Here is a 60948-nt window from a genome sequence, read left to right as displayed (position 1 = left end):
ACTCTCGGGCAGCCAGCGGGCCTGCCAGGCCTTGCTGTCATGAGGAAAGAATCTGCAGGTCTGTAAACTCGCTATTTTTAGGCCTTTGAGGGGCTGAGCCAGTTCTTCAGTGTAGTAGACCCACATATTTTACTGAATAGGACCTTGAAATGTTCTAGTGCGTGCCCCCACCCTACCGAGAAACTTCAGGGGGCTGAAATGCCACGTGGTTTACTCGTGAAGACCAAGGGGCAAGCTCCCAGCCCCCTTGGTTCTCTCTGCTTGCTCCCCGAGTCCACACCCACTTCAGCGTGCTGCTCACCCGGTGCCACCACAAACTGTGAGCCTTTCTGCACAAGCTCCTGGTTAGGCCTGGCCAGGCGGCTATGCTCAGTGCCAGCCACCATGTCAACTAGCTCAAGGTGCCTCTCACATGGGGGGCATTTCTCGCTCCCCCTGTTGTGCCCTAAATCAGGAAACCAGGACCTCCAGCCATTCTAAATCTGTGTCTCAGAAACTACACTCTGTCCAACTCTTTTTTTTTGACTTATTATTTTTATTTTATGTATATTGGTGTTTTACCTACATGTATGCCTGTGAGGTGTCATATCCCCTGACACTGGAGTTAGAGTGGCTACAGCTGTGAGCCATCCTGTGGGTGCTTGGAATCGAACCCAGGTCCTCTGAGAGAGCATCCAGTGAGTGCTCTTTACTGCTGAACCACCTCTCCAACTCTGTGAGTGTGTCTAAACACAAGTTGCTGGACACAGTAGCTCATGCCTCTAATTCCAACTGTTGGGAAGCTGAGGCAGAAGGATTGCCATGGATTTCAGGACAGTCTGGATAACAGAGACTGTAACCCCAGCATGAAAGAGGCTGGGGCAGGAGAATCTTGACTGGACTGGGCTGGATAAGGAGATCCTGGCTTAGGTACAGCAATAGAGGTAGGAGATGGTGGCCTCTACTTTTTTTTTTATCTTTTGAGATTGGGTTTCTCTGTGTAGCCCTAGCGGTCTGGGAACTCACTTTGTGCATGGTTGGTCCCCTGATGCTGGGATTAATTCTCTGTGTAGCCCTAGCAGTCTGGGAACTCACTTTGTGGATGGTTGGTCCCCTGATGCTGGGATTAAAGGTCCGTGCCACCACCTGCTGTGTAGGAAAGGTAACAAAGTAGCTGCCTGAGAGGACTGGAGTCCATGGCCGTCAGAAGGCGAACCACACTCTCTGCCCAACTCTTCTGGTGGCTTTTTTCAGGATGTATTCTACCTGTGGCTACTTGTCTCCACTGCCACTCTGTGAGTTCTTCCCTGGGCTTGGCATGGTCCCCAGCCTGCTCCTGTCCATGGAGTACACTGGATGACCCTCTAGAGAAGGCCCCAGAAATTCAATCTAGCTGCATGACTCAGAATTCTCCAGGCCTATTCTGGTACTGTGCACCGGTAAGAAAGCCCTCGTCCGACAAAAGCTCTCACGGCGGATTCCCTCTGGAGGCTTCCCCAGCTACTCCTGTCGCCCCTTGGTAAACACCATACAAGCTGGATGTGATGGCTCACACCTGTAAACACACTTAGGAACCGGAAGTAGGAGACTGCCCCAAGTTTGAGGCCACCTTGGGCTGAAGAGTGAATTCCAGGCCAGCCAAAAGGGTGGGCAGAGAATAGAGAACAACCTGAGGAACAGAGATGGAGAGCAGCCCCTACAGCTGGTGGGAGAGAGCCAGCCCGAGTGGGAGGCAGGGTGTGCACTGCCTTTCTACCTCAGAGGCTCAGAGGAAACCCCAGCTTCTTGCAGAATCTCAGAGCAGTAAGAGTTGCCCGGTTGTAGGGTCTGTGAATGGTCACTCTTGAAATCCAGCCATAATTAGTTTTCATATAATCCTAAGTGTAAGTGGCCAGGATCATCCATCCCTTCCTGAAGATGCGGCTTGCGAGGTTAGAGGTTTACCAGATTGTCCAAGTTGAGAAACTGGACCCACAGGCCCTGGTATTCGCGGAAACATGAGAGGCTGTTTGACCCGATTACAGTCTTGGTTCCCATAGGAGTTCTGCACATTTCCCCTGGGGTGGAAAAGCTGGGTTTACTCACCTAGGCTTCCTACCTGGGTGGAGCCTCTACTTATTGACTGCTGGCACCCGAGGTGGTGAGGTGTGGCACCGGCTGTCCTGAGACGTGACCTCAGCCAGGAAACACAGCCAGCTTGGCTGATTCAGCTGCAGGAAGTGTCCGAGGGTGGCCTGCAGTGTGAACACGGCCCTCAGCAATCACTTCTTGTCCTTTCAGACTAGAACCAGGACAGCGAGGGGATGTGGAAGAGAAATGGGGAAACACGGATGCTCCTGCCTTACTTTTAAGTGACTTGTCTTCTGCACTATAGATTTTAGTCAGTTCCAAAAAATAAAAGAAACATCCTATAAGCCGAACACAAGCCGAAGACACCAGTGTTTGCGTCAAGGGCTCCATGGAGATTTCGCCGTCACTCATGCTGACTTGTGCCAGCAGTGGCTGCCATGTTCACACCCGAGCCCTCCTGCCACAGTCCCTTCCGCAGAACCCCACAGCTCTTAACACACCTCTCTCCTGCCTCCCACACCGAACCAGTCACGGATCCTGGGACCCACCTGTTCATAGCAGAGTTAGCACCACACACCTGCTGGTTTCAGACTTTCTTGGGGATACATATCCGAGTTCTGGATGCAAGAGATGTACTGATCACCCCAGGCTTGGCCACTCGACCTCCTTCAGGATCCTCTTCCTAGTTCTCCCTTCCCTTGCCCCATTTGCCCTCCACCAGGAAGTAGAGGACTCTCGGGGTCAAGGGGATGGGAAGACGCCTGAATCTGAGGGAGTGGATGGCACTGAGCCCCCACCTCACGCTCAGTTCCCTATTGCCAGCTGAGAGGTCTTTTATTCCACCTGGATGGGGCCATAGATAGGAAAGAAGCTTTCCAAATGTGAGTTTCCTTCGGTATTTGACAGCAGCGAATTGGAGCAAGAGGCAGGAAGCAAGTAGCACCCTCTGGCAATACCATTTCCACACAAGTCTTGGGTACTGGGACCCTTGGGCCCTGGGCAAGTTTGGTGTTAGAGCTGTCAGTCTTGGGTCTGAGCCCCTTGGACTTGGAAGACTTGACGGTTGTGTGGAGGTCTTTTGGTGGCCGGGGCTGTTTGTGACCCACTCTGTCACTGTCTTTCCATTTCCCGCTGTCCTCGAGCTGTTCAGCCCTCAGGTGTCAGTGACTGCATTCAGGACCCAGCTTCAGTGGCCATCTCTGCTGGAAAGCAGAGCGGGGATGCAGCCACAGCAGCCGTGGCACCAAGAAGGCCAGACAGGAACTGGGCATCGGGTGCAGTTGGGATCAGTCACCTCCTGTAAGAGGTGGCATCCCAGTGGGTCAGTGGAACCCCCAGTGGAACCCCCAGTGGAACCTCCAGGTGGCCTCAGTGGCCACTGTCACACCGGTTCTATCCTCTGCTGATTCTGTCTGCAGCTCAGCACGTACTGCTGGAGGCAGGACAGACTAGTCAAGACAAGGCTTCACTACACCAAACAGGAAGTAGCAGGAGGTCTCCCTACACAGCCTGAAAGGGGGCCGTTTGGACCAATCCCAGCCATTTCTTTTGGACCAATTATGGTTATTAAAAATTGTGCTTTCGACCAATCATGGTCTTGCGACAAATCATAGCCTTCCCTCTAGTAGGGAACGTGTTTCCTCTCTTCCAGGTAGGAATGGTTCGAGGAGGCTTGTGATTGCAATCCTGGTACAGATTGACAAGCCCTGTCTGGTTCTGTGCCTCTGAGAGCCAGGGCAACCATCTGCAGTGTTTCACAGTTATCTCTAAGTGTCCACGGTGTATTCAGAATGGCTGATGCCGGCACAAGCATTATCCTGCCAGCGACAGGTCTTTTGCTCAAGGAAGCTAGGGTAACAAGAGAGAGTCCTGTATCTAATTAGGTAGTTCAGTTGCCCATCCTGGTGTCTTGGCTTATTTACAGAAAATGCCCACTAGAAGGAAGGCATACAAACTTAAAGGACTCACTATTAGCACTAACAGGCTTTACAAATGCTTAGCCCCGCCCAGTGCCCAGAGAGAGCCCACCTGTTCTGTTTCAGCTGAGCCCTGGACACGGCCCTCAAATCCTTATCTGACTGGGTAGAGCTGAACCCCCTCTCTTCCCACACCCTTGATCCCCAGATAAGAAGGTAGAGTTGAAGTCCCTTCTCTGTCACCCACATCTCTGGATATCCAAACCCCGGAAGGCTGGGAGGGGCTGAGTCCTCCTGCCTATACTCCCTGTCCACCTTGGGCCCATGCTGACGGGGTTGTGTCAGAAACAAGCTCTCGCTGGGCACACGTCATTAATTCCAGCAGCACTCAGGAGGCAGATCTCTATGAGTTCAAAGACAGCCTGGTCTACAGAGTGAGTTCCAGGATAGTCAAAGATACACAGAGAAACCCTGCCTTGGGAAAAAAAAAATAAGAAAAGAAACATTATTCCCTCCAGCTTGAGATTGCTTCCTATAGTGGCCATGGTTGCTGACCCCCACTCTGTCCTTCTGAATGATCTCCACACTAAAAACTGTGCCTGTCACTGATTTCCTGCTGTCACCTCAGCCAGTCAGACAGAGTGGGCTCTTCTCACATGGTCAGACTGCATTGTCCTAGGAATAAACCTTTAAAGGGGCCTCCTCAGGGTCAGAGCACGACACCTCGCCGTCCCAGGCCTGTTAGCATGTGCGGGCTTCAGCATTTGGGTCATTGCCCTTCCCCAGACCTCCGCCTGGAAGGCATCTGCCCTGTTACTGGTCCGGAAGCTCTTCTTGACTCCCCCTTCTGCCCACCACCCTCCTCTGTGAATTCAGGGTGCATCTCCACTGAGAATCTCTGGGCTCTCGCTCACAGAGCCTGTGCAGGTCGTGTGTCTGTACTGAACAACTGCAGGGACCTTTCAGTTACAACAATCAAAGTGCCCTCTTGTGGAGACACAGTTAGTCCTGCTGACAATTCCTGCCCTGGAGTGAGCTGGGGAGAAAGCCATGTCACCAAGGGCCCTGAAATCAGAGGGCTGCATTCTCCTGGTGGAGTTATTCTAAGGATGACCCGAAGAAGTCAGAACTGGCTTTTACACTTACATCCATTGGCTTTGTGGTCCCCTCCCCTAACTGGTCTCCCCTTTGTAGCAGATCCCCCCTTCTGTCCTTTGTCCCCTTCTCATGCCCAGTACAAGCCATGACTCTATTGGTTTCTTGTCTCGTTTCTTAGCCTCTCTGGCAGTTGAAAGTGGCTATAATTATGGTCAGTTCATCAATACAATTTAAGGAAAAAAACGTAGAGAGGTTTTCTTGGAAAATGATTGCTGTTCTCACCAAAGGGGTCAAATGCAGTAGACACTGCCCTTTACTCCCTTCATGTCCTCAGTAGGAACCCGACGGCTGGGTCGGGACAGCCCTCAGCAAAGGTCTGGGCTCACAGGCACGGCCAGCTTGTGCAGGCTAGGGTACTGTGTTACCCCACCACTGGTCTGCTATCTCAGGGCTTCTTACAGTTGGAGCAAAGGAACCTGCCTCCAGGTCTAAGCCTCTGTAGAGCGCTGGAGAGAGTCCTCTCAAAATTCACTCTCAGAACCTCCGCCCATGACCTTGCTTGGAAATAGTTATAGATATAATTGGTTAGGGTTTGTGAGATGAGATCACCCTGGATTCAACATGGGCCCTAACTCCGACGATTTGCGTGCTTGTAAGAAGGTGGGGGTGGGGTGGGGTGGAGAGATGGCTCAGTGGTTAAGAGTGTTTCCTGCCCTTGTAGAGGACTTGGGTTAGGTGCCCAGCCTCCACACTGGGTGGCACAGCATCTCTGTAACTCTAGTTCCAGGATATGCAATATCTTCTTCTGGCCTTCCCAGACATCTGCATGCATGCATGAGCACACAGGTACATGGACCACTTACAAATAACTAATAAATGAATCTTTAAAAAGTAATAAGAGAAGACACAGACACATGGGGAGACAGCGGGGCCCCCATTATTAGCTGTCCTGTATTCACATACCATGTGTGTGATTGCAGCATCATCCGTTAAGACGGAGAGACCCATGTTTGTGTAAAGGTCACATCTGTCACTTGGGCTCACGGCGTGTTGAGAAATGATGACACGCCGGCTTAAAGCTTGTGCACACCTGCTTCCTTCTGGCCCTGCTCAGCCACACTAAGAACAAGCGGTGACATCTTGTGGCATGAGGAAACACATGAGGTTGTCAGCCTTGGTGTCCCCATTGCTTGCCAGCCAAATGTCAGGTGCATGAATGTGACCCACTGGGAAAGCCCACCTTTGGCCGTCTCAGCCCCTACCCACCAGTTGCTGATACATCACGGAGCCTGGAAACTCGGGTCTACATTTTCAGACCTGACTGTGGGAGCCCTTCGAGCCCCAAAGGGAAAGTGTTGTTTTTTTTCCTTCATGGAAACTGATGAGAAGAATGATCTTCATGCCCAGGGTTTCTGAGACTGAGTTTTCCTCTCAGCATCAAGGAATACATGGCTTCTGCGGCTGGAGAGATGGCTCAGCAGTGAAGAGCACCTGCTGCCCTGCAGAGGACTTAGGTTTGGTTCCCATCACCCACATGGAGCTCCAGTTCCAGGGCATCTGACACTCCTCTTTGGCTTCTGTGGGCACCAGGCACACATGCAGTGCACTTACAATACATGTAGGCAAACATTTATACACATACAATAAAAATAAGTAAGTCTCGGAAAAAAGACAAGGCTTCTATTTTACATAAAATGTTTGTGATCAAAACCTTTGTTCTAAGTACAAAACTTGTCTGGTGGCTGATTGATGGGGGGTGCAGCTAAAGGCAACTGTAAAGAGCATGGCACTTTATGAAAAAAAACCCACAGTAAAGCACTGTAAGGAGAAAATAATGGTAGCATGAATGACAGACCCTGGGAGCTGGCTAGGAGTCTGCAGTCTGTGCTCTCATGCCCTTTGCCATTTGGCTAGCACTCATGGGAGGACTCTCTCTGTGCTACTGTCCTAGAGCTGACATCCAGCAGAGGATGAGCCTTCCTCTCCCTAGGGACCTGTCATTCTGATGGAGTAGAGGGACCACAGTGAAACTATGTATCAGATGGTGTAGTGGGTAGAATCAAAAGGTGTTGAAGCCATTATCCTGGGCACCTGAATGGATTTATAAGGAGACAGATTTTACAAATGTTCTCAGGTTATGCTGATGCTGTTAGGGTGAGCCCAATCCAACATGACTGGTGCCCTAGGAAAAGGCACGGACGCAGGGAAAGTGTCCTGCAGTGGTGAAGACGGGATAGTGCTGTGGCCAGGCGAGCATGGCCCAGGACTGCCAAGAAGAGCAGTCACTTAGAGGAAAGCGGGAAGCAGCGGCTGGTTTTTGCTGTACAACCTTCTGAGACAACAGGGCCTACTGACATTTTGATGCCAGATTTCCCAGTCTCCAGAATGGGGAAGGAACAAACTTGTCTTAGTCAATCAGGGAAAGGAATGGGGAAGTTGAGGACAAGGTCTGCAACCACTTGGAAGTCATGAAAATGAAAAGGGAAGAAGGAATCATGTATGTCTGGAGAAGACCATGCCAAGAAGCTGTAAGAGCCAGCGTGAAAGCTCTGGGGCAGGAGTGTGCCCCACCCTGTGCAAGCGAGGTTAAGAGATAGCTGTGGAGAGGGAAAAATGACAACAGAGTCTAGAAGGTGAGCATCGAAAGAGCAAGCCTCCGTACAATTTTGAGGATGTAGATGATCTGATTTCTTAAAAGTAACAACTTAAATATGTATGCATACATGTATGGACATAAAAGCACACAAATCCCTTAAAGAATCACCTGCTGTGTGGGTAAAAGCTAAAGGGGGCGAGAATGGGATGAATGCTGGAAACAGACCGACCGAAGGTAGAGGTGATTGAAAGGACCAAGAAGAGGAAAGGTAATGAATGGTTTGATTTCGGATGCGCCTGGCAGCCAATAGAGCAGAGGGATGGAAGGTGAAGAGGGCAAGGTCTCGAAGTATTTTCCCTGATCCATTAAAGTTGAATTCCAAACTAAGGACTGTTTTTTTTTCTTTCCTGTAGTATTCAACACAACACACCCTATCTCTTTGGGACAGGGCTTCTTTGATTTAGACTGGCTTGTACTGTTTGCAATCCTCCTGCCTTGGCCTCCTAAGTGCTGGAAATAGAGACATGCACCGCTGTACAGAGCTTAACGCAGGCTCTCTCTCAGCACTGGCGGTGATCGCCACATGGACAGGTGGTCAGAAAACGCTAGAGACGAAACATTTATTCGTATTTACGCCCCCGACCAAAGGAACTAAGTCCACACGATGGCCCTGTCCACGTTGGTGCAGCCTTAGAAGCGCCAAGCACTCAGATCGATTTGCCCCTCCGTCGTACAGACCGGGAGCGGAGTCGCTCCCTTAGGCTCACAAATAGAGAAGCCCGGGTGCAGCGGGGCCAAGCGCAGCCGGAGCAGAGAGGCTGCATCTGCCGGGCACCTGCCCTCCTGCCCAGGCTCGCCCTGCACATAAAACTCGCAGGACACTGCAACTGCTTCCGACTTCACCGGCCGCGTGGCCCGTGGCGCATCCCAAACCACGCGTCCCGGCGGGGCGCTGGGGACTGCGGTGGGCCACGCGGGTCAAGGCCCTACTGGGTCACTTGACCGCACCGGACGGGAGAGAGAAGAGGGCGGCGGCTAACCCCGCAACCCTCGCCCGGCGCAGTCGCAGCAGTTTCGTTTTCCTGGCCAGCCGGGACCGGCAACCGCAGCACGCCAGCCGCCGCGGAAACTTCCACCCGGCCTCCCGAGGCCTCTGCGCACGCGCGGCGCGGCGGCCCGCGCCCCGCCCCCTCCGGCCCCGCCCTGTCTGTCTGGTCTGCAGGCGCCCTCGCCGCCGTCTCCCGGCCGCCGCCTCCCAGGGCGCAGGCGCGGTAACCAAGGCGGCGCTGTCTAGTGAGGATTTGAAATCCCCGCGCGTGCGCACTGCGCCGCGGCCCGCCAGGGAGGCCGCGCCTCCGCCCCGCCGCCCCCGCCGCGCCGCCTCCCCGCCCCTCATTGGAGCGGAGGCGGCGGCCCCCATCCCTCCCCGCGCCCGACCGCCGCCGAGGGCGTCTTTCCGCCGCCGCGCCGCGCCGCAGGAGCCCCGTGACGGACTGACGGCTCGGCGCTCTGGGCCCGCCCCCTCGGCCGGTCGCCGCCCCTCCGATGGCCTCTCCCCGCCGCCCGCACGCAACGCCGCCGCCGCCACGGCCCCCTCGCCCTCCCCGCGCCTCCTGAGCCGCCCGGACCGCAGCCGCGCCGCGCGCCCCACCGAGCGCCGCCCGCGCCCGCCCACCCGCGCGCGCACCGGAGCCGCGCGCCTCAGGCCCGTCCGTCCGTCCGTCTCGGTCCGTCTCCGTCCGTCCGTCCGCGCGGCCGGCCCGGGGCGCGGCGGGGGCGGGGCGGGGCGCGGCGGGCGGCGCGGGCCCCGCGGGGGCGGCGCGTGGATGGATCCGCGCGTGGCCTGGATCCAGCCCGAGCAGAAGGGGCCGGCCAATGCCCTGTGGATGCAGATCTGGGAGACCTCGCAGGGCGTGGGCCGCGGCGGCTCCGGCTTCGCGTCCTACTTCTGCCTCAATTCGCCGGCTCTGGACACGGCGGCCGCGCCCGGGGCTGCGGGACGCGCGGCGGCAGCGGCAGCAGCGGCAGCCACCACCGCTGGAGGCCCGGGGCCGGCGCCCGCCGCGTCGCCTCCACCGCCCGCGCCCGGCCCCTCCGCGCTGCCCCCGGCTCTGCTGACGGCGCTCGGGCCCGCGGCAGACGGCGCGCGGCGCCTGCACAAGTCCCCGTCGCTGTCGTCGTCGTCTTCGTCGTCTTCCAACGCCGAGTCGGGCACCGAGAGCCCCGGCTGCTCGTCGTCGTCGTCCTCCGGCAGCACCTCGCTCAGCCGCGCGAGCGCCGGCCGCACCTTCTTCAGCTTCGCCGACGGCGCGGCCCACGCTCACCCCGGCCCACGCGGCCCCACGCCCGCCGGCTCGCCGCCGCAGCACCAGTTTCACCCGGGCCGGCGGAAACGCGAGAACAAGGCTAGCACATACGGCCTCAACTACCTGCTGTCGGGCAGCCGCGCGGCCACGCTGAGCGGAGGGGGCGGCCCCGGGGCCCAGGCGGCGAGGCCCGGCACTCCGTGGAAGAGCCGTGCGTACAGCCCGGGCATCCAGGGGTGAGTGCACCCGTCCGACCCGCTGGGCCGCCGAGGACGCGGGCACTTTAAAAACTCCGTTAGGACCAGACCTACCGGGCCGGGGATTGACAGTTCGGGATGGCAGCCCGGGGGTAGACGGGGAAACCATTCTCGGCTTCCTCCCCTCCGGGGCAGGGAAGTCAGGGGAGCTTGCTGGGGAGCTCGTTCTTTCCTGTGAGTTAAATCGTGTATTTTAGATTTTGGTGTAGTCAAGTTGAAGGTGATGTGTTTCTTCCATTTCTTTCTTTTTCTTTTTAGAAGTGGGGTGTTGTGTGTGCTGAGGTTACAAGCTACGTGTTAATTCTGGGCAGATATTAACAGAAAGCATCACCTGGGGAGTCTAAAAAGCTGCTTAAAAGCTCTCAGATTTTTTTTCCTTGTGTACTCACAGGAAGGTGTCATTTTCATTTAAAAATTTTCCACACATTCCAGAGGACCTCTAGGGTTTAGTGTCCCCAGTGACAGCAAGGCGGGGGGTGCTGGTTTGGAATTGCCCCAGGTGAGACTGCTCTTGTAAAGCTATTCATTCAACCCATTGGCATTTCTGAGTCTAGAACAAAATATTCTTGTATACTTTGTGCGTTTCAAGGCTGGTGAGTGTGGCTTGCCTCAGTTCCTGCAGATCTAAAAGGCATGGAGTCCCCACCCTTACCCCCTCAACCCCAGGCCTTCTCAGGGAGCCAGATCTGCCCGAATGATTGCTAGACCCTGAGACTCCTTTGAGGTAACTGCTTAGGGGGCGGTTTGCGGTTTGAGGTGTGTGGGAACACTGATACTCTTTAATGGGCGTGTGTTACATTGTAACAGTTGCCCACCCTGCAACTTGTTTCACCTGGTATAGCATGCACTCCAGACCAGGAGTCCTCTGGTTTCCTCTGCCCTCTCTTTACAGTGCTGGCTTGTAGAACTTTCTGAGGCAGGTGTCAGGGACCAGATTGTGTGTGTGGCGTGAACCTGAGGGAGGTTTCTAGACTGTTACATAACTGTCATGGAAATGGTGTTTCTCCTGGAAGATGGCTTGACCCCCGACACTTCTGCTTGTGTGCTTCTTAAGCACCATCAGCATTGTCTGTTCCTCAGCGATAGCCGCGGCTCTTGAAGTGACCTACGTGGTGGTTTGTAAGCTGGTGGGCCTCTGTATGTTCTTCTGGATGGGCCAGGTGTTTTTCGAGTCTGGGGCGGAGTTGAACTGGGTGACGTGTAGTCTTACGGATCCCCAGACCTGGTCCCTCCTTTGAGTGCCCCTTCCTGGTATACTGGTGTATATTGCTACCTAGGTGTTTATTCTTGGCTCCTGTCAACCTTTCTCTCAAGTTCAGTCATTGACCAGATGCTGTCCCCTGGACCTGTGTGTCTCTTCATACCTCAAGCACAGCCTGCTGTCTTCTGTAACTGTGGCCTGGATGTGTCACTGGTCAGTATTCTCAGTGGGATGAGGTGCTGCCAGCTCTCAACTCCAAGAAGACCATCACCCCATGCCCTCCCCTCCCCCACTGGCCCCATCTCCAAGAGAGATGAAGGCCTGAACTTGGTAGTTCTTGGGCTCTGTTACGCCGTCGCCCTGTACTCTGCCTCAGTTGGTCACTATGGTATAGGGGTCTTAAGAGGACTCTGAACCAGCTAAGAGGTTCGCCTTGGTCCTCCTTGGTCCAGGAGATGCTAACCACATCTCTTTCCTGTGCCTGGTGACTCCTTGTCTGTTTCAGGTGCATGTGTCCTGACTTTGTTGGGTGCTGAATCCTGGAGGAGGAGCTCTCTAGCTAGCCTGACCTGCCTGGGAGGGCAGGGTACCTCTGTCAGGTTCCTCCTGTGGGCAGCAGTAGAGCTGAGCCTGTGTGTTAGGAGTAAAGAGGGCCCCAGTGACTGCTTCCATGTGGCTGCTTGGTCGTATGTGAACCGACCTTGGGATGGCGTGAAAGAGACCTCCTGAATCTTGTCTCATCCACCAGCTTGTCTAGAGTGATGTGTGGGTCAGCACCAAGTCTTTGTGCTTAGCAAGAGACAGAACTAAGGTCAAGTGCTAGCTGAAGTATGGCCCAGTTAACGGTTGGTGAGGGGCTGCCGAGTAGTGTTCTTTCTAGTCTTGGGGTGTGCCTTCCGGAGGAGACTCTGCAGACCTCCAGAAAGGAGGATGAGTGCTTTCACGGTGGGTGGACACAAGGCACCTGTGACATCCCCCAGCTCTGGGAGGAGTCTGCCCTTGGAAACAACTTGCTGGCCTGGGTTCGTGGGACTGCTAGACTGCTTTCCACCTCGAGCTGGATGAAGAAAGAGGACGGCTTAGTGCATGAGCTTGGGGAGTAGAGAAGGTGGATCCCGGTGTGCGAACTGCTCCGGGCACAGGTTTAAGTTGAACTGTGAGACCTTTGTTTAGGACATGGTATACGTAATGTCAGACATGCCCTCTGCATGATCTCTCCTAGTGATGGAGGCGAGTGTGGATGGGCCTTCTGGGTCCTCTCTTTCTCCTAGCGATGGAGGCAAGTGCGGATGGGCTCTCTGGGTCCTCTCTTTCTCCTAGCGATGGAGGCGGGTGTGGATGGGCTCTCTGGGTCCTCTCTTTCTCCTAGCAATGGAGGCGGGTGTGGATGGGCTCTCTGGGTCCTCTCTTTCTCCTAGCGATGGAGGCGAGTGTGGATGGGCTCTCTGGGTCCTCTCTTTCTCCTAGCGATAGAGGCGAGTGTGGATGGCTCTCTGGGTCCTCTCTTTCTCCTAGTGATGGAGGCAGGTGTGGATGGGCTCTCTGGGCCCTCTCTTTCTCCTAGTGATGGAGGCGAGTGTGGATGGCTCTCTGGGTCCTCTCTTTCTCCTAGCGATGGAGGCGAGTGTGGATGGGCTCTCTGGGTCCTCTCTTTCTCCTAGCGATGGAGGCGAGTGTGGATGGGCTCTCTGGGTCCTCTTTTTCCCTTTTTAACCTGCTTTGCCTTCTGAGTGCTCACCTCTGACCCACAGTTTTATTCCTTTGCCATGGTCAGCCTCAGTGACTTTAGAAGTTGCCTCAGATTAAAGGTAAAGCAAAGCCCTCTAAGTGGAATGGGAGTGTGGTCCTCATGCATTTAGTCAAATCCTCACAGATGTCTTCCAGCAGGAGTGCAGTTGGACATGGAAGGCCTTTGCATACCCCTGCAGCCCCATGACCTGAGTTGACTCTGTGAAGGTTGTGTCGTTCCAGGTGTGCCTGCAGTGACAGCAGCCATGTGCAGCTTCTTTGAAGCTCTCCTCACCATGGTTAGTCTTTCAATGTGCTCTGCACTCGGTGATGGGAACCCATTGTCTGTGTTGAGCCCGAGAAGCCTCCAGATCAGCAGTTACAGCGTGGTTGTGGTTGGTGATGCTCACAGGGCTCCATGCATGCTTTACTGTACTCTTGGGAGGGAGTCAGCTTGATGGAGCAACCAGGTTCCTTCTCGTCCTGCATGGTTCCTGCCTGCTTGACAGAATTAGCGGGCCTGGAAAGAAGGCAGGTGAGGGCCAGCGGGGTGTACTGTGGAGCACAGGTGCGGTCACTCTTGTCGCCTTTGCCTTCGTCCCTGTCTTTCTGGGAGCTTGGGGGTGGGGATGCTGATGCCTGGAAGGTTGGGAGCACTCTCTCTGCAGGTGACTTGTAGCACAAGTGGACATGCTTTATGGATTTCTTGTGCAGAGATCTGCCTTGGGTTGGAGAGGGAGGTGAGAATGGTCATGCTGACCACATTAGCTCCTGTGCAAAACTTGTCCAGCTTAGTGGCCTCACTGTTGTCCATGTTCCCACGGCCAGTCTCCACATGGCTGCTAGGGTGGCTGAGGGGAGTCCTGGAGAACTGCTGAGCCACTTGCCTCTCTAGTGCACCATGGCTTGTCAGGGCTACCCAGGACAAGACCAGTATATTTTTTTGGACAAGAATATTAAACAAGCTGGCACGGTCCTTTGGAAAAATGAGAGGCCTTATGGTTGGGGAGGCTCTGTGTTTGGTTCCTAACATCAAGGAGAAAAGGAATAGAAGGGAGGGGGAGACAAAAATAAAACCGGAAGCCGTGAGCGATTTTTAAACAGAAGTGGCTTAGTGCCCATGCTGTGGAAGGTGGGGTCCTGGGGTCTTGCTCCCATGGTCTTTGGATGAAAAACAGTGCTGTTTTCACTAGAAACAGCATGCTTACAACTTAAAGTATTTTTAAGTAAACTTTATAATATTTATCTTGTTATATATTTTTAGTTTTGATTTTTGTGTATGTATCTTTGTGAGTTTTTGTGCATCGTGTGTGTGAGCATCCACATGTCCGCTTTCACTGGGTTTCCCTGGACCTGTAGTTAGAAGCAATTGTGAACAAACAGATGTGGCTGTTGGGACAACCTGGGTTCTCTGGAAGAGGAGCGAGTGCTCTTAATTGGTGGGCTGTCCATCTAGCTCCTTAAGTAGACGTTTAAAAGAAAAAAATACATAATTTTAAGGCTTGTGCTTCAGTGTCTTGGATAGTTTTTGATCACAAATGTGAGCTTTTAGGTGTCATCTTTAAAAAAATTCACACAAAGTGGCCTTTGGGAGCAGGGGTACCAGTGCCCCTTGGAGTAAGAGGTTGCGCCTTGGTGAGGTGGTTTGGGTCAGATCTTCAGGTTGTGCAGGAAAAGAGCTGTACTTAGAAAGTTATCCGAGATGATCAAGTTGACACAGTTCATTTGACGGTGCAGCCAGAGTTGAAGCCGCAGGATGGTACCTTCCTGGGAGCCACCTCTACAGCTTGCCCTGGACTTGTGTTGCTGCCCTGAGGCCAGGTCCAGAACTGGCCAGCCTGTCAGTGTTGCTTTTCCTTTAAGCACAGCTGGATGGCACACTAACCCCAGAAGACTGCCCAGGAGGTGCAGCCTGCCACAGAGGCAAGCAGGTGATGCTCTGTGTGAGCGTGGCCCAGTGGGGCAGCCATGTCTTCTCCCCACCTGGCGTGTACACTGACTACCCCACTTTTCTGTGGTCTGGTAGCAAAGTGCTGTGAACGGTTGTCTCACTGGGCACAGTCTTTGAGTCACATTGGGATAGGTTGGGTGGGCTTTCCACTCAGCTCTTACAAGGCGGGGGGTCTAAGTATCAGGTGGCGTGTGTCCCTAGGGCATACTCAGAAGCCCATTCCTGCCCTTGTGGCACTTAGGCTCTCTCCTTTTCTAGGAGCTCCCTTCCATCTTAAAGCCCACAAGATGACTTAACCCTGATGTCTCCTGCCAGTTAGAGAAGACCCCTTTCTTGCAAGGGCTCACATGACTGGGTGGACCCATCCAGACACCCTGTTTCCTAAGAACCACAGGTTCGGTGATTGGGCACTGACTGCCACACATAGGCATTGTTTAGTGAGGAGACAGCACTGCTGTGGGAAGAGGAGGCCATGGTTGTCTTTTCCCACTCTGTCCTTGGCTTGGACATCAGCCCATTGCAACGACTCTTGCATATTGCCTGTCCTGTCCTCTGGCTTGATCCTTACTCCTAGGAGATGACATGAGCAGAAGGATCATTCTTTAGTTTCTTATTTTAAAAAAGTTTACAGAAGAACCATGCGACTGCACAGAAACTGTATCTGAAAAGTACCAGCCAGGAGGTGTCCTGCATTAGTCACATTGTCTTGGTGACCCACTTAAGTTGCCACTCGATAATTACAAAGTAGCCCATCATTGTTTAGTTTAAGATGTGGGCAACACCTGATCTGCAAGCCAGGTTGATGGGAATTGTGGTTCACCTATGGCCTTAGTTTCAGAATATGTGCCATGTCCTGGAGGAGCAAGAAGACCCCTCACAATTCTTTCCTTGTCCCTTCCTGACCCCACCTCTGCATATTTAGTTCCTGTGGAGTTAGCTCCCCCTGCCCCAGCCTGCACTCTATGGAGTTAGCTCCCCCTGCTCCAGCCTGCACACTGTGGAGTTAGCTCCCCCTGCCCCAGCCTGCACTCTGTGGAGTTAGCTCCCCCTGCCCCCAGCCTGCACTCTATGGAGTTAGCTCCCCCTGCCCCAGCCTGTACACTGTGGAGTTAGCTCCCCCTGCCCCAGCCTGCACTCTATGGAGTTAGCTCCCCCTGCCCCAGCCTGCACTCTATGGAGTTAGCTCCCCCTGCCCCAGCCTGCACTCTGTGGAGTTAGCTCCCCCTGCCCCAGCCTGCACTCTGTGGAGTTAGCTCCCCCTGCCCCAGCCTGCACTCTATGGAGTTAGCTCCCCCTGCCCCAGCCTGCACTCTATGGAGTTAGCTCCCCTTGCTCCAGCCTGCACTCTGTGGAGTTAGCTCCCCCTGCCCCAGCCTGCACTCTGTGGAGTTAGCTCCCCCTGCCCCCAGCCTGCACTCTATGGAGTTAGCTCCCCCTGCCCCAGCCTGCACACTGTGGAGTTAGCTCCCCCTGCCCCAGCCTGCACTCTATGGAGTTAGCTCCCCCTGCCCCAGCCTGCACTCTGTGGAGTTAGCTCCCCCTGCCCCCAGCCTGCACTCTATGGAGTTAGCTCCCCCTGCCCCAGCCTGCACTCTGTGGAGTTAGCTCCCCCTGCCCCAGCCTGCACACTGTGGAGTTAGCTCCCCCTGCCCCAGCCTGCACTCTGTGGAGTTAGCTCCCCCTGCCCCAGCCTGCACTCTGTGGAGTTAGCTCCCCCTGCCCCCAGCCTGCACTCTGTGGAGTTAGCTCCCCCTGCCCCAGCCTGCACACTGTGGAGTTAGCTCCCCCTGCCCCCAGCCTGCACTCTGTGGAGTTAGCTCCCCCTGCCCCCAGCCTGCACTCTGTGGAGTTAGCTCCCCCTGCCCCCAGCCTGCACTCTGTGGAGTTAGCTCCCCCTGCCCCCAGCCTGTACTCTATGGAGTTAGCTCCCCCTGCCCCAGCCTGCACTCTGTGGAGTTAGCTTCCTCTGCCCCCAGCCTGCACTCTGTGGAGTTAACTCCCCCTACACTAGCTTGTACTCCCAGCCCCAAAGACATACTAAGAAAGAGGCAAAGGACAAATAGACTTTGTGTGCAGAAGTGAAGGAAACTTTAGTTTTTGTCTTAGGCATTTTAAAGATTCACCTGTGAATTCTGCAGTGGATTTAACTGCTGAACGGTTTTAGTTGGTGCAGGAAAGCATGGCTAAGACCTGCAGTGCAGGGTAAAAACATTCACAAGCACACAGGATGGAAAGCAAGTTGCAGAGTCGCAGGTCGCATCCAAAAGGCTTCCCACTTGGTTCTAACATCTTCCTTTTTTAAAAAATAGATACCAACAGAAAAGTTACAAAACTTGAGTAAGTTCGGAGATTAACTGGGGACCTGCTGAGTGTCCCTAGTCACCTGTGCTGTTTGCTGGCAGCCAGTGTAGACTGGGCTACATCGAGGCTTGACACGTGGGTTTCTGCACAGCCTTATCTTTTCCTAGCTGACAAGGCCACCTGGACGGGAGCATCTCAAGGGTCCTTGTTCCAGAGCTTGCTCGCCTTTCTCTCGTGGGTCGTGACACTCCTTTGCCTTTCCACAGATGCTGCTTCACACAGCTCTGGGTTTGGCCAGTTTGTTTCCCAAGGGACAGCGTGGGCATAACCTTCTAGTTCTAGTCTGGGAATGTTGAGGTTGGTTAAGGGAAACACAAAGTCGATTTATTACTGTTTTTACCTGAATTTGTTTCCTGTATTGGGAAGCATGCACTTGGCTTTGAGAACCTGCTGCGTCTGTCCTTTGGTTTCACCTGGGATCTCATTCCCAGCTCAGCTTCTCCACCTGAAAAGTAGACCCTGTGACATCTACCTCATAGCAGTCAGAGACTTGGAGTCGTCTGCATGTGTGAGAAGGGCTGCTCCTTCCCTGTTCTCCCCTCAGGAAATAGAAACCCAAAATGGGCTTTGTGTTGCCAACAGGAAAAGCCTTCCTCTTTTTTTTTTAAATAGGCAAAACTACAGACCCAAAGTTCCACATCTTAGGGAGGGGAGGAGGATGTAGACTCAGCTGAGACCAGTGTTGACACTGGGCAGTTCTGGGATAGCCCCACCCCCCAGAAATCTGCAGTTGTATTTTAACTGAAGACAGCACCTTAGTCTGTTCTGTGTTGTGTGCATGTGTGGTATAACTGGTGGTCGGTGGGTTATGAGATGTGTGTGTTGTAGCGTAACTGGTGGTCAGTGGGTTATGAGATCTCAATCTGGTGCTCAGAGTGTATGTGGCAGGATATGGCTCCTAGTCCCTCCTCAGTGGGTTTGTAGGGAAGACACAGCAGGGGCTGAGGTCCTGGGCAGAGGACGGCAGCTGTGTCTCTCCTGGGTTATGGCACTGGCTGTGTGTGCTAGCCAGCACTAAGAGGATGGCCAGTGAAGGTGAAAAACTGAGTTGAAATTTAATTTATTGATTGTTTTGTGGAGTTGGGAATCAAGCTGAGCACCTTGAGCATGCCAGGCAGATACTCCTCTAGTGAGCACCCTCCTGAGCCCTCATTTAATTTTAGTTAAAATTTAAATGGCCTTGTGTTTGGACAGTGCTGACTTTGTGCAGCTCTGCGTTCCGTTTGAAATAGTGTGATTCAGTAAGTTGCTGAAATAAATTGAAACTCAACAGCAGTAAAAACTGTGTTGCTCAGCAAGTTGCTATGGAGAAAGCACTAGAATCCATGCTTCTGAGTTTCCAGTGCAAATCTTTTTTTTTTTTTTTTTTTTTTGGTTTTTCGAGACAGGGTTTCTCTGTGGTTTTGGAGCCTGTAGACCAGGCTGGTCTCGAACTCACAAAGATCCGCCTGCCTCTGCCTCCTGAGTGCTGGGATTAAAGGCATGCTCCACCACCGCCCGGCTCAGTGCAAATCTTTTATGAAAGGCTGATGATTTCATGACTCGAGCAACGTGGAGTCGGAGAGTGTAATGGAGCGACTCTGAGGGTTGGAGCACCGCTGGTTCAGCATGCGAAAGATGTGATGCCTGTTGGTATTTTACCCTGGGTCACCAATAGCCTCAGCTTCCCAGTCCCATCTCCCAGCAACTCCTGCGCACAGCATTCTTGGAGGCTAGTGAGCCCTGCACTTCCTTCTTTGACTTTCTGGATCACAACCACAAATGGGCACTATTGTGATTTACAGACACAGACGCAGTCTAGATTGGCTAACATGGTCTGGCAGAGAGCTCTGCACTTGGACATACAGGTCAGTGCTGTTGATGAGGGAGTTAGCTTCCTCCAGGCTAAGGATTTAACTAGACACTAGGCAAACCAGAAGATAAGTTCATAAGGGACCGTTACTGTTCCTCTTCTGAGGAGTCCCTTTCCTAATGAAAATGGGCGTGTTCAGACCCTGCCTGTGGCTCCTCTTCTGTGGGTACTTGACTGCAGGGGACAGAGGAAGCACTTTAGGACTGGATCTTGCTTCCCAGAATATCTTAGGGTCGATGGAAGGTGCTGACTTGCAGTCTTGACTTCTACTGGAAAAGCCGGGTATCCTGCACTCCTCAACAGCTCGTTTTAACGAGATGAGGGAAAGTTTGGAGAGACTCTTAGATCTTGTCCAAAAATCACCTAAGAAGTGGTAGAACTGGGCTCAGGCTCCTTGCCTGGCAAGTCCATATGCTTCATCAGTGCTTCCCAGAGAGGGTGTGGGAGCATTTGAGTGCAGAGCCAGAGGCATGATTTGGTGACATGGCAGAGGCAAAAGGTATGGTGAAGTGTAAGAAGATTACTTTGGTCACAGGCGTCTTCTCTAAATCTAAGCAGCATTTTAAGAAGAGAGAAACAACCATGATATGGTGTCCAAATGTGAAACAGGCACTTGGCATGGTCTGGGAAATAGAAAGGAATTCTGAGTGTAGCTACCAGTCTCCTCACGAGTCATTCACCAGAGACTAGTGTGTACACAGAAGCAGGATGGCTGGAAGGGATTGTGACTGGCCCTGCTGCCCTACACCTGCTGCCCTTCAGGATGCTCCCAGGAGGCATGGCACTAAGCGAAGCAGTCCACCCAGAGTGGCACAGCCGGTAGGGGCAGGCTGTCAGGGTTGCCAGAGAGGTGAGGTTGACAGGAGCAGTACCTGTGAGTCCTGGGCTCTGGCTCCTTGGAGAGAGGCCAGATGTGGCCATGACTGCCTGGCTTAGAGGGCAGGACTCTGAATGCAACTTCCCACAGATCCAGCGCACGACCTGGCGCTGTGCTCTGCTACTAGAGTGGCCTCCTTCCTCGCTGCCCAGGTTACAGATGGCCCTTCAGAGCATTTATGCCCGTTCATTTAGTCATTGCTTTCTAAGAGTGGACCTCAAACTTGGGGCTGTTCTCCTGCCTCAGCCTCCAGTCCGCTGGAATTACAAATCTGAGCCACCATATCTGGCACCAATTTTAAAATAATTATGTATTTGTGAAGTTGATGCATTTTCTTAAACGTGTTAGCTTTAAAGTTAGTCCCATCACCCAGAAATCACCAGGTGACCACAAGTATAGATGGCATTCTCTCAGGTCCTATAGAAGACACTTGGTGCCATCAACAGCAGATTTACTAGAGCCTTCTTCTTTTAAACTTTGGTGAATTATTTATCTTGCTTCAGTAAGAGCTGTGCAGTTTCAGATAGAAACACAGGTTTCTAAGAGCTACTGCCAAAGCTCAGAATGTAAAACTGAAGAAACAAGGCACTGATTTGCTCTCTGTGTGCACTGAGACCTTCTGGGTCTTCCCGCCTACTGACGGTACACAAGGCAGCATTGCTGTGAATTTGGTACATCTACTAGCTTTTGTTGAGCCCTCACTGAGCCAGCGTCCCAGGCTCTGTTCTTAGGACTACCTGTGTGGATTCTGTGCAGATTCCAAGTTGCTGTCCTGTTGCTTTCATTAGCTTGGCAGGGTCAGCCCTGCTTCCCCGAGGCATCCGTGTATTCTGGCTGGGTTATGGGTTACCATGCTCTGACCCTGTGTCTGGTTTTTGCCTGCTGTGTGACCTGGTGGTACTGCACAGCGGCCACTGCCAGTACTTTTGTGTGTAGGAACTAGATGGAGCATTTTTGAAGAGTGGATAAGTTATGGCTGCTGCACTGCCTGATGGGTCGCTTGGCTGGCTTTCCATCTCAGAACAGTGCCGACACCACCTGTCCTACCAGGCAGGACCTTGTCTTTTCTGGTCTGAAGATAGATACTAATTGCTCACCTGTCCAGAACACATCTGTCCAGTGAGGCAGACTTTTCTGGACTCATGCTGTGCGCTGCAGACTTGAAGTTGCCCTGCACAGTAGGGAGGGGCTCTATCATGTTGCTGGCTTTACCTTCCTGGGGTGGCAGTATCTGATGTCTGTTCATCCTTGGATGCCTTGTTTTGACCCCTGACTTTCCCCTACATTAGTGATATGTTCTTTCTGGTTTGTCTGTCTTTAATGTTTTCCTATTCGGGGTTGACTGTTTTTATGACACCATTCCTCTTTCCCTCCCTGTGCACATCATATTTCCCCACTGCTCCTCTTAATACTGACTTGCTGTGAATCCTGCGGGAGCAGCTCCCATCCCCAGTCCACCTGCCGTTCCGAAAGTCTGCCTGTGCCCCGAGGATGATCATTCTGTGCCCTGCAGGTCCCAGATACTGGGCGGTAGAGGTGCAGACTGAGCTTTTTCTTGGGACCTGAACTTGGCTTTGGGTTGTTTCAGCTTTCCAGGGCTCAGTGCTCTTGGCTTCTCCCTGGACTTCCTAGAAGGCCTGGTGGCCTCTTGTTTACAGTCAGCCCCTGGGGACCAAGGCCGCTCCAGGGCTCCTGCACTCAGTCTGTGGTGTAGGGATGCTCCTCCCCGCAGGGTTTCCTTGCCTGGGGCTGCTGTTCCTGTCTGACTGCTGCTGCTTCTTCCAGCCCAGCCTCAGCAGCAGCTCCTTGGAAGGTGAGCTCTCGCAACTCATCCTGAGCCACACAGCACATCTTGTGTTTTTTTGTAGCGTGTTGTTTATTTGTTACCCCTCTCCATGAGGAAGCCCCTTCCAGGAGAGCAGAATGAGAGCAAGGGCCTTGTTTGTCCTCTGCGGTACCTGCCACAGAGTAGGTCTTCACTAAGTAACTGGAGCATACAAGTTGCTTCTGCTTTTGGTTCTGAATATTGGCAGAAATCTTTGGGCCTCTTGGGTTATTTTCTTTTCCTCTCTCTTAATCCCTGCTCTTTCTTTCTATAGTTTTGGTAATTTTCCACCCTGATAGGGTCCCCCTTTTTTCTTACAAGATTCATTTTGCATCTCGGCTAGGGGCATGGCTGTAGTGGGGCTGGTGCAGAGTGCATGTCAGTGATGCCATGTGCTCCATGACCAGTGTTGCGCACACAGGAGAGAGCAGCGCTCATGTTCAACCAAGGTGCTTCTTTCTGCAAGTCTGAATGCAGCTGCAGAGCTAGCTAGTCTGCAGTTTCTGGTCTTATGCCTCTAAGGAGGTTAGGCAGCTGGGCTGTTGGGGTGGGGTCTGATCAGGTGCCTACTCCTACCCAACTCCCTGCTCAGCGCATGGAATTGTGGGATAGGTTTTTAGGGCCCTGGCTTTGCAAGTGGGATGGGGACCATCTGGAATGACTTCCTATAATAGTGACCTGAGAGGAACCAAATCTGAAGGGCCTGCAGAAGGTGTCTGCCAAGTCAGAAGGCACACCACCAGCCAGCTTTAAGGTAGAGGCTACGAAAGGTGGGGTATTGATGGAGATGCAGGCCTAAGGGTGCCTTCTGCTTGATTTTGGTGTGCCACTGGCAAGAGTGGTAAAGCTAGGGTTCTATTAGTGTTTGGGGGGAATCAGGATCATAAAAGCAGGAACTTACTGAAAAAAATTTAAAAGAAACTACCCGTCATTCCCCTACTGTTGACCCAAGTGTGTGTGTTTCTATTTTATAGTAGGGCTACTCTTGTAACAAATGTGCCATTCTGTGCTTGCTTCTAAAAGTCTAGTTCTAGGTCAACATTTCTTACTGTCATAATTGTAGGCTGTTTTTCCTAATCATTGGGAATCAATATCCCTTTGTGTGGTGGTATTTCTCAGCGAGGTAGGTGCTTGTTTCTGTGTTTGCTCCAGTAGCCATGACATGAAGTGGAACTGAGCTGTGTCCCTCAGATTTAGTGCAGTGGCTTAGTCGTCATCTGGGTGCCAGTCCCGCTGCTGCGTTTCCATGTGCTCGGGGCCTGAGCACCGGGGCTGATTTCAACTGGTCCTTCTGTAGGGATCGAGGGGCTGTAGCTATGGCGGCTCTGCCAGCACTGGAAGATTCGCCATGAGGCACCTGCTGTTCTTGCTTTGCATTATGAGAAAGAAGCCCGCTGGTGGCTTTAGGGCTTTTGCAGTGTCCTTGGGTTTTCTCTGCCTGGGATACAGTCTTGGGTCACCGAGGGTGCACATGGGCACCTCTCAAACCCTTGGTTAGACTCTGGAAGGTTCTTGGACATCTGTTTGTTTAAAGTCAGACTGACAGCATTGGTCACAAAGCTGCAGAGCCCTCCCTCTTCATCCCCTGTGTATACTAGTTGGTATTAACAGGTTAGAGCCTGGAGTCTCCTGATGTGGGAATCTCAATTGAAGAATTGCCCAGATCAGATTAGCCTGTGGGCACGCTGGTGGAAGATTGTTTCCTAGTTAATTATGTGGGAGAGGTGCCAACTGTGGACAAGCCATTCCCTGGGCTGATGATATTCCTGGGCTGTATGAGAAGTCTAGCTAAGCAGGATCCTGAGTAAACCAGCAATCTCCCCTCCCTCTGGCTGCTGAGTTCTGGCTTGATGTGCCTCACTGATAAACTGTGACCTGGAAGTAGGGCCACATAATCTCAGCGTGTTTTATCACAGCAACACTTGACCCTGGCCTCTCTTGGTGCCCCTAGGGAGTAGCTGCTGCTGGAGAGACCTTCCTTCTGTCCTGAGCTTCCTGAGGTCAAGCCCTCACACACCTCTGTAGTATAGCTGTCATCCCTCCCCCTGCTTGTGCCTTCCCATTCCTTTCAGAGCCCCCTGTGGAAGATAGGTACCAGAAAGGCTCCTGCAGCTACTCAGAGAGCAGCTAGTGGGAGTTCTCTAAACACCCATGGGCCCAGTTCCAGGCTACTTCCTTCTACTTGTTTTGAGCCTGCAGTTAAAAAAAGGTGTTTGATAGTATGATTCAAGATTTCCTAATTTGTTTCTGATTCAAAGTTTACTAAATCTGTCCAGATACTAGTTGGCTTGTGTCATAATTAAATAAGTGATTTATAATTAATTCACTAACTATGCTAGCTAATGATGCTTTAAAGAAGATTATCTGCTTTCAGAATAGTGGAAGTGAGTCATTCATTCTCTCATGGATACTTGTACTTCCCATTTTCTTAGCAGTCCATTTCTTCTGGCTAGTAAGGAGGTAACTGCAGCTTAGTACCATGGGAATCAAAGAGCTGCAAGACCTTTCCTGTCTGGCTGCTCTGTGTACACCAGTCGGTGTTAACCTACTGTAGTCAACTTTAATTGTTAGCTTCACGGGAGGTGTGTATCAGTTAACTCCAAATATTTTTACCACTTCTTGCTCGGGCACCTGGGTAGGTTGTGGCCTTTTTTACCTTGGAGAAATGCTGGTCATTCCCTCTTGGCCCTGGATGAGTGATCAGACATCTGACCATACTGTTTTACTGGTGGGGTGCCTGCTGTAGACCAGAGGACTTGTCCAGCTGTCCTCTCTGGAGTATCAGGGACAGTCCTCCAGGTAACTTCACCTGAGGGAGGAAGCCCGACACTTGAGGCCTTGGGAGCAGAAAGGTGACTGTTTCATTCTGTTGATATTTCAGACACAGCTTAAAGAAGGTAGGATTCTGTTTAATTGTAACTCTCTTGTTTTTCTTTTTTATTCACCAGACTTCATGAGGAGATAATTGACTTCTATAACTTCATGTCCCCTTGTCCTGAAGAAGCAGCCATGAGAAGGGAAGTGGTGAAACGGATTGAGACTGTGGTAAAAGACCTCTGGCCGACAGCTGATGTGGGTATCTTTGGTTACCTCACACGTACCAGTCACTGTGAATGCCCTGTAGTTGTTTCGCCAGCTGTGTCCACTCAAATCCATGCTTCCCATTACTCTGGATATAGTGGCTCTCGAGGCACAATCCTGGGTAGCACCTGGGAGCTGTTTAGAAAAGCATTTTCCACTGCACTGCTGAATCAAACTCTGGAGTGGTCCAGCCATTGGTTAGCTCACCAGTGCACAGTTGGTTGAGGACCTAAATTAGCTTGAGAAATTAATTCATATTTATATTTTCATTTTCATTTATCCTCTCTCTCTCCCTCATTCTTGTTTTAAAATCTCCTTAAGGTTAGAAATCTCACTCCTGCCCCACCCCCTGCAGTCACTGCATTTTGCAGCATATAACTTGTTTTATTAGAAATTGCAAGTCCAAATGGAGCATGGTGGTGTATGCCTTTAGTTCCAGCACCCAGGAGGCAAAGCCTGTGAGTTCGAGGCTAGCTTGTTCTGCATAGTAAGTTCCAGGACAGCCAGAGCTACATAGAGAGACTCTGTCTCTAAAAAACCAACACAAGACAGTGTTTTATAGTACCTCACTTTCACATGGATGAGTAAGTATCTGTGGAAATGAGGTACTTGGTTGTAGTTGTGCAGACACCCTGCAGTATGCCACCTGACTGGGCAGCTAATAGCTGTGCCTGGATTTTGATACATACATAAACGGATTTTTTAGTTTGTAGCATTCTACCTGCTCCCTCCCCTATCCAAGCTGGTTTGTTGTTTACTCATGTTATGCAAGGTGGGAGCCTGCTGACTCGAATGTGGGGTATTTTCTTTCAGGTGCAGATATTTGGCAGCTTTAGTACAGGTCTCTATCTTCCAACAAGGTGAGTACCACTCAGATGACTGTGTGCTTTAGTATTTATTGGGTAGATGGTTCTGTGTGCATCTGAGGCTCCAATAGTCAGCTGGAGAAGGATTGTGGAGCACAGAGGGATGCTAGGCAGAAAGTGAATTTTAGATTATTACTATTAAGGTATCAAATTGCTTGCTTGGCTTTTTTCGTCTTGCATTTAATTTTTTATGGAATAGAAATGTTGGGCATTAGCGACAGATGAATGGGAACTGCCTTAGTCTGGTGCTAATGTAATACCATAAATACCACAGTCTGGCTGAATTGTAGACACTGTCTCAGTCTCCTGATACTGTAACATAGTAACCACAGTCTGGCCGAATTGTAAACATTGTCTTCAATCTCCTGATACTGTAACATAGTAACCACATTCTGGCCAAATCGTCTACACTGCCTTAGTATGCTGATACTGTAACATAGTAACCACAGTCTGGCTGAATTGTAAACATTGTCTTCAATCTCCTGATACTGTAACATAGTAACCACAGGTTGGCTGAATTGTAAACAATAGAAGCTTATTTGGCTCTCTGTTCTGCTGACTGAAAAGTCCAAGATTCAGAGGCCACAACTGGATCAAACTCTTACTTTCTATAACTACCCCACCCATCTGTCAGTGGTCTTGATATCACAAAGACAGTGCCCAGAATCTGTTCCCCCTCAGAAAGGTCATCATGCAAGAGTCAGTGACAGTAGCACAGCTGACTGGAAAGCGGTATCTGTTTCACCCCTGTGGTTCTGGGGGCTTTGAGGACCTTTTCAACTCTTGCTTTTCATAGTCACACGAGTTGAGCTATGTTCAGTGCCCAATCCTTAGTGGGATTCTGCCGCTGCCTGGTAGTATAGTGGCCGCATGCTGTGGGGCTGGCCTCCCATGTGTGATGTCACCTCCTGGTAAGGTGTGTTGTGACCAATGTATGTTTCTCTTTTGTCCAGTGACATAGACCTGGTTGTCTTTGGAAAGTGGGAACGTCCTCCATTACAGCTGTTGGAACAAGCCCTTCGAAAGCACAACGTGGCTGAGCCATGCTCCATCAAAGTCCTTGACAAAGCTACAGTGAGTATGGAGACCTGACACCTCCACCTGAATAGGAGTCCCCACATAGTGCCAGCGTCCTCAGGTCTTTCTGGTCGTTGTTACTGCCTACATTTAAAGATTGTCCTCTTGTGGTATATACATGCAACTGATCATCTTCATGCTTAACCAGCTGAGAAACTGCCCGCCTGTGATAATTGGGACTTTTTGACATTTGTGAGATCACCACCCTTGATGCAAAAAGACAAAATTGTGTCCATGTGTGTTCGAGGAGCAAGAGGAAGAAGAGGATAACTCAGGAGAAACTAGCGTTCCTTGTGCTGTTGTTGGAGTGCAGCTTAGCAGGAGAAACTAGCGTTTCTTGTGCTGTTGTTGGAGTGCAGCTTAGGGATCTGTGTGGCTGTGTGGTTTTCATGTGGGAAAGACAACATGCTAGCTTACATTGCAGGAGGAAAATCAAGAGTTCCTTTTGCTACCCAGAGCTGTGTCTGCATAGGAAAGGGCTCCCATCTTAACAGCTAGAAGGTGAGACTGCGTCTAAGGCTTTCCAGCTGCTGCAGGGGTGTGCTCTCTCTACTGACCGTCCTCCATAATATCCATGGATTCAGATCTTGGAGTGCAGGGGCTTTGTGTGTGGTGCAACCTGTGTGTTTGCTGCAGCTGCTCCAAAACAAGTATGGTAGTGTTGCGGTTTACTGCTCTGTGTGTCTGACCCCTGCCCCAAGTCTACCGAGAAAAAAAGACATTTATGTGTGGTAATGGTTTCTTAGGGTGCATGTGCAGGTCAGGTCTTCCCACGGGAGTCTTCTTTTTCAGACTCTTGTTCCCCTCTGACTGTCCCACTTCAGAGTCAGCCTGCAGGAGCAAGTGCAGTGGGGACTTGCCGTGAGGACAGTGGAGGGGGACGTTGGACATCTTTTGGGTCTCTAGTGACCACTGACAGAGCCTTTCTCTTTAAAACTGCCCTTGAGGACTGCTGATTCCCTTTGTGAAGAAAGGGAGGGGAATGGCTGTCTGGAGAATGTAGATGCCAAAGCTGCTTTTTAAATTAAATCTTCGCAGGTGCCAATCATAAAGCTCACAGACCAGGAGACTGAAGTTAAAGTCGACATTAGCTTTAACATGGAGACTGGTGTCCGGGCGGCAGAGTTCATCAAGAACTACATGAAGGTACTGCTATTACAGGTTCCGTGTGAGATCCTGTTACTCCTTTCTCATGAATGTTAAAAACCTTGGAATGGGGCATTGGTAGCAATAAAGAGGGTTCGGTTATGAGTGCCTTGTAATGGGGTTTCTAGAGGTATTTGAGAAGTATGTAGCTGTTTTTCTGATTTACTTTGAGTAACTACTTCCTAACATTGAGTGTCATTTTAGAGAGCTTTGGGGAAATGTTCTTTCTGTTAGTGCACATCCTTGCTCCCGGCTCAGGGCCACATTCACAAGTTTGGGTCGACATTCCTTCTGTGGGTCCCCTCCCTTTAGAGGCCTCAGTGTTGGGGAATATTATTTTCAGGTGTGTGACTTTTGTTTATACTGCATTTGTTTAACTCTGTGAAGCTGTTTTCCTGTGTCTGTCTAAAACACCTGATGGTCTAATAAAGCCCACCAAGCCACAGAGTAAGACTGAAAGTAAAAAAAGAGAAAAAACCAGAGGCTTAAATCATCCTAACTATAGGAAAGTCAGCTAGAAATAAGCCAAACTAAGGCCAGGCATTATATTATAATATTATAAGTAATATTAAGCCTCTGTGTGTGATTTATTTGGGAATGGGGTAGCGCCCCCCCTCACCACAAACAAAGAGTGATAAAAGATTGGCTTGGTGCTTGAGCTGGTGCCTTCTGGAGCTCTGACCAGGCCTGTCTGGCTCCCTCCTCTCTGCCTTCCACTTTGTCAGCTCCTCTCCTTTCTCATCTGATCTCAGCATTTGCACCCGTGATAACACTGGATCAGCCCCTCTGCACATGTCCTGGCCTCGCTGCTTTCCCTTGTGCTGCTCGCAGCCCGAGTGCACCTGCTTACTCCTGCGTGCTCGGGATTCTGCTGGCAGTCCTACTGTGTCCCCTGACTGAGTCACTGCTTGAGGGGAAAGGGTGTTCTCATACTCCCTCAGCAAGTGTGAATCCTTCAGCCTTGGAGACAGTTAAAATTGGAGACAGTTCTTTTTTGGAGGTGGGGGCAAGAGGATGGATGAGCAGTTCTTTCTCTTGTGAAACTTGCTGTCTGCATCTCTTTAAAAGCAGATCAGCTGACCTGTATGCGTCTTCTTGCGTTTACAGAAGTACTCGCTACTGCCGTACTTGATTTTAGTGTTGAAACAGTTCCTGCTGCAGAGGGATCTGAACGAGGTCTTCACAGGAGGAATCAGCTCCTACAGCCTCATCTTAATGGCCATCAGCTTCCTTCAGGTGAGTGGACCTTCTGTGAACTTGTTCTCTCAGCGTAAGTGGTGGCCCTCACCACTAGTGAGCAGTTTCCCCCTCCTGCTTCTGTTCTGGCTCAAGGTGTGGCTGTCTTGGTCAGCGTCATTCCTGCATCTTGATTCTGTGGCTGGCTTCTGTCAGGAGATGTCTGTCTGATTTCCAGGAAGCTTTTACTATGTTGAGACTGTGTGAATTGTGTATTTGGAGCAAGAGAGCAAGAGCTAGTTGGTTTATTGCTGTATAAACTATACAGAACCCTTTCCATTGGTGCTTATCTGTAATCTGTCCCCAATCACTTTCAGAATGAAGGACGGGCACCAACATGGGGAAAGATGGAGAAAGTTTCTTCTACGTTTTTCTCATTTTGCTTTTGGAGATAAAAGTCGCTCTAGTTCTGGATGGCCTGGAGCTGACTGTGTAGCCCAGGCTGACTTGGACTCATGGCAGTCCTTCTGATACAGCTCCCTAGTGCTGAGATTACATGTGTGAGCCACACTGCCTGCCAAGCCTTCTGTGATTAGTGGTCTTAGTTATGTGTCATCACTGTTTGTTCTGGTGAGTGAAGCATAGGAGAGGCCAGTGACACCCGACCTCCACTCTGTAGTCCAGATGACCTAGAATTCACCTTGTGCTCCAGACTGGCTTTAAACTAGTAGCAGTTTTTCTGCCTTAGACACCCAGGCGCTGGAATTATAGGCATGATCTCTTAAACCTGTTAACGATGTCACATATATAAAGTAATACCTGAGTTAATTAAAATTTTATGACATTTAACGTTTGCTTGAGAAAAAAAAATTCCTGTGTGTTTTAGCCCCCCAAGTATATGTCCCATGTATATCAATGATATTCTTTGCACTGTGCTTGGGGAGGGTTGTCATTTCCAGCGACCTTGCTACCCTACAAGTTAAACCACAATGCTGACTGTGTGTTAGCTTTGACTCCCAGGCTTGTTGCCCCTAAAGCTTATGTCCCTGAAGTGTGACAGCAGAGGAGCTTTTGGTCTTGAGCCCCCCCTATTCTGATGTGATGGTGCAGCCTCCCAGTCCACTGTGAGCTAAATGGCTCTGTTTCTGTTTCTTGAGTGCCCCTGATTTGAGGTGACATTTCAGTTATCTTGTAAGGACAGTTGTGATGTGCATGTCACCTCCTGATGTGCTTGTTCCTGGGGTCCTTGCGACTGTGAGACCTCACAGGGCCATCCAGATGGGATGGGATTGCTGTTTCCTCTCCACCTTCTGTGCCTATGTTAGAGTCCTCCAGCCTCAGGCTGGACCATCTCACAGTTGCCTGAGGGAAGGAGGCCAGGCCCTGGACTGGACTGACTTTGAGTGTCTGATTTGATTCAAAGGCAAGGGAATAAAGGCAGACAGACAGACTGCCCTGTTCTTTGGCAGAGGTTCGATCTAGGAACCCAGAGCTCTGATGTCACAGGGGAGCCATGCTTCCTGCTTCAGCCACTGTGCTGCCAGGACTTGTATGTTACTGAGACTTGACCATCGTGTTGTAGAATACAACCTTCGAGTGCTTGGAGTGTGACCAGTGAGACTGCAGGTGCTCGCTCCTTAGTGCTGGCTGCATGTGGGCAGTCACTGGTGCAGAGGAGTTGTCGGGACAGTGGGCGAGGGGCCGTAGGAGGCTTTGGCTTGCTTGCTTGAAGAAAGTGTGATGATGAGCTCGGCCTGACAGTGGTGTGTCTGGGAGCAGGATGAGTTAGTTCCCTGGTTCACGCGAGGTGTGATTTTAGTCAGTGTTGTTCTGCCATCTATTGGTGGCATTTCAGGAGGCTGAGATTACTGTGAAACGGTCACACAGGATATGGAAAACTTACCTACTGTCGGGCAGCATGGGACTACTCAGGTGTCTGTGTTTGGAAGTCATGGTCTGAGTGACTGACAGGCTGGCCGGCGCACTGGGGCCTCCTGGACGTGGCGCACACTCTCTTAGGGACTGTTGAGTGGGGACTCTGAGTCTCTGGAGAGGCTGCTAGGGACGTGTCTTTTTAGAATGTATCCCTAGTTCATATGCTTTGTGGCTGTGCTACTTTTACAGTTACATCCAAGAATTGATGCCCGGAGAGCTGACGAAAACCTTGGAATGCTTCTTGTAGAATTTTTTGAACTTTATGGAAGAAATTTTAATTACTTGAAAACTGGTATTAGAATAAAAGAAGGAGGTGCCTATATCGCCAAAGAAGAGATTATGAAAGCCATGACCAGTGGGTACCGACCATCGATGCTGTGCATTGAGGACCCTCTGCTGCCTGGTGAGCTTATTCCCTGTGTCTGGTTTTGTACCCACAGACCTTAGCGGTGACACTGTCAGAAGTCCTTGTTCTAACTGGCTTACTGCATTTTAAACCTCACATTGCATGAGTGCTGGACTTGGGAAGGTTAATCACTGCGTCCTCCAGAAACCATTCGCTCCTGGGAAGAAGCACACCAGGAAGGGTGGAGTCTCTCGTCCGGCAGCACTTTCTCCCCGGCTTTCCTGGGTCAGGAACGGTGCTGTTGTTTCCACGGGGGCTGAGCCAGGGCTCTCCCAGCCTCACTCCCCTTGGCATGTGTAAGGGGGCTCATGTCACCGTGGTAACAGTGGCCTTTAAACCTTCGCCAGTCTGGTAAAACCATGCTGCAGATTCCTGTTTAACTCTGTTCTTTTCAGCTCTGCTTATTGAGCACCCCTTAGGTAAGAGTCAGCGAGGGCAGGGGACAGGGTGGCTGTGCTCTGTCCCTTCTCATAGGACTGCAGGCGTGGATGCTGGGTCTGCTGAGCAGGCTCCTCAGTGGATTTTTATCTTAGGGGAACCTGTCCCTCACTGCACCCCTGTGTTAGGGGAACCTGTCCCACTCTCTACCCCTGTGTTAGGGGAACACACTGTACCCTTGTGTTAGGGGAACCTGTCCCTCACTGTACCCTGTGTTAGGGGAACACACTGTACCCTTGTGTTAGGGAAACCTGTCCCTCACTGCACCCCAGTTTGTGGTTTTATTTGTGTTTATTCCTGTTCATTATTTATTTTATTATCCTCAAATTTAATGAACATTTTATTAGTGTTTCAATGCTTCTAGGATGTGATTAATTTCTTTAAGAATTTATTGAGGAGAATGTCCTGACAGTTCTTCTCAGCTGTCTTTTAAGAGGTCTGGAAGATTCCATAGATGGGGAGATGTGGTTTTCCTGAGTGTCTGTTGGACCAACGAGCTCGTGCCTTCAAGTGTCTGTGTCAGTGTGTCTGCATGACTGCTGTGCTATAGCTGAGTCCAGGAAGACGAAACTTCAGTGTCCTCACTAAGAGTCCGCACCTCACCCGCCCATGAGGGATGAATGTGTGTAGTTCCTCTTAACTCTAGGGACACTTCATTGGGTTGCTCTGAGTTTAGACTGGTAGCGCTCTTCCTTAGAGTGCTCACTCCCCACCAGCTCTCCTTGTGGGACACTGAGGACTTACCAGTGAGGTTATTGATCATGCCAGGGCCACACTGCTGGTTCGTGCTTAGGATGTCTTGGATTTTCCTTGTGGTGGGTGGTTCCTTGTGGGTATTCTTTCTTTTTTCTTTTCCTGCTACCCTGGGACTTAGGCGACCTCATGAACTCTCAGGATCCCTGTGACTGCCCTCTTTGCAGTCGTAGCAGTAGACTGCTGACGTGGCATCTGATGTACACTGAACCTGTGGGTGTTTACATACATGAGCTGTGTGCTGCAGTCGGCAGCACTCGGCGCTGTGTTCTCATGCCCGTTGCATGAGCTGCTGAAGTTGGAGGCTCCGTTCCCAGGACCGTGTTTGAAAAGTTGGAAATGGCAGGGTGATGCTCAGGCCTGAAGCAGTCTGACAGTTGCCTTTTGTTGCAGGAAACGATGTTGGGCGGAGTTCCTACGGGGCCATGCAGGTGAAGCAGGTGTTTGACTACGCCTACATTGTGCTCAGCCATGCTGTGTCGCCGCTCGCCAGGTCTTACCCCAACCGGGATTCTGAAAGGTAATGGGTCTTGGACCTGGGTCCTGGGGAGTGGCAGCTCTACTTTCTCTAGTTGTGTGTTTCTGTGATATTGGTGGGTACACTGTCATTCTTGAGTGGACCTTGGTAATAAGGATTGGGATTCAGGATGGCTGTTGGATGGCCCATGGTCTAGGGCTGAACATTCTTTAATGGGGTGGTATTTTACTGGGGTATTCTGTATGGGGACAGATCCTGACTTCTAAACCCTGGATTGGTGCTGGTCCATCCTCCAGTCAGACATGTTTATCTCTGACTCCAGGTTAGCTGCCGCATAGGTATAGTGTTGAAATAGGAGCGACGGGCTGTGTCCCAGGCACCCGGCCGCCCGCACGGCTAGCTTTACCCGAAATAATTACACGGAAACTGTATTCTTTTAAACACCGCTTGGCCCATTATATCTAGCCTTTTCTCAGCTAACTCTCGCACCTGGACTAGCCCATTTCTTATAATCTGTGTAGCCCATGAGCTGGCTTACCAGGAATGATCTTAACCTGCATCTGCCTGGAGTGGGAGAATCATGGCGACTCCTTGACTCAGCTTCTTTCTCCCAGCATTCTGTTCTGTTTACTCCTCCCACCTGTTTTAACCTATGAGGGCCAAGCAGTTTCTTTATTGCTTAACCAATGAAATCAACAGATTGATATATAACACTCCCACATCACTTCCCCTTTTTCTGTTTAAACAAAAAAGGAAGGCTTTAACTTTAACATAGCAAAATTACATATAGCAAAACAGTTATCAAGCAAGAATTACAGTTATAATATTTATATCTATTTTATCTTTTATCATAACTAAGGAAAACTATAACTATATCTATTCATTTTTCAACTCCATCAAAGACTCCAGAAGGATATAATACTACCTAACAAACACGAAGTCCAAAACTCTAGAAATAACAGAGACACCTCGCTGCCTGTACAGTCACCCAAAGTTCCTCTGTACCGTTGGGGCATCCATCTTCGGCCTTCAGGCCCATAGTATCCAGCAGACATTTCCATGAAGCAGGAAATTTCAAAGGAAGTTCAGTCACTTTCTGCTGTGTCCTGCAGAATGTCTCGCAGACTCTCATGAATCAGGAACCCCAAAAGACCATCTCACCCTTAGGCAAGTTCAGCAGTCCTCTCTCTCTGGGTCCAGTTTATGCCATAGTCCAGGCAAGAACAGTTTCTTGCCCAAATGGCTATCAAACTCCATAAGGAGCCTCTTCAATGCCCATCTTCCTCTTGAAGGAGCAGACATGTCTCATTGTCATGAAAAGTCCTAAGTTATTAAAATATTTTAAATGCCATATTCTGCAGCCTTTGAGAGATATGAAGAATGCCTATCTGAAATATATCTCTATATATCTAGAAAATCTAAGTAACATGACTACAAACTTGACTATTATTTATGATTATCCATCAACAACCTATATTTCTTCATTATACATTACATTTTAAAAATGAACTACACAATCACAACACCTTATTCAAGATCAGAAATACATATACATATAACAAAATTGACCTTAAAATCCATACCAATGCAAATTATTCATACCTATATCATTTCCCCCTTTAAATGTAAAAGAACATTTATAAACAATATTTTGGGAACGTGGGTGCAGTTTTTTCTCTCCAAACTGCTTCCTGCTGAGTGGGGGTGCTGTTAATCAGATCATTTAGGGTGTAACCTGTGTGCCAGGTTTATCTCAGTTGGCAGTTGAGTGAAGTAATTTTTTGAGGGTGTTCACAGGAACTTTTTGGGAGGTCGTGGTCTATCATACCATATCGCAATAGATGCAATCCACATGGTCTGGTCCTCTGTGAAAACAAAAGAAGACCCTCTCCAAAGCATCGTATCCTTAGACCCAAATTTTGAAATCGTAATACCCTTATATCCATTCTGGTTTAGCTTGGCAGCCCATGTAATGAAATGTCTCTCTGTACTTAGCTCCTTTACAGTCAAAAATTTTAAAGAAAACACAATGTACATAATCCAGACTCTCTGTGAATTTTCCATTTTTATGTGGCTTATTTTTCTTTATTTCTTTTAATCTCTTAACTATCTGTACTCTGTCTCTTTAAAGACTTTACCCTTTTTTTAAGACATTAACTTTATTCTTTATATTCTTTTTCTTCTCTCTCTCAAGCCTACGTACATTCATCCAACAGTGTCTGAATCTGTTTTATTGTGAATCTGTAATTTTTTTACTATCCAGGAGCATTTTTTAAAATATTAAGCAGTTCTTAAAAACTTAAGTTGCACCATGTAGGGGTAATATGGTACTGCGTGTTTACTGCCAAGTCTAAACCTTAACTACGCTGTTATTATGGTAATTATGGTAGTTCCTGCCTGAGGTCAGCACAGTTCAGCATGGAGCAGCCGCTCCTGCCTCAGATCCATTTGGTGCCCCTGAGCTGAGCACAGTTCCAGGCACACAGCAAGTCCACATTGGAGCCACACTCAGCAGTTTAATTTTGAGACTGAGCGTGCAGCACAGAAACTCTTTTTATCCAAGTTACAACCAAATCTGACACGCAGAGCACTGTGCAGTCTGAAAACACGTCTCTTCTGCCATGCTCTTCTGCCTGCCTAAGCCTAATTCTGCCGGCTGCCCAGGTGCAGGCGGGGAGCATTGAGCCTTCAGCATGGTCTCAGAGCACTCTTCTTCCGATCCCAAGCGGGAACACAAACATCCAGTCCCATAAAATCCACTGAAATGCTTTAAAGCCAGAGTTCACGCTGGCAGCACAGCCCCAAGAAGCTGCGCTTTAAACTGACACAGCGTTTTTTCTGCTGCTGTTGCCGAATCAGGAAATCTCTCTACAGCACGCCACCAACAAACAGCAAAAATCTGTGTTAAACTCTCTCTCCCTTATGATTAAGCCTTCTCAGGTTTTTAAGTGGATTTAGTCCATCACGTCGGCGCCACTCTGTAGTAGTTAGGGGCGGCGGGGCTGCGTCCCCGGCACCCGGCCGCCCACATGGCTAGCTCTAGCTTATGCCCCGAAATAATTACACGGAAACGGTATTCTTTTAAACACTGCCTGGCCCCATTAGTTCCAGCCTCTTATTGGCTAGCTCTTACATATTGACCTAACCCATTTCTATTAATCTGTGTAGCCCACGAGCTGGCTTACCAGGAATGATCTTAACCTGCGTCTGCCTGGAGTGGGAGAATCATGGCGACTCCTTGACACAGCTTCTTTCTCCCAGCATTCTGTTCTGTTTACTCCTCCCACCTGTTTTAACCTATGAGGGCCAAGCAGTTTCTTTATTGCTTAACCAATCAAATCAACAGATTGACATATGACACTCCCACATCAGTATAGCATGTGGGGGTGGGGAGCAGACAGCTGGTGGGGAGGACAGGACTGTGCAGCCTGCTGTTGGGAATGGCACTGTGGCTGTGCTGCAGACCAGCAGTGGGGTCTTTCCTACCCTGTAGTGGGAAACAGCACTCCATGGCTGCTGTGAATGGGGGTCTGGGCCCCTAAGAGCTGGATTGGAGCCGTCGTCTTTCGTAGACAGATGGTGGTTAAGGACCTCCTTTTATCATGACCTCATAGCACACTTGAATGTAAACACATAAGAACTCCTTCTTTTGTCCTTCATAAGCCTCACACCTGACACATGATGTCTGTGTCCAACCTTGTTCTTTGCAGTACTTTAGGAAGAATCATCAAAGTCACCCAGGAAGTGATTGACTACCGGAGGTGGATCAAAGAAAAGTGGGGTAGCAGAATCCTCCCATCTCCAGACCTGGGTGAGAGACTGACACAGTGTGAGGCTTGGCCCTCTGCCCTTCAGCACAGAAGCCTCTCTTACCCTCTTGTGGGTTGTTCAAGCTAGGAAAGTGGCTCCTTCTACTTTTTCTGACAGACCGTTCCTTCTGTAAGACCTAAGCTAATAGAAGTAGAGCAGAAGTTGCAGTAGGAGTGTGGGAAGGGGCAGGCAGACGTTGTTGTTAGGGTTGATTGGATTCCAGCATGTAATGGCCAGAAATCATTGAGATAGGTATTTTTTCGTTTCAAATCTTAGAATTCCAGTGTGTCTTTGTATTTCAGAATTCTACATTTCTATTTCAGATACTTGCTTTATGTTATAGTTTATAAAAGCTACAGGTAAGATTTACGCACCCAGTGTTGGACAGATATTTTAATGCTTTCTGATAACTAGTTTAATATACATTTACAATTTGGTTAACTCAGATTCAAGGTTTGGTTTGTTAGTTGCACATGCGACATTTCAGAGCTCCGCAGCTTTGGGCTGCTGGCACATCGCTTTGCTTTCCTGCCCCAGACAACAGGATTAAGATAAAGGAGAGAATCAACACTTGCAATGGGGAGCAGATGCAGAGCCGGGAGCCCGGCTCCCCCTACAGCCAACGCCTGACTCTGTCCCTGTCCAGTCCCCAGCTGCTGTCCTCAGGTTCCTCTGCTTCTTCCGTGTCCTCGCTCTCTGGAAGTGATATTGTGAGTGGGTTTTTGCTCTTGACTGTCTCCCTCACCTGTGGGGTGGTTGGTGTCCTTGTTATCTCTAACAGGGAGTTCAGGACCTTTTCCTCCGTCTCAGTCCCTTCCTGGGTGTGCATGCATACAAAGTCTGTGCTTGGTGTTCTTTGCCATAGGCCTTAAGCCCAGGCTGTGCTGCTCACATGACCGAGGTAGTAATAGCCCTCAGCCAAGCCATGGACTTTTCAGTGATTTTGTTTTTTGTTTTTTTAAATCTGGTTTAGAGATTTATAAACTGAAGTCCACGTGTTTCCTATAGCCTGGTCTTTCTCAGTTTTAAAGTAACTCTGAGGCAGCGGGTACACTTGGACCATCTGTTGCTCAGCCTGATTTGCTCGAATGACCTTTTCTGCTTCTCTCCCTGAGGGTGCGTTTTGAGACCTCAGTGGCACCCTGCTCACAGCTCTCCTTGTTTCTGTGCTGGACTCTAGGACTCAGATGCGCCCGCCTGCACCACTCCCAGTGTTTGTCAGTTCAGCCTACAAGCACCCACCACCCTGATGGCCAGCCTGCCTACAGCCTTGCCAATACCCAGCAGTAAGCCTCAGGCTGCTGCTCCCAGAACATTGATCATGACAACGAACAATCAGGTACAGGCTCCCTCTCTAGAGCCAGCATCCGAGCCAGCAGTGTTCACTGTGAACTGACTCTTCTTCAGGCATGTTTGTGTCTTAGGAACTGACATGTTTGCCCGCTCTGGAAGCTCATGCTTACCTTTTCCTTCTAGACCAGGTTTACCATCCCCCCGCCAACCCTCGGAGTCGCCCCTGTTCCTTGCAGACAGGCTGGCGTGGAAGGAACCACGTCTTTGAAGACTGTTCACCATGTGACTTCCCCAGCCATCCCCTCGGCATCCCCCAATCCACTGTCCAGTCCCCATCTGTATCACAAGGTGAGTGCTGTCTGTCTTGCCTCCGGAGTCACCGCAGCTGGGCCTGTGCCTCTCAGAGAGACCAGAAAGTTTCAAAGGGGCCTCTGTGTCTGCCTGTGCAGCTCACCCCTGTTTTCCTTTGTCAGCAGCATCTCAAGTGCTAGTTGGTTCATTGCGACAGTTTAAGCAGTGACAGCGCTGTCATTCTCCCTGGCGCTGCAGCGTGAAGGAGAGCAGGGCTTTCCAGTTCACTTGACCACTTACTTTGGTTTTTAAAGTCAAAAGGTAGAGCCAAGCCTTACCCTTGCCACAGCCTGTAGTGGACTGTCCGCCAGTCTGCCCAGTTGCTGGCTTCCCTGCCCGTGGGGAGCTTTGTGCTGCACCATGCTGGGATGTCTTGCCAAGTCTCATTAGCCATGGGAGTACTTCATGCCCTGGGACCCTTCCCCATCCTCTAAGGCATCAGATAGGCCCATGACCCATACAGGGCTGGATGCAGTACTTAACTAAAGTAGCTCCTCTTTGCTTACCCCATCCCAGTTGGCCAGTGTAGTTTTGTTCTGGGAGGGGATAATTCCTTATTATGGGTGTGCTGTCATTGGGGATGGAGAACTCCTGCCCTCAGCACTGCAGCCTCCTCCACATGGTGGGTTTGCCCAACTCTTCCCGGAAGCATCTCATGCTTCTCTTGTCCTCTTTGCAGTTGCTTTGGAAATGGCCCAGAGCTTTACTGCTGCCTGTAAAGGTCCTGAGAATTAGGTAGGCATACGTGACTCCTGTCACAGACAGTGAGGTTTACAGGGACCTTCTCATACCTGTGACGAAACAGAGCAAATACGTGGAGCGAAGTGATGCTCTTGTCTGCCCACTGCACAGCACAGCAGGGAAGACGTGGCTGTGGTTCTTGTCATCTCATGGTCCGTGTGCTGCACTTCAGCCCTGCTCTCTCTGTCTCTCCAGCAGCACAGCGGCATGAAACTGTCTATGAAAGGCTCCCACAACCACACCCAGGGCGGCGGCTACAGCTCTGTGGGTAGTGGAGCCGTGAGGCCTCCTGTTGGCAACCGAGGACACCACCAGTACAACCGCACCGGCTGGAGGAGGAAAAAGCACGCACACACGAGGGACAGCTTGCCTGTGAGTCTCAGCAGATAATGGCTCCTGGCTGCTCCCACCCCAGACTGCGCACAGCACCTCCACTGTGGGCTGCTGAGGGCCGCCCGGCACAGGTCACTCTGCATGTTTGTGTGGTGGCCGCATCCATCCTACAGAGCAGCTCCCTGTGCTCATCTGTGAAGCCTTACTACACGTGGATGTGCGTCTGCCTGCCTAGGAGTCTGCGCCCGTGCCCAGCAGGGCGGCTGAGGAGTGAAGGACTGCGTGTGCTCCTGTCTGTCCCAGGCAGAGAGGTCAAGCCCTGCTACATGTCTTTCTCATGGGAGTGTGCAGGCTGCCATTTTACTGCCCTCATGTCTTGTTTGAAACTTTGGGACTGTTTTTCTATGTAAATATTGAAAACTTATGATTTGTGCAATAACTCAGATATTTTTTATTTAATTTCATATTTTCACATAAGTTATATTTAAGGGAGGAGGGAATTTTTTTTAAACACGCTTAGATCCTTTCCCAATTTGCATTTTCTAAGTTGGGTTCCTCGTGTTGGCTGTTGTCTGTTAAGTGTCGTTACCTGAACACCGTGAGGAGGGGCTTGCGGGTTTTATTTTCACGTCTTTTCTTTTGGTCAGATGCAGTGAAGGAGCCAAGTCATCGTGATGGTTTTGTGAGGCGTTCAGCTCCCAGGCCTCCAGTGCGTTCCTGGCAGCCTTGCTGTAGGCCTTGGGCTGTTGTCCTGCTCTGACCACAAGTTCTGACATTTTGGTTTGGGTTTTTAAAAACTAGACAGCAAATCCAGCTTTTAAAGTGCCAGAAGTAAAAACCTCTAGGGAGCAGAGGTGGTCACATCATAGAGATTGTACAGTACTGTGGCTGTGCCGTGCTACGGTCGGGCAGTGATGTGTCTGAACCGTGGGCCTGGGGAGTATCGTTACAGACAATGGCACCCAGATTAGGAATGTGGAGAGAGGAATTTCCTTGATTCCGTTGAGGAATCTGCATAGCGGTATGCACTGTTCTGTTAAGAGCAAATATCTGAAAAGTACCTCTGCGGTCGGGGCACGTGGGGAGTATTTTATTGTATCACAGGAGAGCATAGCCCAGCCAGCGTGGGCCCAGGAGCGGCTGGTGCCTGACGTCAGCAGCAAACAGGTATACTATGCAAGTGTATTGTGCCACAACAACCACTGTCTTTGTTACTTGTTTTGAACAAGATTATATCCATCGCCTAAACCCCGAGTCTCTGGAGCACCACGGTTGTCCTGGGAGTGCTTGCATCTTGTAGGCCCTCTGGCTTCCATTTCTAAAATGGGGGTTCTGGCCCTGCTAAACACTACAGAGAGGTCAGTCTTTCAGTCCACTGGTAGAGAATGTCAGGACAAGAAGCTGATTGCTGTGACATCTGATTGGCATGCAGCAGTGGGAGTTGTAGATTGATGTCTGAATGTGACGGACGCCTAGCCAAGGACAAGTTGTGCGTGTCTGGGTCTGCCTCTCGCTGCCGCTGCTGTGGGGGCTGCTGACTCTGAGACAGTGCTGAGCAGAGTAGCACATGGGGTCTGCAGCTCATGAAGATTGGAATCATCCAGAATATTTAAACTATTTAAATTGTGAAACCTGTTGCTAAAGAATATTTAGGAACACTGGTCCACAGGCCTGTACTAATTACACATTAGCAATATTGACTGTATCTGCATTAAGGAGCCACCGTGGGGCCGTGTGAGTGACCCGCAGATGTGCGTTTTAAAGTTCTGTCCAGGCCCAGGTGAGTGTCCATCCCTGTAATGGTGAACCAAATGAATTGGCCTGGCTACCACTGTGGCCACATGCTACAGGCTGACAGAAGCTATCATGTTTCAATTTTGTGTGTGGACAACAATGTGGACACTAAAATTGACATATTTTTATGTAAAGTTTTTTCTATTCTTTGATTTTTAATAAACTTTAGAAACCAGCTTTATGTTGACTAGATGCTTTCCTCTGAAGGGTGGGGTGGGGTGGGGTGGTTTCTGCACTAGCTGCATGCTGAGGTTAATACGATCCTCAGGTCATCCCTGTGGCCAGGTCATCACATGGGGTCATGCCTGCTGCAGGAGTTTGAGCCCCACATGTGGGTGCTTGAAGTTTCAGGAGCACTGTGTGCTCCCCACTGTGCTGTGGTCTGGAGGCCGGCATCCCAGGGAAACGGGCCTGCATGCAGATCAACACTGCCACACTCCAAGCTCCCAAACATGACACCTGCAGTTTCTGGTTTGTAGGGAGTTTGCTAAGCATGCCTATGACAGGACTCTCAGCTGCTCAGCCCATCAGTGTGTGTGGTGGGACGCTGTACCGCCTACTGCACGGGCCGGGAACAAAGCGCACATCCGTCCTAACACAATCGTTCTTTCTCCAGTGACTGAGTCAGAAAAAGACCAGTTCATGACCTTAGAAGCTGCAGTGAATTCCAGGCAAGGTAGGAAACCATACTAGGCCGTTTTCCCTGGAAGCTGCTCTTCTGCCCTCGGGCCTGAGGCTGGCTGTGAAGTGTGGGCAGTTTCCATTTCTGCAGAGCAGTCCACTGCTCCTGTTTGCTCTCACCTGCAAGTTCTCAAGTCCCGAGTGTGTGTCCAGGCAGTGGGGACAGATGTGACCCCTACCTCATAACTGTTGGCTCAGGTGTGTGTGTGTGTGGGGGGGGGATGCGTATCTTAGGGGGCTCAGTCATAAAAATGAGAGAAGAGTCAGGCCAGATGCTGTGGTGCCATTCGCTGCCGCTGAGGGCCACATGCAGATGAGAGGAGAGCCCCCCTGAGTTGTGGTGCTCATGCTTTGCGGTCCACACGGTTGCCTGACGGGGAAGCCGGTGCGGGAAATCGGTCTTCTGCTGTGCAAGGTAGGCACTGACCTCAAGCCAGTTTCAGCAATGTTCGCCCAGTGCCACCTGCACGCCTTTGCACCTGGTCTCCTGTCCCCTCTGGTTTGCCCAGCTTTGAGGACACAAGTCAGTCTCTCACCGAGCTTTTGTCTTGACAAAACAAGTAGGCTCATCTGCTAGTCACCTCAGCATTGGGCTCAGGAAAAGGGATGCTGCAGTTACTTGAGATGCGATAAATGACAGAATCCTCTCCAGTGATGGTCAGGGGAGCCCGTCAGCTTCAGACCTTCGTGCTTCCAGGGACAGCTCCAGCTTTACCTGGTCAGACTTGGTGTTTGCCTCAGCCCCAGAAGCCCTGCTCTTAATATCCTGAAAGACCACTTCTTTCTTGAGGCTGCCTGCCTCTCTCCTTCACTCATCAGCTGGGGTCCACATCCTCTTTCCACTGCCTCCAGCTGGTGCTGCCGGCCCTGCCTCACTTGCTCAGCCTGATTCTGCCCCTGCAAGTCCTCTTCATGGGCTCTCTCCACATGCTCTCCCCAGCCCTCCTAGTCTCACTGGCCAGGTAGCATGAGCACTTCTGGCTTGGGTCTGTCTTCTGAGCATATAATCTAGACGGAATTTCTGTATAGTTCCCCCGCCCCAGGCTGCCAACTCAGTGGGTCTCCAAGCTCATCCTCTCTTGCTCCCTTAGCCCTGTGGCCACCTGCTTCAGGTGACCTCCCAGTCAGGCATCATGGCCTTGAGATCTACTTTATTGGCAGGTTGTCAGCCTCTGCTGATCTCTTTGCATTCCTTCGCCACTGAGAAGCTTCCATCCCTGTGTTCCCATTGTCTCCCTTTTGGGTCTCAGATACCCCTCACCTGCTGCATTCCTCCAGCCCCTTCTGTATCACCCAGAAAACCATCTGTGAAAGACACAGGTAACTCCTTCACTGCCTGGGGTCCTCAGGTGCTGGCTTTCCCCTTCACTGTGTTCACCATTGTCATGGATGCCTTGACCTAACAAATGTCCGAGTACACTGTACTGAGATCCTCTTAGAAAGGAAATCCGTGGGGCTGGTTCCTAAAGTGCTTGTATTATAAGCATGAAGACTTGAGTTTATAACCCTAGTATCATGTAAAAAAGCTGGAGATTTGAGGGCAGTAGGATTCCTGGAACTTGCCACCTGTCCAGCCTAGCCTAATTGGTGAGAGCCACAGCAATGAAACACACACACACACACACACACACACACACACACTCACACCCTTTATGCAAGAAGCCAGCAGTATGGGTAGCTAGTGTTGGGTGGCAAATGAAGTGCAGTTCAATTGAGGACTTTACCCTGCCAGCCCTACCAGCAACAGCCCCAGCCAAGCCCAGAGGGAGTTGGGGACCCAGAGCCGGCAGAAAGGAGTTGCTATATGGAGCTGAGCCACCAATTTAAAGGGTCTAATTTACATGAGGAATTAATTTATTATAACAGGCCAAACAGAAACACTTTAATGCCTGGGTCTCCCCTCTTTCTTGTGTTCCATTTAGTCTTCGTGTTCTTTGATATTGAAAATTCTCAGGGTGTTGGGTATTTTGGAAGGGAAGTATTTAGCATGGTTTTTAAAATGTCGTTTGACACTCTGGTGCAATGATTTATGAGCTATTTTAGCGTAGCGTAGTAGACACTCCCATTGACCCAATAGCTGTTTTATTGCCTAGTAGGTTTACCAGTTTAAAGTGTGAAACTTGAGCTTAGAAAGTGAGTGATACTTGGTGTTTTCAGATATCAATGGATAGTTTCGTTGGGTGCTCTGTCTTGTGTTGGGCTCAGTTTTGCTTGGGGGAAATCAGGTGCACAGGAAATGTCCTTGTGCCCATGGTGGCCATGCAGACAGATCTCCTCAGCAAGTTACAGCGGAGCAGAAGGTAGTTCTAATTTATCATCACCTCTTTACCCATCTAGACAGAAGGTAAACTGTGTAGCAGGTCAGGGCTGGGTGGCTCTCCAGTGCACTCTTCCCAGCTCCTCAAGGTACTTGATCCAGACTTCTGCAGTCTCGTGCAGCCACCTCCTGACACCCATCCCTGTCGATGGGACAGCTCTAGGTGGCCTACTTGCCTGGCCATATTGAACCCACCCTCACATGAAGTGTGCGTGTATGCTGCATGGCCCCTTTCTCAGTGTGTGACTCGGGAAACTCATTCCTGCTTGCTGGTAACCCACCGGCTAGAACGCCCCGTGGGATTCCTATTTGATAATTGGCTCAGAATCCTTTTCTCTCTCTCATGTTGCTGTCCCCATAGGTGGCTTGTAGGCAGCCTGGATACTTGTCAAGGACCTAGCATTGAGCTCTCATTTCCATCTTCTGTCTCCCCACCACTGAAATGGGGCTGTCCGTCTCAAAGATCCTACAGTACAATAGGTGTGTTTTGACAGAGAATCTTCTCTAGGAGGCAGTACTTTGGTTTCCCCCTTTGATTCTCAGTGATGCTGGGGGGTGTGGCAGCCATCTCGAACTACATGGCGGCATAGGGAAAGCGATAGAGGAAGAAGACAGGAAGGCCCTGGAACTCCAACCGGGTGCTGGAGCTCTTTTTGTAGGCACAGATGGGACATTTACATGAATATCAAACCCGTGCCTGGCACTCTGGACTCTCAGCTAAACACAATTTTCAATTTTAAAAAAGCATCTGAAATACAAGCTCACTTATAGCCCTGTAGGAGGTACTCTGGCTGGGGGAACAGCTTCATTTGCCTGAAGTCCTGCCTCACCTTTGCACCGTAAAGATTTGTCACTCATATTGTTACAATAAAACATTGATTGGTCAGTAGCCAGGCAGGAAGTATAGGTGGGGCAACCAGACTAAGAGAATTCTGGGAAGAGTAAAGGCAGAGAGTCAGTTACTAGCCAGACACAGAGGAAGCAAGATGAGAATGCCTTACTGAGAAAATGTACCAAGCTACGTGGCTAAAGATAGACAAGAATTATGAGGTAATTTAAGTTGTAAGAGCTAGTTAGTAATAAGCCTGAGCAAATAGGCCAAACAATGTATAATTAATATAAATCTCTGTGTGTTTCTTTGAGACTGAATGCTGCGGGATGACCAGGTGGCAGAGAAACTTCTATCTATATACCTCCCTCCTGGCCTTGGGGGACATGAAGCTCCTAGCAGCCCATGGAACACAGTTTTAAACCTGCAAACCAAACACATTCATCCCCACCTTTCATTCTGACTTCCTAACTTAACTTCTTTTTCTTCTTCTTTTTCTCCTTCTCCTTCTTCTTCTTCCTCTTCCTCCTCTTCCTCCTCTTCCTCTTCCCCTTCCTTTTCTCCTCCTCTTCTCCCCCTTCTCCTCCTCCTCCTCCTCCTCCTCCTCCTTCTCCTCCTCTCCCTTTCCCTTCCTCTGCCTCTTTTACTGAACCCACTTGGTTCTGGCTAAGGAAGGCAGCTTTCACACAGGCTCTGAATCTTGGGTGTGAAATTGGAGCCTTTGTCCTGGAAGGGACAGCTCCCTATATTGATGGCTACACACCTGAAATATCTGGAGAGGGGCAAATTCCTACCATCCTGGTTTTCTTTCATGTCTGCTTCCTAATCTAGTGAAAGCCTGGGCCCATGATTTCGGTCAGGGGACTTCCTCCTCTGTCCATTCAGGGCTGGTTTCTCTGCTTCTCCTCTGTAAAGCTCCACATCACAGCTCCACCTAAGCATGCAACCAGCAACCACGCGGGCAGCTGCGCCTGTTGCTCTGGAATGCTGTCCGCAGGGTTATGTGGCTCCTACAGGAGGAAGTGTCCCTTCATCCCCTTACCTCCCATCTGGGCTGGCATTCAGAATGTCTGCTGTTCCTACTGCAGGAAGCAGTGTCCTCGAGAGAAGAGAGAGGGCAGCCTTGTTCCAATCTTGCAGATGCTCAGCTCTGCCAAATCAGAGTCAGAACTCTGGAGTTCCCTTTTGCTATGCTGTGTGGCCTTTGACCTCCAGGCAAAGGTGTTGTCTGAGTTAACATTTAATAAGAAACCATGCCGGGCACACAGGATTTCGAAGTCCTCTGGAAATGGGGCTATGATGTTCTCTGCTGAGGAACAGAGAGGACTGTGGCATCCTGACAATGAGGATGCCTGGGGGTGCTGCCTCTTGGGGGTGTTTCCAGATTGTTCATTGAAGGACCCTCTCCCCAGAACCTGTTGTGGAATTCTCATTCTGAGTTCTGGTGTGGCCGGGGTATTGGTGGTTATCGTGGTTCCCATGTGCTGGGCGGGGTCTCCGACTAGCACCGTGTTAGGCTGCTCTGTCTTTCGGAGGAGGATGGTTTCCTCACACTCAGGGCCTAAAGGGCTGTGATGAGAAACATGGATTGCACAGACTTGAGGATGGTATCTAGGATCCCTGTTTTTGCTCATTGCTGTAAGCTTCTGGCAGAGGACACTCTGCGGCCCACTGCCTGGGTGTGTTGGAGAAGGGGGCAGAACCAACCAAAAACACTCTGGAGGCAGCACCACACACAGCCAGCCTCCCCTCCAGACATGGCCGTCCATGGCCTTTAGGTGTGGCTTCTCGGCCTCCTCCCTTCTCTCTCTTCCTCTCTGGTGCTGTCTGCCTGGCCGGCTTGATGCAGGCTCTTGGGAAGGTGTCAGGGCTACATATGCACCACTTCACTTCCCACTTGAGGATGCAGGAGAGTGACGGAGGCTCCAGGCACTGGCTGGGCCAGAAGCCAGAATAGCTGTCCTCTGTGGGCCTTGGGGGAATGAACAGCACATGGGTTGCCATGGAGCCCAAGCCTTCATGACAGAGAGACACCTTTCTAGCCACAAACACACTGTGGTGGGTGGGCAGTGTGAGCAGGGGCAAGCAAAGTCGCAGCCTGGGGGCAGGGAGGGCTCCCTACAAGGCCTGCTCCCGACCAGGAAGGGATTCTGGACTCTATTTTGGTGAATATGCTATGGCCACATTCAGGGAATAGCAACTTGGTGAATGGTCTGTAAACAGATACAGCTTAAGCTAATGGTGATGAAATATCCCAGATTTCATCAGTGACTGAACTCTGAACATGCCTTCTGTGTCGTCTGCCTCCCGTTTGCCCATCACGCCCCATCCTGGAGGCATCTGAGCGACCACTGTTCTTCACCAGCCAAACGGACACCATCACAGGTGACCATCAGGGATCACTGTTAGGGTTTGTGTTCTCCACAGTTCTGGCAGCTTTCCCTCCTCTCCAGTGGCTGTGGCCCATGCAGCCCTAATGAGGCTTTTGTAAAGTCTAACTGCTTCCTCCTCACAACGTGGCTCCCCGTTCCCTGAGTTCAGTGTTTGATACATCTGATGGCATACAGCCCACAGTCTAACACCCCGGGATGTCTATGAGTGCAGCCCAATATGAAAACATTATAATGGTCTTTTGCAACTTTCTTGGTAACTTGATTGCACGGCTCTCAAATATCAACTTTCTAGGGCACACCGTGTCTTTGTCCAAAGGTTGGACGTATCTTAAGCCAAATTTCCACGGGAAACATTTCACTCCTTTTCCAGCTTCTCCTTGCTCTTGGGGACGCTATCAAGTCACAAGTCCTATGTGCTCCCCATTATCTGTGCCCCCCTTTATTTTCCCTTGTTCGGTACAGGGAACCTCAGGTCAAGGAGTCAAGTCGGAAGGGTGATCCCAGGACGGGAGGAGGACAGCGTTTGACGGTCATGCCTGAATGACTCAGAGACCAGTTCTATCAAAGGGAGAGCTTACTGATTTCCCCAGAGAACAGGACAGACCAGGCTGCCCCGTGACACATTAGGGTGGCCAGGGTCTGCACTGGGGTGTGCCCTGGAGAGTCAAGGCAGCTGACTGAGGTAACTCCAGGGCTCTGGACTGTAGGGGTGGCCTCTAATGGCTTGGCACCTGTTTTGGGACAGTGTAGGCAGGGGATGTTGGCTTGGGCATGCATGTCAGGCGAGAAGTTGGGTGGCTAGTTTGCATATGGGAGGTGCGCTGTGGCTAGTTTGCATATGGGAGGTGCGCTGTGGCTAGTTTGCATATGGGAGGTGAGCTTCAGTCAAGTCACCTTGCGGGAGCGGTCACCCGCGTAGAGTGATTGCTTTGTGATTAGGGGAGGCCAGGTATGAATGGGTAATCGCAGCAAACACAGACAGACAGACAGGAGAAGGCTGTTTGGACAGGAGTGGGCTTTGCCTTTTTAGGGAGTGGGAGCTGAAGAGAGATTTTGAGAGGAGACAAAGATTTCCAAGTTCTCCGCCATGAAAGCTTTGTGGGGACGTGTGCGGATCCTGGTCATGTTGGTTTTAAGCACCTTGAATGGACAAGAGAGCTGGAGGACACAGCTCCCTTGGTCCAGGACCTCCCAGGCATAGGGACATTCAGCTCACTGGCAGCTTCTTGAACAGGATGGCGTCTGACCGGGTACCCTAGGCTCCACATGAGAGACACCTGGAGTTAAGTGTGTCCAAAAGAGGACAGCAGGGGCTGACAGACTCAGAGAAAGTACTGAAGCTGCTTAAGGCAAAATGGCTCATGTCCTGAAGCTAAGAAGGGCGTAGTGGAGGGTGGGAGGGGGGAGGTGAAGCACCATTGGTGGAGAGGTTGCTTAGAGTAGCATGAGGTCTTAGAGCCAGCATCCAACACCTTAAAACAAACAAACAAACAAACAAAAAGGTTGTGTCTACAAAAGAAACATTTTCCTACCCTGAAGAAATGGTTAGCTACTTGTCTGGGCCTGGCTGCAGGCAGCAGGAGCATAGGAGGCAAACAAGGCCACATCTCATAGAGCTGAGCTCCAGACCATGGTCCCATGGGTCACGATCTCTCTGGCCTGCTGATGTCACACACTTCCGCTGTGTGTCTCTTTTAAAATGTTATTTCTTTTTCTATTTCTGCGTGTGGGTGTATCTGAATATCTGTGCACTGCATGCTTACAGTGCCTAGAGCAGCCACAAGAGGGCATCGCGTCACCAGGAAATGGAGTTGGAGACTGTGAGGACCTGCCGTGTGGGCGCTGGAAGCAAACCCAGATCCTGTGGAAGAGCAGTTGGTGCTATTGACCAAGGAACCATCTCTTCAGTATCTCTCCCTCATCCCTCTTGCCCTGTTCCTGCCTCCTCAGTTTGGATGCTTGCTTTGTGGGCTGCGGGCTTTCGGCTCTTGTGTAGGTAGGGAGAACCATGCTATGCCTTCCTGTGGTTTCTTGATGGAGACAGGGAACCTGTGCCCCTTGAATAGCCCTTAGTCTTTGAAATGGTTTCACGAACATGGTAGTGGTGGGTGAGAATGGGCTTATCTGGCAACATCTGTGTTTTTCAACACATTCCCCCAGGAAGGGCAGTCTTAGCCTCTGGCTACCCTGCTGGGAACCAGGGGGTCTGCTCTGTCCCTCTCCCTTCTGTGGAGACTCTAGTACTTCAGCAGGGCAGCGTCTTGTAACAGGTTTGGGCTCTGCTTTCCCAGGTGGAAGATTTGGGAAGAGGGTCCTGACTTGCCAGTCCACATGGCTTTGAACTGAGTTCCCAACCTTCACAAACACGAATACTGGGTTCTCAGCCCGCGTGGATCCTGCACCCCCCTGATGTTTTCTCTGGGATGAGTTGAACATCACTGGCTTTTTGACTGTATTGGGGCTTCTAAGGTCACCCCAGTTTTCAGCAATTCTCTGAGGACTCAGGATGTGATGCATACCCACTGTCGCAGTGGAAGGAGACTCAGGCATATGACAGGGAGCTCGGAAATAGTACGGGACTTCCGAAGCCTTTCCAGTGAAGTCACTGAAAGTAGGGTAAGAACAGGGGAGGACAAATCCTTCATGGAGAAGAAAGGAAACATGTCGGAGGCGAGCAGAGCTGTTCCCGCCACTGATCTCTCTCAGGGAGAGGTTCTGTGTCAGCACCTCACCATGCCAGTCAGTTCCCCGGGCAACAGTGGCAGATCAAAGGTAGAACAGTTCCTATTCTCCATACCGCAGAGCGCTTTGCGTGCGTTATTGCTCAAGGCTGCTCGGGCGTGGAGCTCTCTGCTGCTCTGGATTCAACAGTTCTCATCCTCCCCAGGAGACAGGGAAGATGAAATGCGTGCGGCGGAGGGCGACAATTCAGTGAGAGAATTACTCCACGGACTGCTCGAGCTTTGTGTGAGACGCGACCTCAAGCCATCCCTCCAGCGCTTTTCAAGTCAGCAGATAAAAAGCGTGTTGCAGGCTGCGGGGGATTTTCGCACAGGCGGATGAATCGACTTTTCTGAGATGCAACATGGGCTTGTGTCTATGGTCTATTTGGGGCAGGGGGCGGGGAGGCGGGAAGAGAGAAATAGTTCACAAGTTCCTGTGGGCCTGCCTCTGGTGGCCCAGAAGGAGCCTTGAATGCTTCTCTGAGCCTGGGCCCAGCTTCAGGAAAGCCGGCTCCAAGGGTCACCGGGTCATGGTGGGCTGGCACTTCCAGCATGAGGGGCTAAAGCGTGCTGAGGGGGGGGATTGGCAGGCGACTTCTAGTTGCTCTCTTTTTTCACTCTGCCGCTTGAATGAAAGTCAGCGACCTAACCCAGTATCAGGATACAGGTTTTAAAGATCTACTTTTACCTTTATTTATGTGTATTTGTGTGTGCGTGTGTCTGTCTGTGTACAGGTGCCCTGGAGGGCAGTAGAGGACACTGGATCCCCTGGAACTTGAATTATTTGTGGTTGAGAGCCACCTGAAACGGAAGTTGAGAGCTGAGCTTGGGTCCTCTGGAGGAGCAGCAAGCACTCCTAACCACTGACTATTTTACCTAGCAGAAGGTGCTTCCGGCACCACGCTGGTCCCACCACAGACCTAATCCAATCCCTGCCCTAAACCTAAGATGGTCTTCACAGTCCACACTGCTGAATGACTCTCCTAGGCTCCATTCGCATTCAGAGAAGCTGATAGACACGTCTGGACATCTGTCTGTTCTCTTATCAACTACCTAGATGTGAGAAGCAGAAGTAGGGAAGTGGCTAAGGTCACTGACTGGGTATCCAGGGAAGGGTCTATTTAGGTGGCAATCAAAGCATGTGGGGGCTGACACTTCCTGTTGCTCTTGACACATGCCAGAGCACTCCAGAGATCTTTTGTCCCCAGTGTCAGGGTCACCAAAAGGCAGCAATTTCCTCACTGGAACAAAAGGAGGTGTGCTGGAGAATATTATTTTAAGGTGTGACTTTTGTTTATGCTGCATTTGTTTAACTCCGTGAAGCTGTGATCTTTTGATGTCTGGAACACCTGATAGGCCAATAAAGCGATGAAAGGCCAATAGTGAGGCAGGAGAGAGGATAGGCGGGGCTGGCGGGCAGAGAGAATAAATAGAAGAAAAAAAAAAACGAGGAGAGGGAGCAGGACAAAAAGGAGAGAGGATGATAGCCGTCACCCAGCCTCTCAGTCTGTGGAGTGAAAGTAAGAAATACAGAAGAAAAGAAAAAACCCAGAGGCAAAAGGCAGATGGGATAATTGAAGATAAGAAAAGCTGGCTGGAAACAGGATAAGCTGAGGCCGGACATTCATATAAAAATTTGCATGGGTGATATATCTGGGAGCTGGATGGTGTGCCCCCAAAAGAGTTAAGAGTAAAAGAGTAAACAACAGCAGAGGTGTCCAATCTTTTTTTTTTGGGGGAGGGGGGCAGTTTCGAGATAGGGTTTCTCTATGTAGCCCTGGCTATCCCAGAACTCACTTTGTAAATAAGGCTGGCAGGCTGGGCTCAAACTCAGCTTTGCTTGCCGCAGTCTCCCGAGTTCCGGGATTAAAGGCACCACCTGGCTGGTGCCCAATCTTCCAATCCAGCTGTCCTAGGGTGGATACATGTACTCAGGAGACCACTGGTTAGACATGTAGCCTGGATAGATGGAACGCTTATGCCTTCCCACAATTTTTTTTTTTGGTTTTTCGAGGCAAGGTTTCTGTGTGGCTTTGGAGCCTGTCCTGGAACTAGCTCTTGTAGTCCAGGCTGGTCTCGAACTCACAGAGATCCGCCTGCCTCTGCCTCCCGAGTGCTGGGATTAAAGACGTGCGCCACCACCGCCCGGCCCTTCCCACAATTTTTATACTAAAACCCAGTGCTCCTACGAAAGGCATTAGGAAGGGAGGTCATTGGGAGGGCAGAGATTCACAAGTAAAGTTATCCTGTTAGACGAGCCTGTCAGAGCTCCTTGCAACCTCTGTGTGCAAGTGTGTGCATGCGTGTGTGTGTGTGTATGACCACGCACATAGATGGCCACCTCTATGTGTGCAAGTGTGCACATGTGTGTGTGTGCCCATGCATATGTATGGCCCCCTCTGCATGCAAGGGTGTGCATGTGTCCTCTGCACCTAGGAGCAGTCATATCCTCTCCTTACTTCCTTTTCACTGCTATGGGAAAAGCAGCCGTGAACACCACAGCACACACTACGCCGAGGGTGGGACGCCACAGTCTTAGAGCCACAAGAAGTTAGCATTTCTGTTGATTAGTTCTCTAGTCTGGGGTAATCTGTAATAGCAGCGCCAATCAATGAAGACAGTACCTTGGCGGTTCAACCCAACATGCTGGCAGAGAAATGGGTCTAATTTTGAGCAAGAAGTCATTCTGTTAAGAGACAAGGACACTTCCCTGGAAACATGCCACCACCCCGAGGAGGGGTCACTGCACATGTGGCTCCCTGGCGTGAGTAGAGGCACGTGAAGCTCATCCATCAAGAGCCTGTCTGTGGTTCCTGCTGCATTCACTGTGATGATGTAAGAAACATCAAATATTAGTCTCTATCTGAACAATGTTTGTTCTAGATGAGGAACTCAAAACTATTCACCTTCTCCATCCTGTATACCCTTTGTGCAAATGTTCTAACCCTCACACACTGTGAAAATGTTTGCTTGTGCAAAGGTCCTGCTGCAGTTTTGGAACGTAAGTTACTTAGTGGCCCATCCCTCTCCACTTTTCTTAATTTCCTTTGCACTTTATTTTTGATTTTTGTTTTGAGACAAGGTTTCTCTGTGAGGCCTTGGTTGTCCTGGAACTTACTCTGTAGATTAGGCTGGCCTTGAACTCAGAGATCTGCCTCCTGAGTGTTGGGATTAAAGATGTGTGCCATCATGCTGAGTTTATTATTTTAAAACTAGTCAATATCAAGACTGTGGGGTTAAACACCAGTCAGTGGGGAAAGATACCGTCTCCATCTGTATTAAAATAGAAACCAGTTGTGGCATTCGGAGAGCAGACCCTGTACCTTATGGGGCAGCATAGTAGAGCTTGCCCTGGAGCGTATGGGTGAACGGGCCCTGAGGGCAGGAGAGCAAGGACTTGGCCCTGCTCCTAGCTGCCTCTGTAGCATTGGGTGAGGTGGCCAGGACCGTGCTGGGGATGTATCTCCCTAGTGCTGGGATCAAAGGCACGTGATCCCAAATGTTAGGGCCACCTTTGTGTGAGCTCTATTTCTCTTTTAGACAGATTCAATTTTAGTATAGCCCAGGGTAGCCTTGAACTCACAGAGATTCCTCTGCTGCCTCTGTCCCCCAGTACTGGGGTTAAAGGTGTGTGCACCACTGTCCGGCTCTATGGCTGACCAGTGGCTTAGCTCTGCACTCTGATCTTCAGACAAGCTTTGTTTGTTAGATTAGAAACAAAAATATCACTACAGAAAATGTACTGGAGGGCAGGCAAGAGGGCTCAGCTGCTAGAACTTGCTGTCAGGTCACATGACCTGAATTTGATCCCCAGGAACCTACATTGAGGTAGAGGGAGAAAACTGAGTCCACAAAGTTGTCCTTTTGCTTCTACACGGGTGCCTTGGCACGCTCAGACAGCCGTCCCATCTAAAATTCCTAAACGGAAGGAACTTCCGTTGCTCTGAGTGGTGTTGTTTCCTATCCTAGCATCCCTGTCATCCCCAGCGCCTGAGTATAGGACATTAATAAAGGGTCCCCCTCCCTGAAGTCCACCCCCAGCACATTCTCTCTGCTGCACCTGCACAGAATCTTTATTGCAAAGAAAAAACAACAAAAACAGGTTGAAGATGGTGTGTGATGGCAACGCACCTTTCTGGGAAACGAAAATGGCCCAGCTCCCACCCAATGTTGCTTTTCTCCGAGACGAATATCTGGCTGCACTTGCAGCCTCGGAATGCCGGGAGTTTAGCACAGCACATGGGAGCCAGAGCGTGCCTGCCTCTGCTGACAGACCTGAGAGCCTCTCTAAATTTATCCTGTTTCCTGCTGTGCTGGATCCAATTTGACTTTGAACTTTAAGAAAAACAACTCCCTGGGTTATGTAACTGGCAGCGTGGCAGACGTGAGCCGAGATGGGAGACAGGAGCGCTTGTGAAAAGAAGGGGCAAGTTTCCCTTGCTCCAAGGCAGGTGGCGCTGGCGGCTGCTAGGCAGGGTGGGGGAGTGGGTGGCACCCCACCCCCAGCTTCTGTTTGAGTCAGGGTTTTTCCTGTATCCCCTAGACAGGTTGCTTCTGGGCTCCGCAGAGGCCTGGCAGATGAACGTGGAACCATTTTAAGATGTGAGCTCTTTGAGGGTTTGCTGCCGGCATCCCACCATCTTGGCTGCACATTCGGCTCACCTGGGAGTTTCTGAAAATAAAGACCTGGGACCCTGTGGCAGCGATGCAGATTTATTTAAGCTGGGGTGGAGCGTGGTGCGAAATAGGTTTCTGAGCTCTTTGCTGTTTTGTTTTACGGTCAGGTCTGTGTTCAGTTGGATGGAATGCATTGCTTCCCCAGACAGCGTTTGGTGATGAGTGGGGGAAACCCACAATGCCTCTCTTCTGAACCCGGGAGGTGTGGTTTTTAACCGTCAAGTCCCCCAAGTTCCCTGCATCATGGTTCGTGTGTCCTTTTGTGCCTCGGGTCACTGGTATTTCTAACAGTGTTTAGAGCCGCAAACGCTCCCCCAATGACTCTATATAGCTCTGCACTGTATTTAAAACCAAACGGCAACTGGTTCAGGCGGGGGTGTGGGGGTGTGGGGGCGGTGGGCGTGGTTCCCTGATAAAGTTGTCTGTGTTTCTCATTTGCCTGTTGAGTGTGTTACCTGGGAAACTTGAGTTCCCCATTTTGTTTCCTTAATTTCATTAATAAGAATGAGAACCGGGAGGTGGTGGAGCAGGCCTTTAACCTCAGCACCCAGGAGGCAGAGACAGGTGGATCTCTGTGAGTTCGAGGCCAGTCTGAGCTACAGTGCGAGTTCCAGGACAGGCTCCATTTTCTTAGAGTTTGAGAGCAGCAACAGTGGTCAGTAAGCAGCTGCTGCAGCTGCGAGGAGCAGCCAGATGAGAGAAAGCCACACTCCCTGTAAGCAGCTACATTGTGATGTCATAGTAGCCCAGAGTCTCCTGATCAGATGGGGGCCTGGAGGGAAGAACTGCCCAGGTCAGAATGACCCATGGCACCTCTGTGAGAGATCTGCTTGATGGCTAATTGTTTAGGCTGCCCCCCACCCCCACTGTGGGTCAGACCACCCTCAGGCAGGTGATCGGGCTGTATGAGAAGGGCAGTTGAAGGTGAGTCTGGGAGCAAGCTAGCAATCAGCATTCCTCTGTGGTTTCTGTTTCAAGCTCCTGGCCTGAGTTCTTGCTTTGGTTCTCCTTAGTGATGGACTGTATGTAACATGTAAGAGGAAACAAAGCCTTTTCTCCCTAAATTGTAGTCAATACCTGGTCACAGTAACAGAGACCAAAGGACAAGACCAAAGTACAAAGACAATGGACAAGCAGCCACATGGTGGGAGAATGGAGGGATGTGACTTCAGAAAGACTGAGTTGAGGACAAGGAACACGTGCCCAGGCTTAGGCCAGTGTCTGAAAGAAAGAATAATGAGAAAGAAGGGGAGGTTACAGGATTCTGAGCAACCCGGACAAGAAGACTTCCGTGACACACGACGGAAGTCCCCCAAGTACCTTCTCCAGGGGCGGGGCTTCTGGGAAGGACAGTTACCTTAGCTCATTAGGGGACAATTATTCCTCCCTTGTTAGCATGTTTCTGGGTAAAGCAGCTTTCCTGGGGAGGGTAGACTTCTGGTGTGGTGACTGGCAAACCCAGTTGCATTTACTCTTCTCTTTGGAGCAGATCAGAATGTTGTGTCTCTACCCAGGGCCGGAGGTTTTCTTGCTTTGACCAGGAGGCCTAAGGAGCTGTGGGAACGTGATTGACAACTTGGCACAAGTGGGAAGAGGGCAGCTGAACTGGAGTGCTCTCACGGTCGTGTCTGTGAGTCTGTGAGGCATTAACTGACGCAGGAGGGTCCAGTCTAGCATGGGCAATGCCATCTCTAGGCAGGTGGGCCTGCATTGTATAAGCCAGGTAGCTGGACAAGGCAGAGCGAGCAAGCCAATGAAGAACGATTCCCTCCTGGGCTCTGCTTCAGCCCCTTCTTCAAGGTTCCTGTCTTAGTCTTCCTCAGTAGCAGGCTGTAACCTATTAGCTGTAATAACCCCTTTCCTTCTCGAGTTCCTTTTGGGCATGTATCACAGCAATAGAAAGCAAAGCAGGACGTTTACCTCTCTGGTGTTGTTACTACGGAGACAGGAGGTGGGTGGGGCCCATCCTCAGTATCCTTGAGGCTATTAATCCCCATCTGGCTTCCTGTTCTACCTCCCCAAGATCACTTAGGAGATGGGCTGGAATTAGGAAATAATCACCTATTTCCAACAAAACAATGACAATGAAACCCAGAGATCCAATTCCAAAGCCAGAAGGGACTGGAGTCTCAGATACATCCTCACTTGTCGCTCAGGAAGGGGGGCTCCTTCAGGTGCGGAGAGAGAATAAAGCAGAGTTCCCTTCTGGGATTCCTGCCCTTTACCCAAGGCAGAACCAAGGACATTTGCAGCTTCTGGGAAGGATGAAAATGCCGCTTTTGGGGTCTCAGCTCTAAGTGGCCAGTTAAGCTTCGACCCTGTTCTGATCAATGTGGGAATTTGCCAGATGATGGGTTTTCTCTCACAGGTGTAAATGTGGCTGTTTCCATTTCGCTTTAAAGTCACCAAGGACATTCTTTTGTCTCCAGTTTATAGAAAAACGGTTAACTCATTTCCTCCAGCCCTTGGGAACACAGAGCAGGTCAACACATTCAAGATTAGTGCGCGGGGAATGGACCCTCTACCGGAAGTCTGTTTGGCTTTGTGCAACCTGTACAAGTGTTGGGACCATTTGGAGTCCTGGCCTCCAGCTGCTCTTCCCTGCTAGAGATCTTTACTTTCCTTCTGATTTGAGTTACTGAAAGCTGTGTCAAAGATGTTTACCAACTCTGCTTCACGAGCGAGCACGTGTTGCCTTGGCTTTGAGGATCAGAGGATAAGGTTTTCATCTCCTGTTGACCCACCTGACTGTGGGGTATATAAGCCTCCAGGGTGCTACTGAAGAGGGGGCTTCTTACCAGTGAGTAGAGGGCTGTGTGTCTGTCTGTCTCTGTGTGTGTTTGTGTGTTTCAACCTCCAGCCCCTTGCCCGAAGCTCGTGAACTGTATGGTAGCGCATAGAGCGCAGACGGGCATTGTGCGCTGCATAGAAGGAAAATGATCATTTTACTTCTTAACTGTGCTGCTTGATTTAAAAATTATGCATAACCACTGTTGAATTTACTGAAAAATGGATACATGGAATCAGCACTGGGAAAGGTTTGTGGACACCGTTGACTCTCATGTCGCAGGCCATGAGGCAGGGGCAGGAGCAGAAGTAAAGGACCTAATGCTGTCCTCACGTCTCCCGCGATGGGGCGGAGGCGGAAGTGAAGGACCTAATGCTGTCCTCATGTCTCCCGCGATGGGGCGGAGGCGGAAGTGAAGGACCTAATGCTGTCCTCAAGTCTCCCGCGATGGGGCGGAGGCGGAAGTAAAGGACCTAATGCTGTCCTCACGTCTCCCGCGATGGGGCGGAGGCGGAAGTGAAGCAGAAGCAAATTCCTCTACTGGAAATGGTGTGGACTACAAATAAAGCCTCACAATAACAAGGCCATGCTCTCGGCTGGGCTGCTTGCTCAGAACTCGTTTCTTCTCTGAAAAAAATAATATATGATGGTTTCTGAAAACCACATATCTAAAGCTATTTATTGTATTCTCTGGTTTCTCTAGGACTGGCTACACAGAAAAGAGGAGGGGCCTCGATGCTACAGCCTAAGCTTTACATTTGGGGCAGGAGACGTGAGTCTCCTATAACATCTATGCCATTCTGAGCTCCTGTCACTCCAAATCATTTTTAATAGTGTTTTATCAGAACCAGGACCCGATAGGTAACATTGGTTGTGTTCTTACCTTCAGTTGGTATAGCATGGCTATCTGTCTCGTGTAGTGGTTTGACTGGGAATTGTCTCCCACAGGCTCATGTATTTGAGCATTTGGTGCCCAGCTGGTGGTGCTGTCTGGGGAGGTTATGGAGCTCCTAGGAGGTGGAGGCTCACTAGAGGAAGTCGTCACTGGGGGGAGGATTTGAGGGTTTGGAGCTGTGTCTCTCTGTGTCCTGTATGTGGATGGTGTGACCTGTGAGTGTCTGGCTCCAGCAGCCATGCCTTCCCCACTGTCACTGACTCCTCCTGGGGAACTTTCAGCCAGAACAAACCCTTTCTTCCTTCAGCTGCTTCTGGTTATGGGGTTTTATCATCATCATAGGAAAGTAACTACTGCACCTCTCTTTCTACAGATGCTTTGTTGAGAGAAGGCAGTTCTCTCCTAAAGATAGCTTTTCTGATCATTTCCACTTTGCGTTCTTTAACTTTTTTCTTCTCCATATATTGCCTGCAAACTGCAGGTTCTAAAAGTCTGATCGGATTCAAATGCAAGCATCTAGGCAGGAACACTCTGACAGTATATTTTCCCATCACCGTGGGTTGCACAGTGCCAGGTGCTGCTATTTTGGGGTCACCACATCTAGGTGGCTGTCTTAGTTAGGGTTTCTATTGCTGTGAAGAGACGCCATGACCACAGCAACTCTTATAAAGGAAAACATCTAATTGGGGCTTATAGTTCAGAGGTTTAGTCTGTTATCATCATGGTGGGGAAAATGGCAGCATGCAGGCAGACGTGGTGCTGGAGAAGGAGCTGAGAGTTCTACATCTTGATCTGCTGGTAGCAGGAAGAGACTGCCCCTCTAGGCAGAGTTTGAGAATGTAAGTCCTCAAAGCCCATCCCAACAGAGACAGGTTCTTCCAACCAGGCCAGACCTGCTCCAACAAAGCCACATCTGAAAGGGCCACTTCCTATATGGCAAGCATTTAAACGTATGTGTCTATGAGGAGGGGCCTTCCTATTCAAACCCCACAGTGGCTGTGGTGAGTTTTCACTACCGAAGAGCAATGCTTGACACTGTAATAGCTGGGAGGCTATGGGTGGTTGTCATTATTTGGTTATCTTATTCCCCAGTAATTTTATTATTATTATTATTTTAAAAATATTTATTTGTTATATATATTCTGTCTGTGTGTATGCCTGCAGGTCAGAAAAGGGCACCAGACCTCATCACAGATGGTTGTGAGCCCCATGTGGATGCTGGGAATTGAACTCAGGACCTTTGGAAGAACAGGCAATGCTCTTAACCGCTGAGCCATCTCTCCAGACCCTTATTATTATTTTTAAGAGAGGATTTCTCTTTGTAGCCTTGGCCGTCCCAACTCACTTTGTAAAGAAGATTGACATCAAACTCGCAGAAATTCACTGACCTCCTGAGTGGTGGAATTAAGGGTGTGTGCCACCACCACACTTGGCATTCCTTAGTATCTTTGGCCATTCTATTTTTAGTATATACTGGTGGCCTTTGCTCAAGTCAATGGCTTCTTTTCATCTAATTGTCTCTGTTTATACTTGGCAAACGAGAAGCAGACGTGTTCCCAACCCAGACAGGTACCTTTCTGATTTGTCTTTCCTTGACGTTTATGATACTTTCTCCTTCCTCCTCCTTTCTTCAGAAATATTATTTTTGAGACTTTCATATGTGAGTACTATATTTGCATTATTTTTACCCCGTTTCTTCTCCTCCCAACTCCGTCTACGTCTTCCCATTCCCTCTAACTTCATGACTTTTCTAGTTATTATTTTTAATATTGTTGTTCATATGTATATGTGTTTAGATTGACTACTTGGGATTGGAAAAACCTATTCAGAATATCAACCCTAGAGTACCGGACTCTTCTTGTCCTAGCAGTCACTGATTGCCTGTAGCTCTTTTTTTTTTTTTAAATATTTATTATGTATACAATCTTTCTGCCTCCAGGGAGATGGTTT

General features: G+C 50.3%; 1 protein-coding gene across 2 annotated transcripts; it reads left to right on the top strand.

Moving 5' to 3' along the window:
* Nucleotides 1-9354: 9354 nt before the first annotated feature.
* On the top strand, nt 9355-41871 carry Tent4a (terminal nucleotidyltransferase 4A). Of its 2 annotated transcripts, none has more exons than XM_041632202.1 (13): nt 9355-10201; nt 24966-25089; nt 25912-25958; nt 26918-27038; nt 28080-28187; nt 29295-29423; nt 31488-31701; nt 33289-33415; nt 37084-37184; nt 37721-37893; nt 38364-38522; nt 38660-38824; nt 39767-41871. In XM_041632202.1, the coding sequence occupies exons 1-13, from the start codon at nt 9486-9488 to the stop codon at nt 39956-39958; spliced, it is 2376 nt and encodes a 791-aa protein (XP_041488136.1). In that variant the 5' UTR covers nt 9355-9485; the 3' UTR covers nt 39959-41871. The 2 variants fall into 2 exon arrangements, with proteins under 2 accessions (XP_041488136.1, XP_041488135.1); XM_041632201.1 differs by having other exon boundaries at nt 39764-41871.
* Nucleotides 41872-60948: the final 19077 nt, after the last annotated feature.

This window comes from Microtus oregoni, unplaced genomic scaffold (assembly GCF_018167655.1).
Source record: "Microtus oregoni isolate MIOR12 unplaced genomic scaffold, Mior012 000040F_ref0000088, whole genome shotgun sequence".
In the NCBI taxonomy this organism is placed as follows: Eukaryota; Metazoa; Chordata; class Mammalia; order Rodentia; family Cricetidae; genus Microtus; species Microtus oregoni.
The sequence above is the reverse complement of the archived record's forward strand: the minus strand, read 5'-3'. Positions and strand labels throughout refer to the sequence as shown.

Bases quoted from the DNA above. Each gene is read 5' to 3' on its own strand.
- Tent4a (XM_041632201.1), top strand. From the start codon at position 9,486: ATGGATCCGCGCGTGGCCTGGATCCAGCCCGAGCAGAAGGGGCCGGCC. The intron at 25,090-25,911 runs GTGGGTATCTTT...ATTTTCTTTCAG, and splicing joins ACCTCTGGCCGACAGCTGAT to GTGCAGATATTTGGCAGCTT. The intron at 38,523-38,659 runs GTACAGGCTCCC...TTTTCCTTCTAG, and splicing joins TCATGACAACGAACAATCAG to ACCAGGTTTACCATCCCCCC.